The 61,005-nt window shown below is 42.5% G+C and overlaps 1 protein-coding gene across 2 annotated transcripts; it reads right to left on the reverse strand.

The window, feature by feature from the left end:
* Positions 1-13,935: 13,935 nt before the first annotated feature.
* LOC124007519 (endoglin-like) lies at positions 13,936-60,706 on the reverse strand. Of its 2 annotated transcripts, none has more exons than XM_046318156.1 (14): positions 60,547-60,706; positions 59,005-59,240; positions 39,102-39,274; positions 30,122-30,241; positions 24,895-25,066; positions 24,577-24,763; positions 24,342-24,447; positions 23,892-24,093; positions 23,330-23,478; positions 22,659-22,889; positions 20,562-20,628; positions 15,964-16,071; positions 15,767-15,814; positions 13,936-15,480 (listed from the first exon to the last, which is right to left on the reverse strand). In XM_046318156.1, exons 2-14 carry the CDS (start codon positions 59,066-59,068, stop codon positions 15,356-15,358), a joined length of 1,752 nt encoding a protein of 583 aa, XP_046174112.1. In that variant the 5' UTR covers positions 59,069-59,240; positions 60,547-60,706; the 3' UTR covers positions 13,936-15,355. The 2 variants fall into 2 exon arrangements, with proteins under 2 accessions (XP_046174112.1, XP_046174113.1); XM_046318157.1 differs by having other exon boundaries at positions 39,102-39,250; positions 60,547-60,701.
* Positions 60,707-61,005: the final 299 nt, after the last annotated feature.

Consider the following 61,005-nt stretch of genomic DNA (forward strand, 5'->3'; position numbering starts at 1 on the left):
AAAATGACCCCATGGACAGTGTGTATTCGATAGGCCAAGCTTTGAAAACTTACAAGACTCAGATTTCCCACTTCCTGGTTGGATTTTTCTCAGGTTTTCACCTGCCATATGAGGTTATACTCACAGGCATCATTCAAACAGTTTGGGAAACTTCTGGGTTTTCTATCCAATACCACTAATAATATGCATATATTAGCATCTGGGACAGAGTAGCAGGCAGTTTACTTTGGGCACCTTATTCATCGAAGCTACTCAATACTCAATACTGATGGAGCCACAACTATGCTTAAAAATATGGAGAGTGTTTTTCAGAAATGTGTATTTGATTTGCCCCAAACGTACAGTAACACTTTGCATTAGGGACAAAAAGTTAATTGTTTTGCAATTTTTTTGCAGTAATACTTTAGTGCCTTGTTGCAAACAGGATGCATATAGGCTTCTTTATTTTCACTCTGTCAATTAGCTTAGTATTGTGGAGTAACTACAATATTGTTGATTCATCCTCAGTTTTCTCCTATCCTGGCATTAAACTCTGTAACTGTTTTAAAGTTACCATTGGCTTCATGGTGAAATCCCTGAGCGGTTTCCTTCGTCTCTGGCAACTGAGTTTAGAAGGATGCCTTTATCTTTATAGTGACTGGGTGTATTGATACACCATCCAAAGTGTAATTAATAACTTCACCATGCTCAAAGCGATATTCAATGTATTTTTTTTACCCAGCTACCAATAGGTCAAATCAAATCAAATCAAATTTATTTATATAGCCCTTCGTACATCAGCTGATATCTCAAAGTGCTGTACAGAAACCCAGCCTAAAACCCCAAACAGCAAACAATGCAGGTGTAAAAGCACGGTGGCTAGGAAAAACTCCCTAGAAAGGCCAAAACCTAGGAAGAAACCTAGAGAGGAACCGGGCTATGTGGGGTGGCCAGTCCTCTTCTGGCTGTGCCGGGTAGAGATTATAACAGAACATGACCAAGATGTTCAAATGTTCATAAATGACCAGCATGGTCAAATAATAATAAGGCAGAACAGTTGAAACTGGAGCAGCAGCACAGTCAGGTGGACTGGGGACAGCAAGGAGCCATCATGTCAGGTAGTCCTGGGGCACGGTCCTAGGGCTCAGGTCCTCCGAGAGAGAGAAAGAAAGAGAGAATTAGAGAGAGCATATGTGGGGTGGCCAGTCCTCTTCTGGCTGTGCCGGGTGGAGATTATAACAGAACGTGGCCAAGATGTTCAAATGTTCATAAATGACCAGCATGGTTGAATAATAGTAAGGCAGAACAGTTGAAACTGGAGCAGGAGCATGGCCAGGTGGACTGGGGACAGCAAGGAGTCATCATGTCAGGTAGTCCTGGGGCATGGTCCTAGGGCTCAGGTCCTCCGAGAGAGAGAAAGAAAGAGAGAAAGAGAGAATTAGAGAACGCACACTTAGATTCACACAGGACACCTGAATAGGACAGGAGAAGTACTCCAGATAAACAAACTGACCCTAGCCCCCCGACACATAAACTACTGCAGCATAAATACTGGAGGCTGAGACAGGAGGGGTCAGGAGACACTGTGGCCCCATCCGAGGACACCCCCGGACAGGGCCAAACAGGAAGGATATAACCCCACCCACTTTGCCAAATCACAGCCCCCACACCACTAGAGGGAAATCTTCAACCACCAACTTACCATCCTGAGACAAGGCCGAGTATAGCCCACAAAGATCTCCGACACGGTACAACCCAAGGGGGGAACCCAGACAGGCCGACCACAACAGTGAATCAACCCACCCAGGTGACGCACCCCCAGGGACGGCACGAGAGAGCCCCAGCAAGCCAGTGACTCAGCCCCCGTAACAGGGTTAGAGGCAGAGAATCCCAGTGGAAAGAGGGGAACCGGCTAGGCAGAGACAGCAAGGGTGGTTCGTTGCTCCAGAGCCTTTCCGTTCACCTTCCCACTCCTGGGCCAGACTACACTCAATCATATGACCCACTGAAGAGATGAGTCTTCAATAAAGACTTAAAGGTTGAGACCGAGTTTGCGTCTCTGACATGGGTAGGCAGACCGTTCCATAAAAATGGAGCTCTATAGGAGAAAGCCCTGCCTCCAGCTGTTTGCTTAGAAATTCTAGGGACAATTAGGAGGCCTGTGTCTTGTGACCGTAGCGTACGTGTAGGTATGTACGGCAGGACCAAATCAGAGAGGTAGGTAGGAGCAAGCCCATGTAATGCTTTGTAGGTTAGCAGTAAAACCTTGAAATCAGCCCTTGCTTTGACAGGAAGCCAGTGTAGAGAGGCTAGCACTGGAGTAATATGATCAAATTTTTTGGTTCTAGTCAGGATTCTAGCAGCCGTATTTAGCACTAACTGAAGTTTATTTAGTGCTTTATCCGGGTAGCCGGAAAATAGAGCATTGCAGTAGTCTAACCTAGAAGTGACAAAAGCATGGATTAATTTTTCTGCATCATTTTTGGACAGAAAGTTTCTGATTTTTGCAATGTTACGTAGATGGAAAAAGCTGTCCTCGAAATGGTCTTGATATGTTCTTCAAAAGAGAGATCAGGGTCCAGAGTAACGCCGAGGTCCTTCACAGTTTTATTTGAGACGACTGTACAACCATTAAGATTAATTGTCAGATTCAACAGAAGATCTCTTTGTTTCTTGGGACCTAGAACAAGCATCTCTGTTTTGAGTTTAATAGTAGAAAGTTTGCAGCCATCCACTTCCTTATGTCTGAAACACATGCTTCTAGCGAGGGCAATTTTGGGGCTTCACCATGTTTCATTGAAATGTACAGCTGTGTGTCATCCGCATAGCAGTGAAAGTTTACATTATGTTTTCAAATAACATCCCCAAGAGGTAAAATATATAGTGAAAACAATAGTGGTCCTAAAACAGAACCTTGAGGAACACCGAAATGTACAGTTGATTTGTCAGAGGACAAACCATTCACAGAGACAAACTGATATCTTTCCGACAGATAAGACCTAAACCAGGCCAGAACATGTCCGTGTAGACCAATTTGGGTTTCCAATCTCTCCAAAAGAATGTGGTGATCGATGGTATCAAAAGCAGCACTAAGGTCTAATAGGTGCCATTCTTAGCGAGTCATTGGAAAACCTCCCTGGTGTTTGTGGTTGAAACTGTGTTTGAAATTCAGTCCTCATTCTGAGGGACCTTACAGATAATTGCATGTGTGGTGTACAGACGTGAGGTAGTCATTAAAAAATTATGTTAAACACTATTATTGCACATAGAGTGAGTCCCTGCAACTTATTATGTGGCTTGTTGAGCAGAATTGTACTCCTGAACTGTTTTAGGCTTACCATAACAATGGGGTTGAATAGCTATTGACTCAAGGCATGTCAGCATTTAATTTTTTATTAATTTGTAAAAAAACATATTTCCCCTTTGACATTATTGTGTGTAGGCCAGTGCCCCCCCAAAATCTAAACGTTATCAATTTTCAATTCAGGCACTGTAATAGCACACAAAAAAAACAGGATAATAGTACCCTGCAAGCAGACAGATTTATGCTTATTAATGAAGAGGGTAACTACCTTACTAACAATAGCCTATTGCTTTTCAGGGTAGCTTATTATCCCACTCAGTGCTGCCAACTCTTCAGTAAGGAAAGTAGCTATTGGCTGACCTTAAAGTCGCTAAATTACGTCATCACCTAATTTGCATAATTTGCAATGTGCATGTAATTATGATGGACGCTGTAGGAGAGAGGAATAACGTCGTGAAGTGTACCTATGATGAAAATTACAGGCCTCTCTCATCTTTTTAAGTGGGAGAACTTGCACAATTGGTGGATGACTAAATACTTTTTTGCCCCACTGTATATCCATCCTGCCCTGCCTTTCTAAAGTCTTCAAAAGCCAATTTAACAAACAGATCACTGGCCATTTCGAATCCCACCGTACCTTCTCTGCTCTGCAATCCGGTTTCCGAGTTGTTCACGGGTGCACCTCAGCCACGCTCAAGGTACCAAACGATATCTTATCCGCCATCCATAAAAGACAGTACTGTGCAGCCATCTTCATCGACCTGGCCAAGACTTTCGACTCTGTCAATCACCGTATTCTTATCGGCAGACTCAACAGCCTTGGTTTCTCAAATGACTGCTTCGCCTGGTTCACCAACTACTATAGAGTTCAGTGTGTCAAATCGGAGTTCCTGTTGTCTGGACCTCTGGCAGTCTCTATGGGAGTACCACAGGGTTCAATTCTCGAGCTGACTCTTTTCTCTGTATATATCAATTATGTCGCTCTTGCTGCGGGTGATTCCTTGATCCACCTCTACGCATACAACACCATTCTGTATACATCTGGCCCTTCTTTGGACACTGTGTTAACAAACCTCCAAACAAGCTTCAATGCCATACAACACTCTTTCCGTGGCCTCCAACTGCTCTTAAAAGCTAGTAAAACGAAATGCATGCTCTTCAACCGTTCACTGCCGCACCCGCCCGCCCGACTAACATCACTACTCTGGATGGTTCTGACTTAGAATATGTAGACAACTACAAATACCTAGGTGTCTGGTTAGACTGTAAACTCTATTTCGCAACAAAGCATCCTTCACTTTTGCTGCCAAACATACCCTCATAAAACTGACTATCCTACCGATCCTTGACTTCGGCAATGTCACCTACAAAATAGCCTCCAACACTCTACTCAGCAAACTTGATTCAGTCTATCACAGTGCATTCCGTTTTGTCACCAAAGCCCCATATACCACCCACCACTGCGACCTATATGCTCTTGTCGGCTGGCCCTTGCTACATATTCGTCGCCAGACCCACTGGCTCCAGGTCATCTATAGGTCTTTGCTAGGTAAAGCTATATAGATAAAGCTATATAGATTTTTCTCTTGTATTATTGACAGTACTTTTGTTTATCCTGTGTTACTCTGTGTTGTTTTTTGTCGCACTCCTTGCTTTATCTTGGCCAGGTCGCAGTTGTAAATGAGAACTCATTCTCAACTGGCCTACCTGGTTAAATAAAGGTTCAATTTAAAAAATTAAAAGGGAGGTGATGGAGTCCAGGTGAGTCTGATGATTACGAGCTTTCTCCACTTGGCCTCCTTCACATCCAGATTTCCACTTGGAGTTGAATCTGCCGTCCACTACTGATGATTCACTATGGACAGCTTCCAGTGCCTCAAGTCCTTGCACGCCTTCTCCCTTGACAAGGCATCAAGTTCCTTCCCCAGACCTGTTTTGGAAGCAAAACAATACTTGGACACTAAACACTCTTTGACACTTAATTATGTCTTCAACATACCTTTGTCACAGTGCCAACAATCATAGAAATGTGTTGTTCCATGGGGACACAATGTCTCTCTCACCCACCTGGCTACAGTTTAAGCCTCTCCCATCTCTTTATGGGTCATGTAATTATCTGGCCAAGTGGAGTCTTTTGTAGCTAGATAAACAATGAACCATAATCCCAATCCATACAGTACTAGTACTAGAAATACAACCTTATTTTCATAGCTAGCCACCATTCATGAAATGCTGTAGTATGAATCTGCAGATAGCTAAAGCTAACCAACTAAGTTCAATGGAAAAATACTTTTGGACAAAATTAGAACCATATAATATCTGAAAATGTAGCTAGACATGAATGAATGCTTCACGGCAGACTGGAACCTCTTTAACTAAGTCAGACATCCTGTGTCATTTCTGTTTTGTTTCTACCGCTTGCTTGGCCCATTGTATTAAGTTACTCCCATCACATTGACCATGTGCAATTTCATAAGTATCATCAGATCTTTCTCCCTATCTGTTACGGATGCAATCAAAAGCCAGAATTTTCTCCATCTCCTAATCATACTCTACTTCCACTGGTCATTCCACTGATTTCAAAACTCAGTCAACTTCATCCGTGACAACAACACTGTTGATCAACGTTTCTTCCCTATCACTGTCATCAGAATATTCTACAATATTTGGTTCAGATGGCAAACGCCTAGCTTCCCGAAACAGGTCACAATTAGTTTGTGTGTGTATTCAATCATTATTCATACTGTATTTGTTATATCTTACCTTGTTGGATGAGTTCCAGGATCAATCTTCAGTGTCACTAGGTTCAGGGCTGGAGTCGTCACTTGGTTCACCGATGGCTATAGTGGCTTCCCAAGTAGCGCAGTGGTCTAAGGCAATGCATCTCAGTGCTAGAGGCATCACTACAGACCTTGGTTTGATTCCGAACTGTAGCACAAACGGCGGTGATCGGAAGTCCCATCGCACAAATGTCCCAGTGTCGTCCGGGTTAGGGGAGGGATTGGCCGGGGTAGAATTTGTTCTTAACTGACTTGCCTAGTTAAATAACTGTTAAATAGGGGTGGAGGATTTGACGTCAAACAGCATCAAATGATCTGTTTGGACAATCTTTCTAACACCACATGCTTCTTGTAGTAGTAGCTCAAATTAGAATCTAGAAAGGGCTAACATGTGGCCAATCACTGCCATCGGTAACTTAGCTTGTATTAATGCAACAGTGAATGATTAAGTCACAGTTTGTGGATAATACAATTCCACATAACCACGTTGTAAAATACCGGATGAACAGTGTAGAGGCCTCATGTTCGACTGTGTTCCACGCTGCTTCAGATTCAGGTAGCACACGTGTTTCACACTGCCACACTGCTAACTTAATGTTAGACATGTCATATTTGCAAGAGAAACATTCGTAGATGCCCTCAAAGCAGCAATGTTGTATAGTTTCCCCCAGGGCAGAAGAAAGTTGAGCTAGCTTAGCTAACAAGTAGGAAGCGTGCTTTTGGTAGCTAAGTACTGCAGCTAGTTTGCTATCTAAACATTTTAAACTAGAATGTCACAGCTATTAGCTAGCTTTATGGCTAATGTAGCAAGATAGCTGGAAACTAGAGGCACATTTTGCATTTAGTATCTAATCAATAGATAGATAGCTAAAACCCAGTGCAAAACAAGCAAATGTGAAAACTTGCTATTACTCCGCCATTTCCTGGTTGCTAGAATTTGAATAGTTCGCCTAATTTTACTTGACAAAACAAGTAAGTATAGTGTAGAGAATGCTTGTACCATCTAAACGGCTGTGAAACATATTTTCCATAACCAAAAATATAGTATTTTCAGATTGAAGCTGGTGTACAAAACCGAAAGTAAAAAAATGCAAAAATGATACTTAAGAACTGGAAGCATAGAAATAGTGCACATAGAACACATCTATCGCATTTATATGAATTATTTCTAAAATTATCTGCCGAAATTGTTGCCACCCCTATTACTAGCCTGTTCAACCTCTCTTTCGTGTCGTCTGAGATTCCCAAAGATTGGAAAGCAGCTGCGGTCATCCCCCTCTTCAAAGGGGGGACACTCTTGACCCAAACTGCTACAGACCTATATCTATCCTACCATGCCTTTCTAAGGTCTTCGAAAGCCAAGTCAACAAACAGATTACCGACCATTTCGAATCTCACCATACCTTCTCTGCTATGCAATCTGGTTTCAGAGCTGGTCATGGGTGCACCTCAGCCATGCTCAAGGTCCTAAACGATATCTTAACCGCCATCGATAAGAAACATTACTGTGCAGCCGTATTCATTGATCTGGCCAAGGCTTTCAACTCTGTCAATCACCACATCCTCATCGGCAGACTCGACAGCCTTGGTTTCTCAAATGATTGCCTCGCCTGGTTCACCAACTACTTCTCTGATAGAGTTCAGTGTGTCAAATCGGAGGGTCTGCTGTCCGGACCTCTGGCAGTCTCTATGGGGGTGCCACAGGGTTCAATTCTTGGACCGACTCTCTTCTCTGTATACATCAATGAGGTCGCTCTTGCTGCTGGTGAGTCTCTGATCCACCTCTACGCAGACGACACCATTCTGTATACTTCTGGCCCTTCTTTGGACACTGTGTTAACAACCCTCCAGACAAGCTTCAATGCCATACAACTCTCCTTCTGTGGCCTCCAATTTCTCTTAAATACAAGTAAAACTAAATGCATGCTCTTCAACCGATCGCTACCTGCACCTACCCGCCTGTCCAACATCACTACTCTGGACGGCTCTCACTTAGAATACGTGGACAACTACAAATACTTAGGTGTCTGGTTAGACTGTAAACTCTCCTTCCAGACCCATATCAAACATCTCCAATCCAAAGTTAAATCTAGAATTGGCTTCCTATTTCGCAACAAAGCATCCTTCACTCATGCTGCCAAACATACCCTTGTAAAACTGACCATCCTACCAATCTTCGACTTTGGCGATGCCATTTACAAAATAGCCTCCAATACCCTACTCAACAAATTGGATGCAGTCTATCACAGTGCAATCCGTTTTGTCACCAAAGCCCCATATACTACCCACCATTGCGACCTGTACACTCTTGTTGGCTGGCCCTCGCTTCATACTCGTCGCCAAACCCACTGGCTCCATGTAATCTACAAGATCCTGCTAGGTAAAGTCCCCTCTTATCTCAGCTCGCTGGTCACCATAGCATCTCCCACCTGTAGCACACGCTCCAGCAGGTATATCTCTCTAGTCACCCCCAAAACCAATTATTTCTTTGGCCGCCTCTCCTTCCAGTTGTCTGCTGCCAATGACTGGAACGAACTACAAAAATCTCTGAAACTGGAATCACTTATCTCCCTCACTAACTTTAAGCACCAACTGTCAGAGCAGCTCACAGATTACTGCACCTGTACATAGCCCACCTATAATTTAGCCCAAACAACTACCTCTTTCCCAACTGTATTTAATTTATTTATTTATTTTGCTCCTTTGCACCCCATTATTTTTATTTTTACTTTGCACATTCTTCCATTTCAAAACTACCATTCCAGTGTTTTACTTGCTATATTGTATTTACTTTGCCACCATGGCCTTTTTTTGCCTTTACCTCCCTTCTCACCTCATTTTCTCACATTGTATATAGACTTGTTTATACTGTATTATTGACTGTATGTTTGTTTTACTCCATGTGTAACTCTGTGTCGTTGTATCTGTCGAACTGCTTTACTTTATCTTGGCCAGGTCGCAATTGTAAATGAGAACTTGTTCTCAACTTGCCTACCTGGTTGAATTAAAGGTGAAATACATAAAATAAAATAAAATACATTGACATCCTCAAACAAGCAGTATGAACGTTAGCGGACTAAACTCGAAAGTTTATGATGAACTTCACCAACAGAGTGGAGCAGAGACCAGCCTTTGTGAAATCTAGCGCCGATTACATCAACAAAAACTAGAAAAAAGTTGGTTGTATTTGATTAACGTTTATTGTAAAAGTAAGGATTTCAGCAAACAATTGAAGGCATGCAACTACAGAGGACAAACATAGGTACAAGGTACATGATTACGTTTTGTATTGACCTTAGACAAATGGATGTAGTCTGATCTAGATTCCACAAAGCCTGGTCTCTGCTCCACTCTGTTGGTGAAGTTTGTTCAACTAGGAGTGGAGTTTAGTCCACTATATGAATGTAAACTTTGCCATACAGTAAAAAGTGTCCGTGTGTGTGTTATATCCTATGTAATCCTGACCTTCAACCACACAGGCAGAAAAGTAAACTTTGCCATTTATAGACATAGAACTAATCCTTGAAGACCACTCCTAATCAACAAATTAATCCATGTGTGCTACTTAACAATACACTATTTCCAACGGTTCTAATTTAAAAACGCATAATTGTTCCTTTCGTCTCGTCATGATCAGAAGTGTTAAATTGAAGACTAAAAGCACATTTCTGCTGGCTTCACGTGTGACCCTCCCTGCCTTGGCTGTGAAAGTGCTCGGCCCAGCTTGCCATATTATAATTGCTCTCGGATACGGTATGTCTTATTCTGTGTTCATAACCAAGTGAGAATGTGGTAATTACCAGTTGTGAAGTCGTAAATCCCAGTTGCATTCACATTTCTCGTTGAGAAACGTTGATTGGCTAACGGCCAATAAGCTCTTTCAACCATAAACTAAAAGTACAGCTATCGTGTTTGTAAACAAATGATTGTGTTCAAAAAACATATTAATGAATTGCTTTATATAAATTATGTTTTGTTTCATTTAACTGCTGAAAATGCTGTTATCGAGGTAATTTCCTTACCAGGAGTAATTACGAGTTGGAGGGGCATTCAAGTGGATTTCTCCTAGTCGTATGAGGTAAATACCACCATCCCACTTGGTTATGAACGCAGCATAAAATTGTGGGACACCCAAGGCATAGCAGATGCTTGAGTTGCTTCTCTTTCTATGCTTGAGTCTCACAGCAGCTACAGTATGCAATGTTAACTCTCCTCTGGCCTTGACCTTGCTCTTACATGTAAGCCAGCAAAGGAATCATAATGGATGTGAAGATATCACAATAACAATCACAATCAGTTTCTTAAACTAATTTTATTAAGACGGTTGATACACAAAAAAAACATATATACTTTTCAAAAGACAACATACGGTATCATTTGTATTTGTTCAGTGCACCATAAAAGGCACTTTAGCCAGGGTTATGGAATTCCCTGCATTTTTCATCCATGCATAGAATTGGAGCAGTAATTTTGTTAAGATGACAGACTAACAACGTTGTTAACAATCCTGAAGGGTGACATCCTGTATAGACACATTATACCCAGGCACAAACAGTCCTTAAATCTAAGGCATTATTTCTAACACAGCAGCCCAGTACAGATCGAAATGAGGGAAATGACTTCATGTTGCTGCTTAAAGGAAAAAAATAAATAACAGAAAAATGTATTCCTGGGAATATATTTAAAGGGTTAAGATACTTGGTAATGTTATTATTCCTGTCTGTCCAGATGAGTTTCAATGTATTCAGATTTTACATGTTATATTAGTTACAAAGAAATGTGATAAAACAAAAAAAGTAATCCCCTTTTTTATGTGATTTCAATTGCATATGATGCAAGAAATATTGGATGATATTTCCTTCCACACTTAGACATTGTACGTTTTTGGGAGCCTCCCAACTCAAGTGCTGCGTTGAGTGTATCACTCAATAACAGAAAGCTCATAACCACTTCCTAAGTCCCTCTCCCTCTCCTTTCTGGATTTAAACAAAGACACCTCCAGAAAGACAAACACTCACTTTCTCTCTCACACACACACACACACACACACACACACACACACACACACACACACACACACACACACACACACACACACACACACACACACACACACACACACACACACACACACACACACACACACACTCTCTCTCTCGTAATACATGCACATATTCTGTCTTCAACACACACATACACACAGTCTGCTCACCTCGCCTTGCGAGTGTCTAGCATTGTGAGAAAGGGACAAGTGGCGTGTGTTGAGGATTGCTTGGCTCATGTGTATCTATGAGCAGAGGAAGCTCTTGTCAGAGGCTGGGCCAGAATCTGCTGGGTTAACAACCGGATTAAATGACAGCCCATCTGATTTACCCTGCTTTCTGTCAGTACTCTCAGAGAGTCTAGCTGTCACAGACTGTCTGATACTACAACACTCCCTTCATTCACAGTTGCTTGCCTGTGGAGGTTCAATACAGTGGGACGCCAGTGCTCCCCTTATATGCTGACTATTGTGGGTTAAAAGTTTTGGCTCATAATAGCTCCAATGGGGCCTCCCGAGTGGCGCAGCGGTCTATTGCACAAACCATCTTTTGATTTCTGAACGTGTCGGCACCGGGTACTCAGGATGTGGCTGTGTTATTAATGTCATGTTAAATCAGGACTTTTCATTTGAACATATGGGGTGTTTTAGTTTTGTAGGTGAGGCTACCTATTTCTGATCTCGCTCCCAATGATCAGTGCTTCAGTTTATTATGTTGCTGTCCAGAGGTTCTGAATTTGCAATGCAACCGACTGTCCACATTTTTCTGCGCAATAGCCTCTTGATTTGAACATTTGAAAAGTTTTGGGGTGTGTAGTAAACTATTTGATTTAATATATATCTATATATGTATATATTTGAACGGAATAAGTTAGAGCATGCACACTTGCATGCATGCATGCACTCACTCACTCACTCACACATGCACATAGAAACACACACACAATGCATTATTAGTTAGCTACATAATTATTTAGGTGGGAAAAAAAAACATATCGGTCCATTCAAAACAGTGTGTTTGGTTGAGGAAGCTCACTTGGTATTAAGATGGCTGCTTTTGGTGACAGTATCAAAACAAATGAATGACTAATTAATAATTCATTACTCAACAAATATACGTTTGTGTAATGAACAATAACTAGTACAATCATAACAATAAAAAAATAACAATTATTACACAAATTGTATACTTTTGGTACAGTATTGCTGTTTCTTTCAGAGACATGGCTGAAGGGAATGTTTGAAGGGAATGTCTTTATACCCAGCAGGTCATAATCACAAAGCTTTTCTTTGTATTGTGAGAGCATTTTCAAAGAGGTAAAAAGAGGCAATACAATAATAATACATTTACATTTGTACAATTACACACAGAATGGGTTTACATTTACGGTTCAACCATCTATCACATCTGATTTCCATTTTTCTTGGCACTGAACATCAATCATTTGTCCCGAAATTACGATAATGCCAAAAATAGTTTTTCCTGAGTTCAATCATTTAGATGTTAAATCTTCATTTTTCATATTTTTTTTGTTGGTCTTTACAAATCTCACAATGTTTTTGGTAAAAACTTGCTTTGGGGTTGACTTTAGTTTGCATTGAGGAACGTAAAATGTGTCTCTATCTAGCTAGACATAATACAATTTCAGATAAATATTATATATTTTTTAAATGGACTATAAAAACTATTCATTATGCAAAGGCTCCTAAGTAACATTGACATGCATGGACATTTAGTTATAAATTCTGCTTGTATGTAACAGATGGCTTGGAGCAAAACAATATGATGTAGAGTGCATTTGGAAAGTATTCCGACACCTTCCCTTTTTCTACATTTTGTTACGTTACCACCTTGTTCTAAAATGTATTAAATCGTTTTTTCCCCTCATCAATCTACACACAAAACCCCATAATGACAAAGCAAAAAGTGTTTTTTTTTGTGCAAGTATATTACAAATTAAAAACTGAAATATTACCATTTACATAAGTATTCAGACCCTTTACTCAGTACTTTGTTGAAGCACCTTTGGCAGCAATTACATATTTGAGTCTTCTTGGGTATGATGCAACAAGCTTGGCACACCTGCATTTAGGTATGATTTCCCATTCTTCCCTGCAGATCCTCTCAAGCTCTGTCAGGTTGAATGGGGAGCGTAGCTGCACAGATATTTTCAGATCTCTCCAGAGATGTTTGGTCGGGTTCAAGTCCGGGCTCTGGCTGGACCACTCAAGGACATTCTGAGACTTGTCTCAAAGCCACTCCTGGGTTGTCTTGACTGTGTGCTTACGGTCATTGTCCTGTTGGAAGGTGAACCTTTGCCCCAGTCTGAGGTCCTGAGCGCTCTGGAGCAGGTTTTCATCAAGGATATCTCTGTACTTTGCTCCGTTCATCTTTCTCTTGATCCTGACTAGTCTTCCAGTCCCTGCCGCTGAAAAACATCCCCACTGCATGATGCTGCCACCACCATGCTTCACCGTAGGGATGGTGCCATATTTCCTCCAGACGTGACACTTGGCATTCAGGCCAGAGTTTAATCTTGGTTTCATCAGACCAGATAATCTTGTTTCTCATGGTCAGCGTCCTTTAGGTGCCTTTTGACAAACTCCAAGCAGGCTGTCATGTGCATTTAACTGAGGAGTGGCTTCAGTCTGGCCACTCTACCATAAAGGCCTGATTGGTGGAGTGCTGCAGAGATGGTTGTCCTTCTGGAAGGTTCTCCCATCTCCACAGAGGAACTCAGATGCTCTGTCAGAGTGACCATCGGATTCTTGGTCACCTCCCTGACCAAGGCCCTTCTCCCCCGATTGCTCAGTTTGGCTGGGAGACCAGCTTTAGGAAGTGTCTTGGTGGTTCCAAACTTCTTCCATTGAAGAATGATGGAGGCCACTGTTCGTGGGGACCTTCAATGCTGCAGAAATGTTTTGGTACCCTTCCCCAGACCTGTGCCTTGACACAACCCTGTCTTGGAGCGCCAAGAATTCCTTTGACCTATTGGCTTCGTTTTTTCTCTGACATGCACAGTCAACTGTGGGACCTTATATAGACAGGTGTGTGCCTTTCCAAATCATGTCCAATCAATTTAATTTACCACAGGTGGACTCCAATCAAGGTGTAGAAAAGGGTGATAAATGGAAAAAGGATGCACCTGAGCTGACTTTAGAATCGCATAGCAAAGGGTCTGAATACTTATGTAAATAAGTCAATCATTTTGTTTTAAATTAGCAAAAACCTGTTTTCACTTTGTCATTATGTGGTATTGTTTGTAGATTGATGAGTTATTAAAATATTTGTATCAATTTTAGAATAAGGCTGTAATGTAACAAAATGTGGAATAAGGGAAGGGGTCTGAAAACTTTCCGGATGCATTGTAACTCAAGTGAAACGGAATGAAAGAGAGAAACAAAAAAATAAGGTATCTGACTAGCTCACCAGAATAACCCATTCTCATGCTTGTGCTTAACAATCCGACATCTACATAAATTAAGAGGTAGCCTTTTCCCAATCAGACTCATATAAAGACAGATACCCCTTGGTATTGGAGGAGAACATTGGATATTTTAGCTTTGTTGATCTGTCTAAAGTCTTCAAATCTGACAAGGTGTCTTCCAGCCACCCATATACAGTAATACAATTTTAATTAAAACTACAGTCAATGTGATAGAACAGGTATCTCTAAATTGCCTACAATTTAGGTATCTCTAAACAGGTATCTCTAAATTGCCTACAATAAGGGGCCCTGACATTTCCAATCAAAACAACTGTGGATGTCGAGAGACAAAAACAGTTTCTCTAATAATGTTTTTAAAAGTCAATCTTTTGTCTCTTTTTTTCACTGACTGACTCTTATTGTGCCGCCATCAGAGAGGCACAATTTATTCAGAAGAATGCAATGAATTTCCTGTTAGTTCTTAGGGGATATGCTTTGTTTTTCCTGTTGCTGGGAGCCGGGGTCTTTTTTTTTCACCCTCCCTGACTTTCCGTCTGGAACTTTTGCTGGGAGGCTAGAGAGGTGAATGTTAGGTGCCTGGACTAGACTAGAGCCGCCCCCCACCCTCCCATTCCTGCTCCTCCCACCCCTTCCCGCCCCCGACCTCACCACTATCAGGTGGGGTTACGGGTGAGAGCGGGTGCGTGTTTGTGGTGTGACTAAAGAGAGGGGGGTAATGCTTTCTTAAGCATGGTGAAAGAGCGGCCAAATAGCACAAGGCCCCTCGGGGTGTCGGAAAGGGGAGACGGTGGTGCTGATGATCTCATGCCATGCTGCTGGTTGGCGTGCTGTGAGTGCTGCCAATGCTGGCATTAGCACTACTGTTCTGAGAGGGGGAGGGGTTCGTAGAAACGGGTTGCCGTTTGCTGGTCAGAGAGCAAGGACATCCTGGGGAGAGAGAAAATGTTTTTTGATTCATGGCAAGCCAAATTTCAGCTTGCAAAACCGTTGCCTCTGGGGTGCAAACCAGTTGCCTCTGCCTCTAATAAAGACTCATTTACTTGTTGGTTGATTGATTGCATGAATGATTGAGGGAGAAAGACCATGAGAGAGATCAGAAAAGGAGGAGGAAGACGGGTTTTCCTTTACATTACCATTCCCTATTCATGGAAAATATAGCTCTTTATGTTTAACTGTAACTGGCATCAACCATAAACAGTGACTAGCATCTTACCTGAGAGGTTTACTGCAGTCGACCCGACATCCAGTCCGGTGGGGTATCCTAGATCCCGTAAAACAGAATAATACCGTTTTAAAATGAAGTCATGGTAAAATTAAGAGAGATCGCAAATCAAGAGAAAAAGACCTCTAAAACACTTTTGAAGTATGTCATTGTAACAACACAAAAGAGATAGTGGGACTCTGACTCACCTGTGCGGATCTTGATGAACCACAGAGCTCCAATAAGCAGAACTCCAATCAGGAAGCCTCCGAAAGCAATGCCCAGCACGGCTGACAGACCAAAGTCAATACACACAGCTGGAACACACAGAAGAAACACATGAATGCATGTCTTGCAATGGGGTATTTTGTAGTATCGTTGGAGATCAGCGGAATCACACAGATCAAATCAAATTGTATTGGTCATATACATATGTTTCACAGATGTTATTGCGGGTGTAGCAAAATGCTTGTAATTTAAACCATTATTATTCCTCCTATGATTTCCTCATTTTCAGCACACAACCAGTTAACTTCTTTGAGATAGGGGGCGCTCTTTTAATTTTTGGATAAAAAACGTTCCCGTTTTAAACAAGATATTTTGTCACGAAAAGATGCTCGACTATGCATGTAATTGACAGCTTTGGAAAGAAAAAACTCTGACGTTTCCAAAACTGCAAAGATATTATCTGTGAGTGCCCCAGAACTAATGCTACAGGTGAAACCAAAATGAAATTTCATACAGGAAATGGTCCAGATTTCGAATGCCCTGTGTTCCAATGTCTCCTTATATGGCTGTGAATGCGCCAGGAATGAGCCTGCACTTTCTGTCGCTTCCCCAAGGTGTCTGCAGCATTGTGACGTATTTGTAGGCATATCATTGGAAGATTGACCATAAGAGACTACATTTACCAGGTGTCCGCCCAGTGTCCTGCGTTGAAATTATTGCGTAATCTTCAGGTCCATGCGCGTTCCATTTCTTCAGAGGAGAAACCAAACTGCCACGAATGATTTATCATCGATAGATATGTGAAAAACACCTTGAGGATTGATTCTAAACAACGTTTGCCATGTTTCTGTTGATATTATGGAGTTAATTTGGAAAAAAGTTTGCATTGTAATGACTTAATGTTCGGGTTTTTTCTTACCCAAACGTGATGAACAAAACGGAACGATTTGTCCTACACAAATATTTTTTTTTGAAAAACTGAACATTTGCTATCTAACTGAGAGTCTCCTCATTGAAAACATCTGAAGTTCTTCAAAGGTAAATGATTTTATTTGAATGCTTTTCTTGTTTTTGTGAAAATGTTGCATGCTGAATGCCAGGCTTAATGCTATGCTAGGCTATCAATAATCTTACACAAATGCTTGTTTAGCTATGGTTCAAAAGCATATTTTGAAAATCTGAGATGACAGTGTTGTTAACAAAATGCTGAGCTTGAGAGCAAATATATTTATTTCATTTCATTTGCGATTTTCATGAATAGTTAACGTTGCGTTATGGTAATGAGCTTGAGGCTATAAATAGGATCCCGGATACGGGATTGCTCGTCGCAACAGGTTAACATTACAAGCTCATACATTTTTTTGTTTTGTTGTCTTAAGCACATTGCACAATTTAGGCCAAATCTGTTTGTGGAAGCAAATGCTTATCGCTGTTATGTACTTGCTAGTTCTGGCTTTCTCATCATGCGATGTGAAGTCCCAGGGCTTGGCCCTGGCAGTGCCACCGTGGCAGCGTGTGTGTGGCATGGTCCCGCACAAGCCGTTGCAGCAATTACAGACGTAGATGCAAACAAAACAACTGGAGCCAATGGCTGAGGCAGAATTGCGCTCTCTTGCGCTCTCTCGGCAGAACTCTCAAATCAACTATTCTGAAAAAGGCCAGAAAACAGGCCGTGGCCATGTGCTGCGTTGACACAGGCCTCTGACACGAACACACACACACACACACACACACACACACACACACACACACACACACACACACACACACACACACACACACACACACACACACACACACACACACACACACACACACACACACACACACACACACACACACACACACACACACACACACACGTGTGCATCCTAGCAAATGAGCATATGTGCACATGTGCATGCACACACACGTTTCCCTGCTTCTGCTTCCTTACTAGTGAACATTTCCAACATGGACCCTGAGAATTTGGGAGGAAGCTAATCATCAGTCACCTGGGCAGAAGCCATCCTGTTTCTTACCCTGTGCAGTTTCTCTCACCTGCCACCTTAAGCCTCCTGCATCCTGTGCCACTGCGCTACATGCTAGGCTCAGCGCTACGCTAGGCTACCGACCGCTCTCTCTTTTCCTGAAGGAAAGACAGGATGCAGGAAGGGTGAGGGACAGCATTCTGTTTGTTTGGCTGCATCTCTTGCCACAATCCAAGCCATGTGTATCTGGTTAATATTGTTATTTATGGTGTCTATGTTCTTTAAATAATAATCAAGATCATTCATCGCCTCACCTTATTAAAATCACTTAATCATCACTGCTCTACTGTCACAATATATTGAAACCCTTGTGTGCCAATGAAATTAAACTAATGTGGAGAACACATCCTTCAATAAAGTCTAATGATTTAGATTGTAAGTGATTGTAAGTTATCTTTATAGGAGGATAATTAATGATCTACTACTGTACTAACAATACAGACTCAAAGGCCCTGTCCCAGTTCATGTCTAAACAGAAACCTACTTTACAGTCTTTCTTTTATTTGTTTTCCAAAATGGGCCGACTTGTTATTTGTGTGTTTGGGTTAGACAGCAAAGCTGAACAAACAGAGACAGGAAGCAGAAGCCTTGTTGTAGGTGGGGAGGAGGTGGAGAAGACGGGCAGCAGCAGGCCTGTACTACGACACTACTAGTCCAAAGAGCCCTCTGGGGGACAGCTACCAAACAGCAAGGACAACTGAGGGGGATTCACATCCTGGCCAATGAAAGCAGGCGGGACCCCCAGCAACAACATCAGCAGTCAGCCTGCTTCAACTGTCAAAAAAGCTCAATTCCAACACTCAGGCCAGAATTCTGAAGCAGAACTGAGAGCCCAGAAAGTTGGCTGGCTCCAGTTGTTTGGTGTGTGCACTGTGTAGTCACTTGGCAGGCGTGGATAAAAAGGAGCGCTTAGGTCAATGAGGAGTTGCCTGCAGTTTAATGGGAGGAAACGTTGTTCCCTTGCCACTGATTCTCGTTCAACCATTCTCCATCACAAGTCCCTGAGTCCCTCCACACGCTCACATCACCTTTCCATTACATAAGTACCAGAATGGGCTGGCCAGTAAAACAGGATGCAAAAACAAAAATGAGCAGTGGTGGTCTGGCTGTGTCGCCTCCAAACCCATCACCATCAAGCCACTGATGCTCCAACCTGTATCCTCTTCTTCTCCTGCATGAGGAAATTGCAGGAAACAATTACTTGTTGGCCATAGCTGGGGAGCTTTGTCCCAAGCCATAGCTGGGGAGCTATGTCCCAAGCCATAGCTGGGGAGCTATGTCCCAAGCCATAGCTGGGGAGCTATGTCCCAAGCCATAGCTGGGGAGCTATGTCCCAAGCCATAGCTGGGGAGCTATGTCCCAAGCCATAGCTGGGGAGCTATGTCCCAAGCCATAGCTGGGGAGCTATGTCCCAAGCCATAGCTGGGGAGCTATGTCCCAAGCCATAGCTGGGGAGCTATGTCCCAAGCCATAGCTGGGGAGCTATGTTCCAAGCCATAGCTGGGGAGCTATGTCCCAAGCCATAGCTGGGGAGCTATGTTCCAAGCCATAGCTGGGGAGCTATGTTCCAAGCCAAAGCTGGGGAGCTATGTTCCAAGCCAAAGCTGGGGAGCTATGTTCCAAGCCAAAGCTGGGGAGCTATGTTCCAAGCCATAGCTGGGGAGCTATGTTCCAAGCCATAGCTGGGGAGCTATGTTCCATGCCAAAGCTGGGGAGCTATGTTCCAAGCCAAAACATGAACCTGGGGTTCTCTTTTCTTTTTCACCCCAAAATAATGGGCTTGCAGAGGGTTGAGGAATGCAAGGTTAGTTCCTGACTCATCTTCCCAGAGATTGTCCTCCGCTTTGAAGAGGGACACCTTCCCCTCTTTGTTTTCAGGGGTTTCTGACAATAGCTCCAGTCATTTTTTTGTGACGGACAGCCGCTCGGCCAGACCTCGGACACAATGGATCCCCCTGAGGGTCATTACTAGCTGATTGTGGCCACAAAGTCAGGCTGCAGGCCTTCCTAAGGAAGAGGCCCCACCCCACCTCGCATCCCCTCTACGACCCCTCTCTTTTTGTATATCCTGAACTCATCATCGCCATGACAACAGGCCCAACGTTAAAGTGGAGCTCGTTGGAAGGCGAGACAACCGAGACAGACGGACAGACTGGCAGTAGCTGCTGTGGCTGGAATGAGATGGATGATGAATGTTCTGAGAAGGGAATTGCTGAAGAGGACAATGCAGTGGCTCTTCTATTATTGCATTTGACAGCATTGTTAGTGCTGATTTCATTTTTATTTATTTTGGTTTTCCACAGGAAAGAAGATGGCACATTTTAGCATAGGGGTAGTCGGGGGTCATATCAGCGATAGAGAAGAGTCATGTTTAAAAAATTTAATTTATGAATTATGTCATTTAAGGGCCAACATTGGGGTTATCATGTGTACTGTAAATGTTGACTGATGCCAAAGCTGATAAGAGAAAAGGTAAGGGTTGAGTTGCCAGAAGGACAAACTACACTACAACAACAGAGCTGGAAGGATTTGGAGTTAACTGAACTCACTTGGTGGTGGGATGTATGTCTGGGTGACCTCCAAATTCCTCTTCACTCTTCCTCCATCTCCACATTTCTACAAGAGAATACGAAGAGAGTGAGACACACATCATTCATATTGCTTTGTTGGCAAATATACTAAAACCTACTAAAGTCAACTCAAAACATCAAAAATGCTTTAAGGTGAAAGGGAAAGTTCACTAAATATTTGGGTTGAAGCTACAGTTTAGAATGAACCATGTTTAGTGAGCAACAGTTGGCACACATTATCCCTTGAAGCATATTCTCTGTGTATGATATTTTATTTTCAGTCTCGCTCTAAATGTACACTTTCTGGAACCGTTGGTGCTGTTATGAGGTTGAAATCAATTTGTCAGAGAAAAATGTATTCAAGGAGCTATGAAAAATGCTCAATACTGAAAGAAAGGATACTAAAAGAAAAAAATGGAACAGATTTTCTCATAGAAGTAAATAAAAAAGCAATACCCCCCCCAAAACACACACCTACGTGCACACACACACCTCCCCCCAACACACACCTAAAGTTGAAATTGGAAGTTCACATAAACTTAGGTTGGAGTCATTAAAACTCATATTTCAACCACTTCACATATTTCTTGTTAACAAACTATAGTTTTGGCAAGTCGTTTAGGACATCTACATGACACAAGTGATTTTTCCAACAATTGTTGACAGACAGAAAAGTTCACTTAAATTCATTGTATCACAATTCCAGTGAGTCAGAAGTTTACATACACTAAGTTGACTGCCTTTAAACAGCTTTGAAAATTCCAGAAAATGATGTCATGGCTTTAGAAGCTTCTGATAGGCTAATTGACATAATTTGAGTCAATTGGAGGTGTACATGTGAATGTATTTCAAGGCCTACCTTCAAACTCAGTGCCTCTTTGCTTGACATCATGGGAACATCAAAAGAAATCAGCCAAGACCTCATAAAACAATTTATAGACCTACACAAGTCTGGTTCATCCTTGGGAGCACTTTCCAAATGACTGAAGGTACCACATTCATCTGTACAACAATAGTATGCAAGTATAAACACCATGGGACCACGCAGCTGTCATAACACTCAGGAAAAAGACGCATTCTGTCTCCTAGAGATGAATGTACTTTAGTGCGAAAAGTGCAAATCCGAGAACGACAGCAAAGGACCTTGTGAAGATGATGGAGGAAACAGGTACAAAAGTATCTATATTCACAGTAAAACGAGTCCTATATCGACATAACCTGAAAGGCCGCTCAGCAAGGAAAAAGCCACTGCTCCAAAACTGCCATAAAAAAGACAGAAGAAGCCGGATTGCAACTGCACATGGGGACAAAGATTGTACCTTTTGGAGAAATGTACTTTGGTCTGGTTAAACAAAAATAGAACTGTTTGGCCAATATGACCATCGTTGTGTTTGGAGGAAAAAGGGGTAAGCTTGCAAACTGAAAAACACCATCCCAACCGTGAAGCAAGGGGGTGGCAGCATCATGTTGTGGGGGTGATTTGCTGCAGGAGGGACTGGTGCATTTCCCAAAATAGATGCATCATGAGGGAGGGAAATTATGTGGATATATTGAAGCAACATCTCAAGACATCAGTCAAGAAGGTAAAGCTTGGTCGCAAAATGGCTTAAGGAAAACAAAGTCAAGGTATTGGAGTGGCCATCAGAAAGCCCTGACCTCAATCCCATAGAAAATGTGTGGGCAGAACTGAAAAAGCGTGTGCGAGCAAGGAGGCCTACAAACCTGACTCAGTTACACCAGCTCTGTCAGGAGAAATGAGCAAAAATTCCCTCCAACATATTGTGGGAAGCTTGTGGAAGGCTCCCTGAAACTTTTGACCCAAGTTAAACAATTTAAAGGCAATGCTACCAAATACTAATTGAATGTATGTAGACTTCTGACCCACTGTGAATGTGATGAAAGTATAAAAGCTGAAATAAATAATTCTCTCTACTATTATTCTGACATTTCCCATTCTTATAATAAAGTGGTGATCCTAACTGACATAAGACAGGGAATTGTCAGGAATTGTGAAAAACTGAGTTTAAACGTATTTGGCTAAGGTGTATGTAAACTTCCGACTTCAACTGTACATACCTCACTGAAGCAGAGTTTGACGGAGCACTCCAGGTCCCAGCTAGTGGACGCCAGGTCATGGAGCAGGTCTAGGGAGAAGCTAACCCTGGTACTGTTGGGGCACATGGTGGAGGAGCACATCTCTGACCTGAAGGGTATGTCTCTGACCACCGGGCATGAGCCCTTGGAGCGCACCGAGCAGTTGATCACCTCGATGGTCAGCACAATCTCTCCCAGCATCCTCCCTGAGATCTGGAGGAGAGGAGAGGGATGAGTGGGGACAGGAATACTTGGAGTGCTAGAAATCTTTGCATACACTGCAGTATGGATGTTATATTGTGGCCTAGAGCAGGCCTGGTGGGAGATGTTGGTGGATGCATTTGCTCCCAAGTACATACTGCAAACTACATTGTATGGTCACTATATTATATATGGTGTTATACTGTATAGCAATATGATGATACTATGTACTGTAGATACATCCAGTCCTCTCCTGGATGGAGCTACATCCCCAAACATAAATTAATACCTGTAGATTGAGATTCTATTGAAGAGACTTTTGCTTTGTGTGTTAGGAGTCAAGCAGATGTGAAGGTGTGCAGGGCTTATGAGAATTTGGGCACGGCGGAGGAACTGGGAGAGGATTAGAAAGAGCAGGAAGGTGTTGGACTGAAGAAAAAAAATGGTCTCACCTCTGCGTAGATCCTCTTGTCACTCTGCACCTTGGCGTTGAGGTCCAGGGGGGAGCGGTAGTCTGGAGAGGTGTACAGCTGCATGATCAGAGGCATCTGAGGGGGGCTAGGGGGTGATGGGGTGGTCTCGGTGGGTGCAGTCTCTGTGACTGAGACAGCAAGACACAACGTTCACCTGTCAGTAAGAATCCATTTGTACATGATACTACAGGATAGTTGTACCATATATTTGTTTTAATAAAATCATAAATAATAATAATAATAATAATGTTGGCTAAGCTAGTTAGTTAGTCTAGTACAGGAGCCTGCTGGCAACAGTGGCATAGTGTTAGCTACCAATTACTGAGAACGCTTGATAAAGCATATTTTATTGCAGTTTTGCAACATTATACCAACCAACAGTATGAGCATTTATGATTGTTCACTCTGCGTCGGAATTTGCATTCACTTCATACATTAACTAATCGGAACAATTGTCAAATTTACAGGAATTCCCTAGTAATGCTACCCTTGCTAGAGGCCAATATTGACTATGCTCACTGTGACTATAACAGTATTTTACCTGGTGTGTGGTCCTTATTCCCCAGGACCAGTGTGACCATGGTGCCCTCGGTTCGGATCTCAGAGTAGCTTGTGATGGTGCTTGCTTTGAAGTGGTCCAAGGCCTTCTTCTGTACAGCATCGGCACTGTCTGTGGTGATGGTGACCGTGGGAGGGATCGTATGCATCATGTTGGTGGCAGCAAGCATGATCACGTTGTTAGACTGCAAGAATAGGATATAAAAGCGAGAATAGATATAGAATTAACAGAATTTTATATAATAGATAGTACTGTATGGTTATTTTCCAATTTATATAGGACACCTTTGTCAGTCATAGAGTATAATGCATACTGATCTGAGCCTGAAATGATGACCAGACAAATGCAGACAAAATGTCTGAGTCATTGGTGATTCCGTTTCAGGCATTGATACTACAATTTAGTCAACTGTAGATGTTATCCAGTGCTTACAAAGAAGCTGGTGTGCTGTGGGTCATGGATGCTCCACGTGGTACCCTGGGGACCTCTTAGGAACAGACTGATCTGCCTCTCACTGATGACGTGCACAGAGACATAGCTGGAACAATAGAAATTGTGTTGATTTACTGTTCAAGAGCACCAACAACCAACACAATAACCAGTATAAGGCCAATATCATGGAAAGTGTTGCTAATGTTTTCAGCCAAGAGACTCTTCGGTGTCTTACCGAATGCTGACATCCTCAGGGATGTTAACGATATATAGTTCTTTCTCAGTGTGACTGTTGAGAGGCTGGTTCGAGCAGGACTTGATCGATGAAGGTATGTTTGATTTGAATGTCAGATAGTGCTTGAGGGAGTGCCATTCATTTTCAAGTGTACAGTTGTTGGAGCCAGTTGGAAGGAGTCTTGTTCCTGTAAAATCATTCATGTTTATTATTCAGATTTGTTACATCATCTGTAATTCTTCAGTCACATCAAAAACAGACTGTTTGTGTGAGTTGTGTAAGTTTGAGGTACGTTGTATGTATCTGACAGTGTCTTACCCTCTCTCCCTGTGGAAGCGATGATCGTTGGGTTCTGGATGGTGGTGAAAGACGTCACCCCACCAAACTCCTCGGTGGCCCACCTCACTAGATCTTCGTTGTCTGTGGGCAGCGCTTTTCTATGGTTGTTGCCATTTGAACCATAAAACATTATATTGGAGTTGTTGGCCACCTGGAGAGTAAAGGAAAATACATTAGACATTGCATTTCAGGTCTCTTTGACTATCTATCTACTGTATGCAAGTTATGATACTATGGGTTCACTTCAATTGAACCCATATTGCAATAATGCAACACAGTCCGCTGGTCAAACTAGACCACTGAATAAAAATGTACATACTACTTATTAAGTTGTCTTCTCAGGTAGACACCCCTCCCAATTGGATTAATAAGAAGAGGTGTGTGCCTAGGCAGTAGTTCATAAACAAACACACTACATATATAAGGCAAGTTTGATTGAATCTGTCTGTTAACATGACCCACTCCATTCTTTTTAATTTCCTTTATGTATGTGGGGGGATTCTTGTTTATATACAGTACAACCCTAAGTCATTAAGCCACTCTACCTCTATGAGGGATAGACAGCTCTGTTTGTCTGCTCATTGTTACCGTGGCATTAGGTGAGTCAGCGCCTTATTTAGAGACTGCTACCTCATGTTTGCCCAATGTGTCTGACAACAGCCACATCAAAGCATGCCTCCCGTTTCCTCTCTCGCTCTCGCTCTCCCCCTTTCTGTCTGTCTATATCTTGATCTCCCTCTTTCTCCATCTCTCCTTTTCTCTCTCCATCTCTCTTTCTCTCTCTCGCTTTCTTTATTCTCTGAGCAGTGCAGAGCCATTTGAAAAGGAATGTTTATTATGCTAAAGTGTCTACAAGCCCGGTTGAACAACCCCATTGGAGCCAAGGTCTTTCCTTCGCTTCCTGAGTGGGGCCGGGAAATGGGGACCTTTTTAACTCTGTGCGTCAGTGGAGTCGGCTGGAATCTGGCTCCATACGGGTATAAATATATACATCCAGCCTAGTGCATGCACACTACAGCACACATTCCCCTAGCACGCATTCCCCTGTTTCCCAAACAGGCCAGGGAAATAATGGACTGTACATGAAGTACTCCAGTAGGTATTCTAATGTATCGGTCGGTTATGTGCCATTCTGGTGTAACCTAAGAGTCGCGCCCAATCTGTACTCATCTGCTAATCAAATATTTGTATAAAGACAACCATACTTCTATAAGCATATTAAAAAACAATTAGATTATTAGCCCAAGAGCTTGAGAATAGAGTCCCTTTAAATATTATACAGAGCATATGCTGACATCCTCAGGGATGTCAGCATGTCCCCCCTTTAAGATTTAGATGCACTATTGTAAAGTGACTGTTCCACTGGATGTCATAAGGTGAATGCACCAATTTGTAAGTCGCTCTGGATAAGAGCGTCTGCTAAATGACTTAAATGTAAATGTAAATGTAATATGGATGGAGCAAGATATCCATTTCGCTTTGGATCCTGTCTCAACAATGGCTTCATTTTCTCCCCCATTAATGTTCTTATCATTATTCCCGTTGCATTCCAGCTAATATAGCACACAGATGGACAAATTGTTCTGGACTGGCGGGACTTATATAGGTCCGATGTGTTGTTACAATTAATTTCAGGATAATGGATAGCATAAAAACAACAACAAACAATTAGCTACGCTGCATTGCACAAACTCACAGGAGGTACAGTATGTGCTCAGTGTTTTTCCAAGAAGAGGCTAGGGAAGGGGGAGAGAGCAGCAGCCATTGTGTTGGCAGTGATTTTGGCGTTTGAGGAATAATTCCATATATTTCCTGGTGGTCGAGGTCTTAGGGTGAAAACTAAGGGCTGGAAAGAAGACCACTGATTGTTCCCTCTGTGGACCTCCCATGTTAGCGGTCAGTGTGTGTGTTAAGGCCTGCCAGCTGCAGCCAAACCCCATAAAGCCAGTCAGAACGCTCTGCTGAGAGCCAAGTAAACCTGTGTGATTGATTGGTCCTTCTCATGCGTGTATATTTTGTTTAATGTGGATCGAAATAGAAAGACGGGAAACTACAGAGACGAGAACTTAAAAAACATCACAATGGAGGGAGAGGAGGAGGGGCGGAGAAGGAAGTAAGTAAGGAAGAGAGAAAGAGAGTGAGAAGGATCAGCGAATGATAGAAGGAACTACTTTGACATGAATTTGTCTCCTGGGGGTCAGAGTTCGACGCTGCACGGCCAGGGGACATAACGCACAACAGGAAGTAGTCTGAGCAAGAAGTGGCATTGTCTACTGGCACTTTCAGAAACTTCTCAGATTAGACTTCCTTCCTTTGGCCTGATCCAGAGGGGTTGAATGAGCCAGGGATGACAAGCTCCACGCATCCTCCTGTCCTATACTCCTCGCATCTCCTCTCTTCTCCTTCTCTGTCCTCCCTTCTGATTCACCTCACTTCTCTCCTCTTCTTCTCTACTCCCATCTTCTCCTCTCCTCTCGTCTCGTACTGCATCATTAACCCCGTGGAGAACACTGGAGTGACAGCTAGGTACCATATCGCTCAGACGCTGTGCAGACACTGTATTGTGTGTAGCCGTGACACTCAGCATTGTGTGTCTGTGTCGTTGCTATCACAGAGGAGTCAGGGGGATTTATTAAGTCACTGTCAGAGAGAGCTATCTGGTGGGCTGTTTAGAACAGGCACCCATCCAAAATAGATTAGGTTCGAGGTCAAGGCCATTCGCCTATCTGTCTGTCTCTGTCCCCTTGGCTCCAAGGATGCATCGTGAACTGTCTGCACGAGGGCGTGCGGGGGACAATGCCAGAGGGGTCATCAACTCTTACATAACATAGAAGAGAGAGCACTGGGTGTTTCTCAATATGCATACTACCGTGCTCCACACTCTCATGCTCCGAGTGAATTCTCAGATTAAGTTCTCTCGAGTACGTTCTTGCGAGGACAAGAGTGTGGAGAACGCATAAAACATTACAATTGAGAAGCACTCACACTTCCCCTACTATATTACCTCACGCTGCACCTTCGCATTCACTGAACATTCTTCCAGCCAGGACAATTGCAACAATAGACAAAACAAGATATACAGAAACCAAACATTTTACTTCATAACTATCAGCTACGTGAATCATAATAATGTAGCTAACCAGATAGGCAAAAATGACCTGAAATGAATATTATGCAAGATAGATATCAATTCTTTGTTGGTAGCTAGCTAACAATTCTTCATGGCTATCTGGCTATTGAACAGTAGTAACTAGCCAGTTAACCCTATTGACTTATTATGGGCTTGCGATCTACGGTACGTAGGCAGGTAAACATTTAAAAATGTAATTTTAATCAAGATAAAATATTGTTGTCAGACAACATATGAGATGTGAATAGGCAACATTTCATTCCCAAATGGGAGTGTATTTTGCTTTGCATACTTTCCGTTGAAGCTTGCATCGATGCATTCTTCAAAATATGTAGAAACGGAGTATGTGTTCCATTCGTGCCCTCCGTGCTCCGTTTCGCAGACTTTGATTTGGACTCGTATACAAAGCCTCCCGTGCTCTAATTTGTGTGCTTGGAGCACGGTAGTATGCATTTTGAGAAACACACACTGTGCATCATGTCTTGGTGTGAAGCTAAATTACCACCCCGTATTAGATGGGAGAACAAACGACAAGATCTACAACAGGGAGGAAAGGAGGAGGGACGCCTGTGGATGCGAGACCTTGAACCTTGACGATGGACCCACAGGTCGGTGGCCTTTTGTGAATGTACGCAAATGTACTCTGTCCCATCTGAGTGTGTGTGGTGACTCTTCCCTGTCTCGGTCACAGCTGGATAGAAAACTGGGCCTGTACCCAACAGATCTGTCAGCCTCGTGACGCACTTCCTTTTTCCATTCAAATGGTAACATTCCCAAGTGATCCACTACACACTATCCCATCCTCCCATCCCACACACACATCTCCTCTTCATGTAAAATGGTCCCCCTCTCTGCAGGACACGATAGGCTATCCTACTGTCACAGACTGCTGACAGTATTGTAAACATTGAATCATCCTATTTATCGTGGAAGATTACTGAGTTTTAACAGCACCTTAATACGACAAAGTTTAAATAGAGGATAGAGGGTAGAAGGGGGTCGAAATACATAAAAGATCATGTTATTTATTTGACCCTTTGTGTGAGAAGCAGAGATCAAGAGGAGGAGGCTAGGGCTGTGGACTTGGTCTGAACTCTCAACTCAGCTTGGTACTTGTGTTCATTGTGATAAAAAGCAAGAGTTCTGTTTCAAGAGAATGGGTGCCCACAGACAAGTTGCGTTTTGAGTCCCAGGCAGGGATCCAAAATCAATAACACTATAATTTACTGTCAAACTCCAAAAGACGACATCCTATCAGGTCTTCTGCTTCATTTTCAAAATTCGGTTGACAAGACGAAACCCTTTGAGACACACCATCTCTCTGAAGGAGTCCTTTCTTTCTAAAAACTCACTTGACGTGTGTAAATCTAGTAGATAGGTTGAACACGATACTCAAGCTAATGTCTCCACTATAACACTACACACCCCCAGTGTCTGACAGAGACTATTAGGTTGCTCCCTACTCCAACACACTTGAAGCATTTTTATAATGTGTACCAGATATAAAATACACACAGGTTCTTCGGTACTGGGAAACTCAACAAACAAGGGTAATTGCTCCTCCAAACTGTCCCAGGGGCTTGCACAGCTGTGGCTGTTTGGAGAGCCCATCTGGGCCTGCAGAAAAGCATTTCTCCCCTGGTTAACTATGGAAGTAGGGAGCCTGGCAGTGAGGCTCTACCCCCCCCCCCCCAGAGCAAAGTAGAGTGGAAGAGTAGAGTGGAGCAGCTCAGCTGGCAGGAACAGGAGAGTTGCCAGGCTGGACTCCTAGCCCTTGCCAAACCCCCATTAGTGAAGTATCAGGCAATGCAGCCAGCTATCTACCAGGCAATACCTATTGAGAGTCTCTCTCTATTTCTGTAGGTGATTGGGCATTAAGGTGTCTCATAGAAGTCAGTATCTATGCTTTTCTCCCGGCTAGGATATACTGTAAATCCTGGAGTAATAATTTGCATATAACTTGTGTACTTTTCATACACTGACATACTGTAATGCCCTTAAACTAACTGATACACAACCCCAAAGGAAACAAGTGGCAAAAGGAAACACTTAAATGAGGAGAGATGGTATACTTACGTATAAGCTGACATCCACGTTAACATTGGTCAGAAAGTATATGACCTGCTCTGAGTCTGTGGTGATGATGAGGTGCATTGGCTTGGCAGTGGTCATGTTTAGTTCAAACATGGTGGAAGCCTAGAGGGGACAGAAGAATCAAGTTAAACTTCAAGAAAAATACATTCAAGTTTGTGATGACTGTAAATGCAAAAAAAGCATGATATCATGTGTATCACAATTTACCCCACATTTTTTACCGCAAGAAAAACTATTATTACACACCCCCAATCACCCGCCCCACCATCCATCTGAGTGTACAGTACACATCAACTTAACCACCACATCAACAATGGCTGTACATTCAAAACAAAGCCATGCATGGTATGTACAGTAGCTATAGCATAAACATGTGGCCTGCAGGGGAAGTGGTGGTGGCTTTAATTCCCAAAGGAATTTTGCTGTGATTACAAAATAAGATCACACTGGGGTCACAGAGAGGGCAATGTTTACTGTAGGATTCTAAGATCTAATCTGTTCGGTCACCTTATAGGCCTTATATAAGGGTAATTATGCAATGTCATCGTTTATGAGAGTCTCTTGATAAATTGTGAGCTGGCATAGATTCTAAATGTACGTTATGACAGATTATAGGATGAGGCTTACTGCTTCCATGTGTGTCTGACTGACTAGCACATACTGCACACACACAAAACCTGGGTCCCAATCTATTCCCCTCACACGTATATGGACTCCACACCTCCATGCTGAAAAATCTACTTCTCCAATAGTGTTATTACATTTCACTGAGTCAGTGCATGGCATCATCAAAATACAATGACTCCACACTGCGATGTAATGATCCTGTGGTGGGGTAACACATGGCGTTCGAAAGACACAAATGTAATCTAACACCTTCATTTATTTTGAAGGGACCAGGCTTGGGATTGAATTGTCGCCCGACAGCTCAACACAAGGGTTTCTATTGTGTTCTGTCTCTCCCACAGAGAAAGTCATCGAGAAAAGCGCATTTCTGTTCCCTTCCAGAGGCATCACATAAGCACAATACGTGTGAAAAATACAAGGATGGGCCGCATGCCAAATTATGTACCACTTTCTTCACTTCTTCAATTCCAGAGATGACAAGATTCAAAGAATTCCCTATATGGTAGGTCACTTGTGTGATTTGATAGAGACAGCTGATCTAAGACACATAACATTATGTAGTCTCTCTAGCATTGGGAAAGTTATCTACTATAAATCACTGCGGAATTATGGCGCAGTATGGAAATGTGACATATTCACCCCAAGTGGCAGGTGTTGGCAGACAGACAGTTCTGACTGAAGCTCCAAGGAGTCTGTAGTAGAGGAACAGGCTACAGCAACACCTGTCCAATACTACAGTCAAACCAGCACAACACTAGCAGAACCAGCTCATGGAACCAATCCAACATTAGTGAATCCTATCCAACACCAGCCAAACACCAGTGAATCCAATCCAACACCATTCCAACACCAGTGATCCCAGTACAGCATCAGTTCCTGCTGTGAGGCTTGGGGTACCAGGAGAAGTGGAGGTGAGAGGCTTGGGGTACCAGGAGGAGTGGATTTGAGAGGCTTGGGGTACCAGGAGGTGTGGAGTTGAGAGGCTTGGGGTACCAGGAGGAGTGGAGTTGAGAGGCTTGGGGTACCAGGAGAAGTGGAGTTGAGAGGCTTGGGTTACTAGGAGAAGTGGAGGTGCGAGGCTTGGGGTACCAGGAGAAGTGGAGGGGAGAAGCTTAGCCATATCCACTCCACTAATCTCTTCTCCCCTCTCCAGTGACAGCAGAGTCAACATGTACACCTGGCCGGCCCCTTACAGTGGACTCCCAACCCTGACAGAGGGAGGACAAGATGTGCATGGATGCCCTCCTGTAGTGCACACTATCTGCTTCAGAGGTCCTGGAGGAGATTAAATAGCCTCTTTCTGAGTGGCAGTGGCCCCGACACATGCTTAGCTCACAAAGAAAAGCTCCACTAGGCAGCTACAGGATTCAGCAGGCTGGAAGCCAGCTGTACAGAGGGTCAGAGAGGCATATTCTACACTGAACAAAAATACAAATGTAACATGTGAAGTGTTTTTCATAATTGTCCATACACACAAGCTTATTTCTCTTAAATGTTGTGTGCACATTTTTTTTACATCCCTGTTAGTGAGCATTTCTTCTTTGCCAAGATAATCCATTCACCTGACAGGTGTGGCATATCAAGAAGCTGATTAAATAGCATGGTCATTACACAGGTGCACCTTGTGCTGGGGACAATAAACAGCCATAAGCCACCTCCAACATCGTTTTAGAGAATTTGGCAGTACGTCCAACTGGCCTCACAACCGCAGACCACATGTACACATGTAACCACGCAAGCCCAGGACCTCCACATCCGGCTTTTTCACCTGCGGGATCGTCTAGAGACCAGCCACCCAGACAGCTGATGAAACTGTGGTTTTGCACAACCAAAGAATTTCTGTCAGTACTGTCAGAAATCATCTCAGCGAAGCTCATCTGCGTGCTTGTCATCCTCACCAGGGTCTTGACCTGAATGCAGTTCAGCGGCGTAACCGACTTTAGTGGGCAAATGCTGACCTTCAATGGCCACTGGCACACTGGAGAAGTGTGCTCTTGCATTTTATCAATGGAAATTTGAATAAACAGAGATACCATGATGAGATCCTGAGGCCCATTGTCGTTCCATTCATCCGCCGCCATCACCTCATGTTTCAAATTGACAATGCACAGCCCCATGTCTCAAGGATCTGTACACAATTCCTGGAAACTGAAAATGTCCCAGTTCTTCCATGTTCTGCATTCTCACCAGACATACTAACCATTGAGCAGTAACTTTGCATAGCCATTGAAGAGGAGTGGGACAACATTCCACCGGGCCACAATAAACAGCCTGATCAACTCTATGCGAAGGACATGTGTCGCTCTGAATGATGCAAATGGTGGTCACACCAGATACTAACTGGTTTTCTGATCCACACCTCTACATGTTTTTAAAGGTATCTGTGACCAGCAGACCAGTAGACAACAGGTGAACAGTGTTGGGCTTCAACTTCCGGTAAGTCAAATATGTTCTTGCAATATTGACCACAGTCAAGAATGCGTTATAAGCTAGTGAAGTTTACAAAGATAGAGATGAGGAAGACAGGATATTTATATTCTGTTTTGAACTTGCCAATTCATTACCAAAAATGAATTGGTATTTACTTTCTTTGTATATCAGTAGGGAGGAAAGGAAGGTAAAAGGTTTGCGGTTGTGAATAATGAAGTGGAGGAAAGTACTTAAATACCTCTAAAACACAGTTCTGAAGAGGTGCTTTTGGGGAATTAACTATTTATATTTTATCCTGACGTGGCTGGCGGTTCGCAAAAAAATCATCTCTAATCTCTTGCTTGTTTTGGAGCTGGATTTTCTTTGCTGCTGGCCTTTTTTCTTTGTGTGGATGAGTGTGCTGAGGAACACAGTGTCTTTTGTTCGTATCTGCTCGCTCTTATTAAATTGATTGTCTGCTGCCTGCTGCTGACAGCATGCATTCCGAGAGGGCCACGCTGGGCTGAGGCGAGGGGCCGACATGAAGTAATCGGACCCCTGATGTTTGGAGCTGGTCGGAGGAGACCACCAGTGTATTGTCTGAGGCCTACCACGGGGATAATACACAAGGCCTCTGCAAGGGCCATGTTCAACACATATAGACACACAGACAACACACCACAATAGCTGCTGTCAACAGGCCATTTGAAATGCCAGGCAGGTTAGGGTTAAGGTTTGGGTTTGGCTCAAAACAAAAATCTCTAAATCAACCTTCTATTGCTGAATTTGAACATGCAACCTTTGGCACCAGAGGTAGATGCTTTCAAATAATTTTAGGTTTTAAGTTGAGGCATTAATTCAAAAGTTTTAAGGTTAGGGTTAAAGGAAAACTCCATCCAAAAACAATTATTTTTGCTATTTGTTTCATTACTCCATTGTTGAATTTTGAAAGTTACATATCTTGAAAACTTGATTGTTGACATATTCCCAGAATGTTTTGCTTGTTAGCAATCACGTTTTCAAGATATGTAACTTTCAAAATACAAAAAACATCACATTTTGGGACTTTCCTTTAAGTTTAGGCATTAACTCCAAAATCTTAAGGTTAGACATTCAAGCTGATGGTTAAGATAAGGGTTAAGTTTTGGGATAGGCTTAAAACAAAAATCATCTTTTCATTGCTGGATTTGAACATGCAACCTTTGGCACCTGAGGCAGATGCTTATGACTACCTGCCAACTTTGCCCACAAAGATGGCAGGTAGAAAAAAGTACTCAATTATCATACTTGAGTAAAAGTAAAGATACATTAATAGAAAATGACGCAAGAAAAAGAGAAAGTCACCCAGTAAAATACTGCTTGAGTAGAAGTCTAAAAGTATTGGGTTTTAAATGTGCTTAAGTATCAAAAGCAAATGGAATTGCTAAAATGTACTTAGGTATCAAAAGTAAAAGTACAAGTATAAAACATTTCAAATTCCTTATATTATGCAAACCAGACAGCATGGTTTTCTTGTTTTGTATTTATTTAGAGATAGCCAGGGGCACACTCCAACACTCAGACACCACTTACAAACGAAGCATTTGTGTTTAGTGAGTCCGCCAGATCAGAAGCAGTAGGGATGACCAGGGATGTTCTCTTGATAAGTGTGTGAATTCGACCATTTTCCTGTCAAAATGTAACAAGTACTTTTGGGTGTCAGGGAAAATGTATGTAGTCTAAAGTACATTATTTACTTTAAGAATGTAGTGAATTACAAGTAAAAGTTGACAAAAATCTAAACAGTAAAGTAGAGATACCCCAAAAAACAACTTAAGTAGTACTTAAAAGTAGTTTTACTTAAGTACTTTACACCACTGCTTTAAGGTAACAGAGCTCACTGTCGCCGCTAGTGGCCGGTTTCAACATCGTCTCCCGACGTCGAACATGTATGGACGTCAAACACTGACTTTGTATCACGGGTGACGCGCGCGCGTGTGTGTGTGTGTGCGTGTGCGCGTGCGCGTGCGTGTGTGTGTGTGTGTGTGTGTGTGTGTGTGTGTGTGTGTGTGTGTGTGTGTGTGTGTGTGTGTGTGTGTGTGTGTGTGTGTGTGTGTGTGTGTGTGTGTGTGTGTGTGATACTAGTAGGGACAATGAGTCTGGTAATACGTCTGAAAAAAATGATCAGTTTCCCTCCCAACTGTCTATCATTAAATCACACTGCTTGCATAGTCTTTTTAGCAGTGTCCGAAAATGTTTATCATCAAAACTCCCTGAAGAATAACTCAATAATCAGTCAGCTGAGAGATACATGTCTTCTTTCTTCTTGGAATTCATGATATAAATTGACCTCTAGTTGCCTCAACAAGTGAAGTGTCCATAGCTTAGAAGACTAAGTACTTCTCTGACAACTAGACTATACACTTCCCGTTCGATTAAACATAGTAGGGTTGATTAAACATAGTAGGGTTGATTAAACATAGTAGGGTTGATTAAACATAGTAGGGTTGATTAAACATAGTAGGGTTGATTGAACATAGTAGGGTTGATTAAACATAGTAGGGTTGATTAAACATAGTAGGGTTGATTAAACATAGTAGGGTGATTAAACATAGTAGGGTTGATTGAACATAGTAGGGTTGATTAAACATAGTAGGGTTGATTAAACATAGTAGGGTGATTAAACATAGTAGGGTTGATTAAACATAGTAGGGTTGATTAAACATAGTAGGGTTGATTAAACATAGTAGGGTTGATTAAACATAGTAGGGTTGATTAAACATAGTAGGGTCTTAGGTGAGTTGTTATCCTGTTTGCTAATCATATTGTTAAATAATGGGTGAGTTATTGAAAAGCACACAATATACAGTAAATGTGTGACTAATTTTCCTGTTATTTGACAGTTTACCAGTCTGATATGGGCAACTGATTCACTCAGTTTGAGTCAATAGAGTCAAGGATGTGTCTGTGACTAATATGAGTCAACAGGATTTAGTCTTGCAAATCAGTTGGGGAACATTAATTTCACTTTAAACCAAAAATCAATGGAATTTACTAAAGAACTGTCATCCCTTATTCTAACTTTCTCCATCACTCTCTCGCTTCACTTTATTAGTTTGAACAATGCACATTGCCGTCCCTGGTCACTCGCCCTTGCTATTTTTGTTCCTGTGGTTTCCAGATACAATTGTTTTCCTTTTTTGAGAGAGAGAGAGCTTCTTGAGAGCAACTTTTTTAAAGGCTTTTGCTGATGCATAACAGCTTCCCGTTACTCTTTGTCTCTCTCCCCTAACCCGAGCCGGCTCCGACGGTCCAGTCTCGGCTGTGAGCCAAGGCCCTCACACTCGTGCCTGAATGGGACAAGTCCAGCCCTCCTGCCTTCCACCCCCTCTTCCCTCCGTCCTCTATCCCTCCACCCCCCTCCAAGGCTGAACCCATACACAGGCCGCCAGGCAGCCACACTTCCTATATGACCCCTCCCTTTCCACAAACACCTTTGTCACCACCTCTCCTCTTTAGGGGGCCTAATATTCCATCATAGTTGTTTACAGTGCCTAGTGGACATTGAGGAATGGTCAGGGTTGTATCCTGGCAGGGGGTGAGGGGTGTTCAGGGGTGATGATGGGTGATAATGAGAGCGGGGGGGGGGGTCATGTGAACTCTTGTTTAGGATGGAGGGAATTGTTTTTTGTCTGTGTGGAGTGCATGCAGGTAGGTGAGCACTGAAATGCTCTGCAAAACCCCAAACTAAACCTCAATTCAGGAGGTGTTATCTAACGATTTCAGTACCAACTTGAAGTATACAAGTTGAAGTATACAAGTATACAAGTTGACTGGCGTCTGGAAGAAGTTTTGTGGAGCAACTGAGCAAACGCAAGAATTGCCTGAGTGAGAAGGTAAGCAAGCTGTCAACTACACTGTTTGACCATATACGTTTAATTTGTGTTTCTTCAAATGTGTATCTCTACAAAGCTCAGCTTTTTGGGAGCATTTTGCTACTGTATTCTGCTATCAAGATGGCATGCCGATTGTTGAAGCTTATAGATACTCATCCTGTTTTTGTTGGTTTGATATGAATAGGCCTGTATTCTTGCCATGTTTAACAGATACCTTGCGTGTCTGGATGGCCTCTTCTACCCCACTTCTGACCAACTAGTCTGTATAATGGAAGGACACACACATACAGTTTATTGGTTTTGTGAAAAGTACAGATGCTCATTCTGATTTGGTTTGACGTTTATAGGCCTGTATTCTTTGCACATTCACTATGAACTATGGAAACGACTGCACTGACATCTGCCGGAAAGAAATGTTTGATCTTTGCTGCTAATAAATGGGCCAAAGACCCAGCAAAGAATATGTTTGGAAAGGGGTTTGTTGTGTACGCATTTATCTCACCTTTGCTAGAGTAGCTGTCAGGGAGGTGAGCTGCCACCACACACACACACACACAGCGTAGTCTAAAGCTTCCGACTGGGCAGCCCCAGTCGAAACAGTTCGCACATAGACTGAGTGTACAAAACATTAGGAATAACTTCCTAATATTGAGTTTGCCCTCAGAATAGTCTCAATTCGTCAGGGCATGGACTCTACAAAGTGTCAAATGTGTTCCACAAGGATGCTGGCCCGGGTGACTCCAATGCTTTCCACGGTTGTGTCAACTTGGCTGGATGTCCTTTGGGAAACTGTTGAGCGTGAACAACCCAGCAGCGTTGCAGTTCTTGATACACTCAAACCGGTGCGCCTGGCACCTACTACCATACCCCGTTCAAAGGCACTTCAATATTTTATCATACCCATACATGAACTGAATGGCACACAAACACAATCCTGTCTAAATTGTCTTATGGCTTAAAAATCTTTCTTTAACCTGTCTCCTCCCCTTTATTCATACTGATTTGAAGTGGATTTAACAGGTGACATCAATAAGGGATCAAGCTGGATTCACGTGGTCAGTCTATGACATGAAACGAGCAGGTGTTCCTAATGTTTTGTACCTTCAGTGTATATTATGACAACATTGTTTTATTTGTTTTGGTGTTCGACAGCATTCAGCAGGATTTTTCCAGCTTGAGGCTTGCGAAGTTCGGTAGCCGATGTCTACGCCCATTCATCGGTAATTGGTCAACAGTAGGGATTCTTCAATTATGTTGTCATTTAACGACAGACTTTCACTTGAGAAGTATTCTACCAAACATCTTAGTTAGATGTAAAATTGCGCAACTAAGAACTCAGCAAAAACGTCAAAATTAAATACAGATTTCTTGAGTAATCTTAGAGTAATTCAAACTATTTTGAGGAAGTGTACTGGCTACGGCATCTCAAGAGGGACAAACAGTCAATGAGATGAGAGAAAGTGTTTGTGTGTGATAGAGAGAGATCATTGATAAGAAATTACGAATACGTGCTGACCAGAAACTGTCAAAGAATGAAAATTAAGTCTTGGGTGAAATAGCAGTGTAGGATTTACATTCCTCCGAAGCACTGATCTTGGGACAGTTGGCTGTAATTGGAATTACATATGGTTATGCAATTTGGGGTACAACTTTGAAATCAACCTGTATTCTACACACTTAGCCCCATTCCCCATGCAGGCTGTTGGATGAGGTTGTGTGTTTTCACACTTCTTTGTGTAGTGTAAGGAACCCTAGTCACCTCAGGGGAGACCCTGGCTCCATGTTATGTCTGGCATGTGTTTGTACTTATCAGGCTGAGCAGAGGTGGTGTCGGTCATGTTGACTCTCAGTGACATGGGAGAACTAGCTAATTTATCTGACATCAATCTCTTGTGTAAACTAGCCTAGTGTGTTAATGTTCATCTGGTATCAATCAACCTGTGTTTTCAATGTACTGGACTATTCAGAATGAGTGTACTGGATGCATCTAATTCTAGTGGAGGGTTTCCACAGTAGTTCAGTACATACACACAGTACGTAGATTGCCTTACCCCAGGAAGGAAGTGCAGGCTGAGGATGTGCACCTCTTTACTGTCCTTAGTGGTGTAGCTGGTCCAGCAGCCTGTTGGCATCTCCCTCACCCTGATCCAGGCATTCTGGTTGTCAGGAACCTTCACTGGCTCACACGTCTGCTGGGATGCTGGGGGAGAGACAAGGGGCAACCCTGGATAAGCAAAGTAGAGAGGTCACACATTCTAGGACAATACATTTTATTTAACCTTTATTTAACCAGGCACATCTGTTAAGAACAAATTCTTATTTACAATTGTGGCCAATGATGACCTGGCAAGTGGCTAGAGCCTTAAATGCCATGTTTAAACGTGTAAAACAGGCCTAAGCTTACGAATAGGGTTTCAAAAGGAGGGTATATAGCTGGAAGTGTTCAAGTAACAAAATTACACTGATTTGCCAGATGGTGGTGCTATAAAAAGAGAATGAAAATGCAAAGTTTGAAAGGCCACGGCCCTCACCCTGTTTGACCTAGTCATGACATTCGGTACATAGGTTGCTCTCCGCACAAGGAACCAATTTGCCTAGGGACACGCCATGATGGATTTTCCACCATTAAAAATTGTGTGAAAAACACTTAAAACGCTACTCTTCTGGCAGCGAATGACCGGTCGGCACGAAACGTGATATGTGTCGTCTATGGACAAAGTTCTCTCAAATAATATTTTCCAATCTAGTACCTAAAAAAACATGGCCGCTATTTACCAATAAACATTCATGTGGCTGGCAGATAAATGCATATAAATCAGTCAAGGACATTCGTATTGTAACAGAATATGGTACACATGTTGCAAACACTGTCAATACTCAACATATGCAAGAACATTCATATTTACCACACGGTAGCACTATCTCTTGATCTGTTTGACTCAGAGTGATGAAATGTGGCATACTGTATGCTCAGGGATATCCAGCAAACCCAAGCAATATCTCAAACACCACAGGCCCAATTTTTTTATTTTACCCCCTTTTCTCCCCAATTTCTTGGTATCCAATTGTTAGTAGCTACTATCTTATCGCTACAACTCCCGTACGGGCTCGGGAGAGACAAAGGTCGAAAGCCATGCGTCCTCCGAAACACAACCCAACCGCACTGCTTCTTAACACAGCGCGCATCCAACCCAGAAGCCAGCCGCACCAATGTGTCAGAGGAAACACTGTGCACCTGACAACCTTGGCAACTGCTTCTTAACACAGCGCGCATCCAACCCGGAAGCCAGCCGCACCAATGTGTCAGAGCAACCTTGGTTAGCGTGCACTGTGCCCGGCCTGCCACAGGAGTCGCTGGTGCGCGATGAGACAAGGATATCCCTACCGGCCAAGCCCTCCCTAACCCGGACGACGCTAGGCCAATTGTGTGTCGCGGACAGCTGCGACAGAGCCTGGGCGCGAACCCAGAGTCTCTGGTGGCACAGCTAAAGCTGCGAAACAGTGCCTTGCGCCACCCGGGAGGCCCTCCACTGGCCGATTTTGACGAAACTTGGTTGAATGATGCTTCTAGCCATAGAGATCTGGCATTTACAAAAGTAGACTGATTGGCCCAAGGGGGGCGTTGCATCATTCGTGGGGAACGATATGTTTACTTTTGCCTTGCTTTACTATGACAGTATGTATTTGTGGTCAATGTTTTGGTGTCAAACTGGTGGCGGTTGTGAAAAAAGTCAATAGTTGGACGAGTTGCAAAGGTAATTGAAATTGTTGATTAAATTAAGCTATTTTCTCTTGAACAATATGGTCTATCTACTAGAAACTCATGGACAATATGTTAAATTACTTGTAGCTTTGCAACCCTGCATAAAAATAACTGCCGATGTGAAATGCATTAGGTACAAGAACATAGGTACAATAAAGAGAGAAAACCAAGGAGAGCTGGTAGCGCTAACACCCTCTATTATGACCATATGAATAATGCATTATGAATTTCCTTGAAATGTTTTATGCATCAACAATAAATACATTAAAACACATTATATCATTAGTAAGATATATTCATACACATTATAGGCAACATACAAAGAGCTCGGTAGACCAGCAATATAATGCATTATCTGAAACGCATATTAAATCACCCTCTTGGCTACAGCCTAGACTAGCCTATGGAGGGTGTTGCTTTCCTGCTCTATTCATCTCTGATTCCTCCACATGCACTCCATCACTCCTGCTTCAGTGACTGTCTATGGGAGTGGAGGAGGGTTGCATGGCGGGGCATTTGGAAGCAGTGCTGCCGTGTTTTCTAATCAGGAGATAAAGTAAGAAGTATGGATGCTAAATGGGTGGGAGGGGCCACCGGTCTGATCGGCACGGCTGATAGGTCAAGTTTATCTGGGACCTCACGGCTACATGGGCAACATTAAATCAAGTCCACTCGTCTCCTCCCTACTATCCCTCACTCCCTGACTGCACCACACTGCACCGCAGGGAGTTTCCTCCCCAACCTCTGCTCTCTGTCACACAGACACAAGGGCAGCTGATTTATTGCATGTGAGGCTGTGTGTGTCAGGACAGAAGATGAAGGGAACCATTGAAATAATGTATTTGCTCTTTTTCTTCCTTTTACTTTGTCCCCTGGGGGAGTATCCTGTTGGTGCTCAATAAATATTGCCCACCAGTAAACCGCCACCTTCTACAGGAAGAGCAGGGTCAGGTGCTGTGTCCTACCCAATCAACAGTCAGCACTAGGACCAAGTCCCGCCCAGCCTAGTGAGAGATGGGAAATCTGATTGGGGCCCTGATGCCCCCCACCTCAGTCTGCCTGTCTCCTGACCTTATAGGATGTGACTCAGATAGGGTCATAGGACTGATACAGAGACAACCCTGGTCTGAGAGTTTGAATCCCAATCAGTAGACATGCATCTAAATGGAATACAATATCACCACTGACACCATTTATGGAAAGGGATGATATTATTGAGCACAGAGGCAGTGGTGGAAAAAGTACCTAATTGTCATACTAAGATACCTTAATAGAAAATGATTCAAGTAAAAGTGAAAGTCACCCAGTAAAATACTACTTGAGTAAAAGTGTAAAAGGATTTGTTCACATTACTTATATTAAGCAAACCAGACGGCATCATTTTCTTGTTTATCTATTTACGGATAGCCAGGGGCACACTCCAACACTCAGATATAATTTACAAACTAAGAATTTGTGTTTAGTAAGTCCGCCAGATCAGAGTCAGAAGGGATGACCAGGGATGTTTTCTTGATAAGTGTATTAATTGAAACATTTTCATGTCCTGCTAAGCATTCGAAATGTACTTTTGGGTGTCAGGGAAAATGTACAGTATAGAGTAAAAAGTACATTATTTTCTTTAGGAATGTAGTGGAGTAAATGTAAAAGTTAGAAATATAAAAAGTGAACTTTAAAGTATTTTTACTTAAGTACTTCATACTACTGCGCAGACGACAACCCTCTTTGGGAAAACTGATGAGAATTTTCAGCTCGTTACATTCTATTATTTAGACCGGTATAATAGTTTCTTCTGAGAAGTTATTACAAAAGATCAAAACTGTTATGACCACCTAAGAGACAATCATAGCTTCTCAGTTCCAGGGTCCGTTTCTATGCACAAATCATAACAGAGTAGCAGTGCTGATCAAAGATCAGGTCACCCTGTCCATATAACCTTATTCATTATGATCTAACTGGCAGAACGAATCCTATATCAGCACTCCTACCGAGACTCTTGAATACGGGCACATGTCTGAAGACTCAGGATTTTCCGTATCTACTGTAGCTACAAGGTGCAAAGCATTTGGGGGAGGGGTTGATGGTTGATGAGCGCCATGGAAGGATAGAGAGACAGAGAGGGGAAGGGGGGTGTGGGGGTGAACAGGAAACAACAACTTTTGTGAGGGCAACAGGAAATGCCCTGTTTAGACGGCTGGCCTGATGATGACGGAGAGCCCTGGCAGAGGACATTGTCGTCACCACGAGGGAAAGGGATGGAGGGAGGGAAGGGAGAGAGAAAAGGGGTATGAGTAAAGTCAAGCCAATGCCCACCACACAAACAGCTCTTTCTTTCAAGCCTCTCATCTTTTCGCTAATGAACTCTTTATTTCTTTCCCCACTGTGCAGTGAGATCCTCCCTGTCTTTTCTCATCATCCCTCTTCTTCTGCTCTGGTCAAGTACCGACTTCCTGTTATTCTGCCCCTGTGCTTTAATGTCCACTCAACAGCCAGATTACCTCCCATAAAGAAGCACCGTCTCATTCCACTGTGACAGAGTCAACAGCCTGTGACTGCGTCGGCAGGGGCAGACTACTTTGCGTAAATCACCCCCTGGTGTCTGCAAAGCACACACACACAGACACACACACACACAGAGACGCACACACCGATACTCCCCTAATCCTATTTACCGATCACTAAGGATATAAGCCATAGTCACACTGACCCCTCTGCCTGACCCGGAAATGCCAACTGCCTCATTAAGCGGTTTGCTGTTAAATGAGCTATAGAGAAGCGCCTTTCCATTCCTCCTCTGTCTTTATCTATTTTTATCAGCAGCGCCTCCAATTTTCTTTTCCACGATGGTGGTGATTCCCATATAGATGTGAGGGGGAGTCAGGGGGATTTTGAAGGAATCCATCATAATGATTCTAGATGATAGAGGATGTATAGGAAATGATGATGAGCCTCATGCTTCACAGTGTTGTATCACAGTGTTTATCTGAGTATGGAAGTCCTTGGCTTGAAACGTGTCTGGCCATGTTGCTGAATCTGCCAATCATACCTCTCCTCCTCCCTTGTACTTTATTTTCCTGTCAGTGTCTATCTCTGGACTGTCCCTTCTTGTCTCATTGTTCTGGTCAACTCCCAAACCTGATGTTGGGCCAAAGAAAATGCTCAATCAGGCATGTGTCTCCTGTCTGATGCAGGGGCGGACTACGGTGGGTGGTGCGGGAGATTTCTCAATGCTGTAAAGTACACCAAGTTATCCCTCTGACTCAACTTGGTACCTTCCAAGTCTACCATCTGTGGCTGTGAGTGTATGTCTCCTTAGGACCGTAGACCACTGTTTATTTTTTGGGACAGAAATAGTTTGTTTAATATTAACGTTTATACCTAACATTGTGATAAATGTTTAATATCTACAGATGTCACTAACGTAGTTAACAATTAAACAGCAAAAAAAATGTTATTTTTTATTGGCAATCCTGTAAGCGTTTTTTGCAACTCTTCAAGGCATATTGTAGGTGTATTAAGAACAAAAACATCCTGTAGCAGAAAAAGCCAGCACGGCTCCTTCCTAGAAAAAACTGCCAGAAAGCAGAAATACTAAACGCATGACTTCATCAGCCTCATCTGACTTGGATCGGACTACCAGTTCTTGTTTGGGGGGTGAAAGGTTCATCGTCAGTATTCTGTAGGGTGGATCTCCCGACTCAGCAGAAAGAGGACCTTGGCTGGAAATAAAACCCACACAACTCTGACATTAAAGGTTATATATTCAAGAGAGGCATTGTGACCCTGCCTGCAACAAGCCACATCCTGGAAACACTGACTTCCTTTATTGAGTCTCCTCGCAGAGTCAAAAGATCAAACCACTATTCACTTTGACAGGGAGGGACAGGAAACGCAGATGAAGCAGTTTGGACTTGTACTATCCTACATTCACCTTTATTTGAGATAGGTTATTCACTTTTTAATTTAGACATGAGAATTTGATTTGGGGAATCAACAGAGTTATTTTATTTGATTGCAATTCATGAATACAGTAGTCTCCCAAAAGTCCGTCACCTACAACAGGACCCTAACAAGAAATCTTACACATTGATGACAACTGTTTCTATTTTAGTCCAGCAGTAGTCCTTTACTACTCTCACTACAACCCCTTTCCTGCCAAAAAAATAATTAGGAGGAAACACTTTTTCTTCCATTTTATCTAGGCTCACTATTTACCACATCTTTGGAAGCAATTCCCTAATCTATTTTGTCAACAGTTCAATGTTCCAAAAGAAATGTGGTCTGTTGGTAACTTTTTTCCCCACTTACACCCTTATGCACAAAGTTCTGGAGCTGTCATCAAGATGAGTGGCTTGGCTCTCCAATTAACTAATTGCTATATATTGCTGCATCAAAAGTACCATGATGATAAGTTACCAATCAACGAAAGCATATTACATGCCATAATATATGTTAAAAATGACAAAATAATGTATTGCCCTGGCATGAATCAATTGTTCTGTATAAAATGTATTTCAACTGGTTCCAAAAATGGTGTCTGCATCACATCTAAACCCCACCTTATCTGTAAATCTAGGGTAAACCCTGGCAAACACAGAGCAGTGTCTGGGGCAACTGTCTCACTGAGGCAGAGTAAACTGTTTGCGTCCTGGGTCGGAGGAGCCATGATGGTGAAGGGGAGAGGTAGGTGGGTGGTCGGAGCACACGGGGGGGGTCTGGCCTGCCCCAGCCTTTCCAGCTCCACACACCTATTGTCCTGGTGTTTCCGCGACCGCAGACTGAGGCTTGACCATCCACAGGAAGGTAAACAAGCTCTTATCAGCGTTCTGCAGGGGCCCGCAGTGTCCCCTGGCCTCTCACCCCTGCACTGCACAACACTGTGTCTCACCTCTCTCCTCCTCTCTCCCCACGCCAACAAAATCCCCACAGTCTACAAAAAAGTCCCTAATTATCACTATCACTTTTATTACTAATGTGTGTAGGGGGAGGTTGTGTATGTGGTAGTGGGGGGAGGTTGTGTATGTGGTCGTAGGGGGACGTTGTGTGCTTCTTCACCTGAATTGCTTTCTGTTTGGAGTTTTAGGCTGGGTTTCTGTACAGCACTTTGAGATATCAGCTGATGTAAGAAGGGCTATATAAATACATCTGGTTTGATTTGATTTAGTAGTGGGGGGGCATGTGTATGTGGTAGTGGGGGGGGGGGGTTGTGTATGTGGTAGTGGGGGAAGGTTGTGTACAGTTGAAGTCAGAAGTTTACATACACTTAGGATGGAGTCATTAAAACTAGTTTTTCAACAACTCAAAGGTTGTTGAAAAGTGTGTAGCAGAACAACTGATTGCCCACCTCAACAACAGCCCCTTCACATTACACTCCATGCAGTTTGGCTTCAGAGCGAAACACTCCACAGAAACGGCCAACTGCTTTCTTCTGGAAAATGTGAAGTCCAAGATGGACAAAGGGGGTGCTGTTGGGGCTGTGTTTCTTTTGAGGCTTTTGATACTGTTAACCATGAGATTCTCATCACAAAATTGTCCAAGTTCAACTTTTCCCCTGATGACTTGAGATGGATGAAATCATACCTTGAAGGCAGAACTCAGTGTGTCAGAGTGAGCAATGAGCTGTCGCCCATTCGTAGCTATGATGTGGGCGTGCCCCAAGGGTCAATACTGGGGCCCCTCCTGTTCAGCCTGTACATTAATGATCTGCCTTCTGTCTGTACTGGGTCTGAAGTTCAAATGTATGCAGATGATACAGTGATATATGTGCATGCAAAGAGCAAACAACAAGCTGCACAAGAACTCACTACTGTAATGGTCCAGGTTACAAAGTGGCACAGTGACTCGTGTTTGCATCTCAATGTGAAAAAAACTGTTTGCATGTTCTTCACAAAGAGGGCAACAGATGCTACTGAGCCAGATGTCTATGTGTCAGGGGAGAAGCTCCAGGTGGTATCCGATTTTAAGTACCTTGGCATCATACTTGATTCCAACCTCTCTTTTAAAAAGCATGTGAAAAAGGTCATTCAAATAACTAAATTCAATCTAGCTAATTTCCGATTTATACGAAATTGTTTGACTACAGAGGTAGTAAAACTGTACTTCTAATCTATGATACTCCCCCACTTAACATACTTCTTGACTAGTTGGGCCCAAGCTTGCTGTACAACATTAAAACCTATTCAGTCTGTCTACAAACAGGCTCTCAAAGTGCTTGATAGGAAGCCCAATAGCCATCATCATTGTCACATCCTTAGAAAACATGAGCTCTTGAGTTGGGAAAATCTTGTGCAATACACCGACGCATGTCTTGTATTCAAGATCCTTAATGGCCTGGCTCCCCCTCCACTCAATATTTTTGTTAAACAGAAAACCCAGACATATGGCAGCAGATCCACAAGGACTGCCATGAGAGGTGACTGTATAGTTCCCCTAAGGAAAAGCACCTTTAGTAAATCTGCATTCTCTGTGAGAGCTTCCCATGTCTGGAATACACTGCCATCAGACACACATAACTGCACCACATATCACACTTTCACAAAATGCTTGAAGACATGGCTAAAGGTCAATCAGATTTGTGAACATGGTCCCTAGCTGTGTGTTGCCGCTTTCCATGTTGTCTGTTGTCTGTAGCTTGTGAGGTGTGGAAACACTTTGTTGCTTTTATGAATTTTGTCTTGCTGCTTTTTGTTCTGTGTTGCTCTGTCTGCTACGTCTTGCTTGTCCTAGGTTGCTATGTCTTTCTTGTTCTATGGTGCTATTGTCTATATTGTAATTGTTTTTATTAACCTGCCCAGGGACTGCGGTTGAAAATTAGCCGGCTGGCTAAAACCGGCACTTTTACTGAAACGTTGATTAATGTGCACTGTCCCTGTAAAAATAAAATAAAATAAACTAAACTATACAAATGTCTTGTTAACAAACTACAGTTTTGGCAAGTCGGTTAAGACATCTACTGTGTGTCTGACACAAGTAATTTTTCCAACAATTGTTTACAGACATTACATTATTTCACTTATAATTCACTGTATCACAATTCCAGTGGGTCAGAAGTTTACATACACTAAGTTGACTGTGCCTTTAAACAGCTTTGAAAATTCCAGAAAATTGTGTCATGGCTTTAGAAGCTTCTGTTAGGCTAATTGACACAATTTCAGAGGAGGTGTACCTGTGGATGAATTTCAAGGCCTACCTTCAAACTCAGTGCCTCTTTGCTTGATATCATGGGAACATCAAAATAAATCAGCCAAGACCTTTTGTAGACCTCCACCTGTCTGGTTCATCCTTGGGAGCAATTTCCAAACGCATGAAGGTACCACGTTCATCTGTACAAACAATAGTGCGCAAGTATAAACAACATGGGACCACGCAGCCATCATACCGCTCAGGAAGGAGAAGCATTCTGTCTCCTAGAGATGAACGTATTTTGGTGCGAAAAGTGCAAATCAATCCCAGAACAACAGCAACGGACCTTGTGAAGATGCTGGAGGAAACAGGTACAAAAGTGTCTATATATATATATATATAAGGACAACAAAGTCAAGGTATTGGAGTGGCCATCACAAAGCCCTGACCTCAATCCTATAGAAAATGTGTGGGCAAAACTGAAAAGGTGTGTGCGAGCAAGCAGGCCTACAAACCTGACGCTCTGTCAGGAGGAATGGGCCAAAATTCACCCAACTTATTGTGGGAAGCTTGTGGAAGGCTACCCAAAACATTTGACACAAGTTAAACAATTTAAAGGCAATGCTACCAAATACTACATAGCCAAGGTATTTTGACACCTGCTCGTCGAACATCTCATTCCAAAATCATGGTTATTCATATGGAGTATTTCACCCCCTTTGCTGCTATAACAGCCTCCACTATTCTGGGAAGGCTTTCCACTAGATGTTGGAACATTGCTGCGGGGACTTGGTCACATTCAGCCATGAGCATTAGTGACGTCGTGCACTGATGTTGGGCGATTAGGCTTGGCTCGCAGTCGGTGTTCCAATTAATTCCAAAGGTGTTCGATGGAGTTGATGTCAGGGCTCTGTGCAGGCCAGTCAAGTTCTTCCACACTGATCTCAACAATCCATTTCTGTATGGACCTCGCTTTGTGCAAGGGGGCATTGTCATGCTGAAACAGGAAAGGGCCTTCCCAAAATTTTGCCACAAAGTTGGAAACACAGAATCATCTAGAATTTCATTGTATGCTGTAGCGTTAAGATTTCCCTTCACTGGAACTAAGGAGTCTAGCCCGAACCATGAAAAACAGCCCCAGACAGCCCCATTCCTCCTCCACCAAACTTTACAGTTGGCAATATGCATTCGTGCAGGTAGCATTCTCCTGGCATCCACCAAATGGTGTAGCGTGATTCATCACGCCCAAGAAAGCATTTTCACTGCTCCAGAGTCCGATGGCGGCAAGCTTTACACCACTCAAGCCGACGCTTGTCATTGCACATGGTGATCTTAGGCTTGTGTGCGGCTGCTCGGCCATGGAAACCCATTTTATGAAACTCCCAACGAACAGTTATTGTGCTGACGTTGCTTCCAGAGGCAGTTTGCAACTTTTTTTATTTTATTTATTTTTAGTTTATTTCACCTTTATTTAACCAGGTAGGCTAGTTGAGAACAAGTTCTCATTTACAACTGCGACCTGGCCAAGATGAAGCATAGCAGTGTGAACAGACAACAACACAGAGTTACACATGGAGTAAACAATAAACAAGTCAATAACACAGTAGAAAAAAATAAAAAAATAAATAAGAGTCTATATACATTGTGTGCAAAAGGCATGAGGAGGTAGGCAAATAATTACAATTTAGCAGATTAAGACTGGAGTGATAAATGATCGGATGGTCATGTGCAGGTAGAGATACTGGGGTGCAAAAGAGCAGAAAAGTTAATAAATATAAACAGTATGGGGATGAGGTAGGTAAATTGGGTGGACTATTTACCGATGGACTATGTACAGCTGCAGCGATCGGTTAGCTGCTCAGATAGCAGATGTTTAAAGTTGGTGAGGGAGATAAAAGTCTCCAACTTCAACGATTTTTGCAATTCGTTCCAGTCACAGGCAGTAGAGAACTGGAGAACATTGTAGTGAGTGTTACAACCGAGGACAGACATTTTTAAGCGCTACGTGCTTCAGCACTCAGCGGTCCCGTTCTGTGAGTTTGTGTGGCCTACCACTTCCGTTGTTGAGCCGTTGTTGCTTCTAGACATTTCCACTTCACAGTAACAGCATTTACAGTTGACCAGGGCAGCTCCAACAGAAATTTGACAAACTGACTTGTTGGAAAGGTGGCATCCTATGACGGTGTCTCGTTGAAAGGCACTGAGGTCTTCAGTAAGGCCATTCTACTGCTGTCTATGGAGATTGCATGGATGTGTGCTCGATTTTATACACCTGTCAGCAACAGGTGTGGCTGAAATAGCTGAATCCAGTCATTTGAAGGCATGTCCACATACCTTTGTACATACAGTATATATACTGCATTCGGGAAAGTATTCAGACCCCTTGACTTTTCCACATTTTGTTATGTTACCGCCTTATTCTCAAATGGATTAAATGAATGGCCCCCAAAAAATGAAAATATAATTTACATTTACCTCCCCATCCAAGTGGACAGAGCTTGAGAGGATCTGCAAAGAAGAATGGGAGAAACTCCCCAAATACAGGTGTGTAGCGTGATACCCAAAAAGATTCCAGGCTGTCATAGTTGCCAAAGGCGCTTCAAAAAAAGGTCTGAATACTTATGTAAATGTGATATTTCTGTTTTTTATTTTGAATACATTTGCTTACTTTTCTAAAAAACAGTTTTTGCTTTGTCATTATTGGGTATTGTATGCAGCTTGATGGTGGGTGGGGACTATTTAATCAATTTAAGAATAAGGCTGCAACGTAATAAAATGTGGAAAAAGTCAAGGGGTCTGAATACTTTCCGAAGGCACTGTATATATTTTTTTATTATTTATTCATGATTTTTTTATGGCAGACGAAACACATGTCTTGTGAACTAATGTGAACTAATCCATTGCGGAGGCTGAGACTAATGCACGGAGGAGGCCGCGGGGATGGCACAGTCCAAGAAGTGTGGCTAAATTCACAATGCATGTATCTCTCCAGAATGCGCTCTCTCTCGCCAATTTGTGCACATTCATTGTTTGCGTTTGATTGTTAGTGTCTATCTATTCCTGATTCCCATATATCAACAGTAGTACAGTTACCATTAATTCCTATCATTTTGAATATACAATCTTTGTTTGGTTACGGTCATTTCTGTTAATGCATTCAATATATTATTATTCCAGTCTTTTGTCATTCTCACTGTCAGAGTGGACACGTTGTTTGCAGAGTGCACAACCTATGTTACACTTGTGAGTTTTGGTTTATTTTTATTCCATTTACTGGTTTTGTCAATTTAGTCATTGTCTTTGTTTAGATCGCTCCTTTCAATCTTGAGTAAGGACGCGCACCTGATTACGGATAGAAGTAGGCCTGTTGGCTAACTGGCCTGTGTGCAAATGTAGGAATATAAATGTGCCCATTTGGGAATCTGATAGTATTTCTGATTGACTTAACGCACCACAAATAGTTCCTCAATGTATTTGAAAAATCTTTCCAGCTCTCTCCCGTTTGACCACTCAGCGTGAAAGGGAAAATGTTATGCTCCAATCCTCTGGAAGCGTCATGAAATAGGCCTACCTGATTAGTTTTTATCACGTGTAAATAGCCTACAGCTGTGTCTGTCCCAAGCTCACTGGCACCGGAAACTCTGAGGGCCCAGAATATTTTTAGCAATGTTGCAAGTTTGCTAGAGGGAGCTTCAGGCTGACTCAAGGTAATAGTTGATACAATGTTTCAAGTTCGCTGCAGACAGGCCATGTGTAGCCAATTTGATTAATAGGATATTAATTTGTATCAGGATATTTTCTATCTGCAGGCTGCAATGTTTTCATTTGTTGGTTTTATAGGTGGTTTTTACATAACTTGTATTGCCAACTAGGTTTGTATAATGTTCCTTTAGATTTGGATATAATTAGGATTAACCACCATGACAATGATTTTGAGATACGAAGACCTTATTATAAATTAAATGAAACTGTTCCATGAAAATGTACACATGAAAACCATAACTGGCACATAAAATATACTCATGTATCAAAAGTAAAAGTGTAAATCAATTCAAATTCCTTATATTAAAACCTGTTATGGATCATGCGCATTTTCGCAGCTTTTTGTTAAAAATCGCGCAACATTTCAGCGCCCTGCTACTCATGCCAGGAATATAGTATATGCATATGATTAGTATGTGTGGATAGAAAACACTCAGACGTTTCTAAAACTGGTTAAATCACGGCTGTGACTATAACAGAACGTGCGTATCATCGAAAAGCGCAGGAAAATCTGATCACTGAAAAATATATCAATGCGCCACTTGAATGTATTGTTGAAAAGAAACCACATTAAATGGGGCCGAGGTTGCAATACCTACAGCATCCACACGATGTCATGTCTCGGATTTGTTTCTTGGTCAAACGGACACGAGGCAGCGCATTTCTTCCGGTCTCCGACCGGATGTTTTGGTTGAGAAATATTTGGACACGATATCAGGACGTGGAGATATTGAATATACATCGCCCCGTGATCATTTTGATAGATTATTAACGTTTACTAATACCTAAAGTTGCATTACAAAAGTATTTCGAAGTGTTTTGTGAAAGTTTATCGTCGACTTTTTTAATTTAAAAAAATGACGTTGCGTTATCAAACTCGTTTTTTTTCCTTGATTACACAGTCTTCATAGATCGATATCTAGGCTATATATGGACCGATTTAATCGGAAAAAAAGACCCAATAGTGATGTTTATGGGACATCTAGGAGTGCCAAGAAAGAAGCTCGTCAAAGGTAATGAATGTTTTATATTTTATTTCTGTGTTTTGGGTAGCGCCGGCTACCGCAAAATCTGTCGTTTTAGGTGACTTTCAGTATTTTGGGGGTGCATGCTATCAGATAATAGCTTCTCATGCTTTCGCCGAAAAGCATTTTACAAATCTGACTTGGTGGATAGATTCACAACGAGTGTAGCTTTAATTCATTACCTTGAATGTGTGTTTTAATGAAAGTTTGAGTTTTATCAAAAACTATAGGTGGCGCTCTGAATTCCTGCTGATTGATGTTCCTGCATGGGAACTATATTCTGCGTCATCCTTAAGAAGTTGCAAACCAGACAGCACCATTTTCTTATTTTTTTAATTGACGTATAGTCAGGTGCACACTCCAACACTCAGACATAATTTACAAACGAAGCTTGTGTTTAGTGAGTCCGCCAGATCAAAGGCAGTAGGGATGACCAGGAATGTTTTCTTGATAAGTGTGTGAATTAGACCATTTTCCTGCTAAGCATTCAAAATGTAACGAGTACTTTTGGGTGTCAGGGAAAATGTATGGAGTAGAAAGTACATCATTTTCTTTAGGAATGTAGTGAAGTAAAAGTTGTGAAAAATTATAAATAGTTCATTAAAGTACAGATACCCCCCCAAAATACTTAAGTAGTACTTTCAAGTATTTTTACACCACTGGCATTGAGTATGTGAAAGCTGGTCTGTAGACAGCGTGTCTTCATATATAATTGGCTCTGTTTACACCTCTTGTCAGATATCTCCTCAAGTCAGAAGTAGTACAACAAATCCATGGAGGGCGTATGGCTCACCCACACACACACACACACACACACACACTCATGTATTTCTTAGATGCTTGAGAGCTGTCTCTCAATTAATCTTTATGGTTTGTCTGTCTGCCTGCTGTTCCTAAGGCAATCTGATGCTTTGATGTTGAAAAACTTAGTGTGCTCTTGTCATTCACTATACTAGCAGTTCTTTCCTAGAATGGTGATGCTAGGAACTTTAGATATGACGAATGTTAAATACATTGCCGTTCCCCATTGATACACTACAGGCTCTCTCTATATCGCTCTCTCGCTCTCTCACAGACACACACATACAGAAACATGTATCTGTCATATTCCAGGCAGCATAAGCGTGTGCGATGATTCCGTTTCGTTGCTTTGGTTGCCTCTTCCTTCAAATTGACAAGGTGTTCCATAAACACTCTATTAGCTCTCAGTCTTCAGGTTGGTCGCAGTGTGAACAAATTAATTTATCACTAAACGGCGAGACATTGTGAATTTGCTCTATAGTGAGAGTCTATTCATCTTCCAGGCATTAATTAGCAAACGTGGCTTTTGGAGGGAAAGACTAATTTAGCGGTCGCTGTGCTAACTCCGTTCCACCGAGCAGATGGAAGCGGCAGAGACGCATTGCACACTGGGTGCTTCCAATCATTCAAGATCGATGTCGCTTTGCACAGCATATGTTGCTCATAGAACCAACAGACATTACCCCGTTTTTCTCCACTGATTTCCCAGAAAATATTAACGAGCCCACTTTGGGATCGTCGCATCATAGATAGCATAGCTATGAAGGTTCTGATACTTTTCGACACGTTTGAGAAGTTGAAGAAGTGGAGTTAGGTAGAGTCTAGAGCAAAGACAGAAAGATTGTGCTGCTTTGCAGTGCCAAGTTTTATTTTTCGTCCTCGAAGAGTAATGAAATAGTGTGAGAGTGGAAAGCTGTCAACAAGCTTGATTATATTCCCTCAGGAAGATAAGTACAGACTGTTAAGACGCCTGAGCATGGCTTTGGGATTTGTTGGAGTCACATGACAAACATTTGCACTACAGGGCCTTTAATTAAAGCCTATCCCTTGATCACACTTTATACTTTTCAATGTATTAATAATGGGAAAAGATTATATCAAAAGCCTTCCATCATATTCAGAGGGACTCTCTATAACCCTCAATGTGGCCCCTACATAAACACGCCAACACACACAGGAGCACACTCATGCGTGCACACACACACACACGCACGCACGCACGCACGCACGCACGCACGCACGCACGCACACACACACACACACACACACACACACACACACACACACACACACACACACACACACACACACACACACACACACACACACACACACAAGCACACACACCAAGTTTGTCATAAATCAAAAAGAATTTTGAGCGCTTCACCACATGAATCCAGAGAAAGCAGCATGACACCTGAATCAACACGAAGGTTCAACTTTATACACGCAGGCTTGCATAGCTCTACCATTAGGGTCAAATAACAAGTGACTGTAGCTACCCTTTGTTGTTTCAATTCTGAACACCATTCAATCGCGTTTTTTAAGATTTGTGAGACATATCGCAACAAGCTTCAACTAAAGCTCATGACATCCGTCATTGCTTCAAAGCATCAACTGTTCAATAATAATTTTCTGTCCTTTAGGAGCTTAGCTGACAACTATCTCTGTTCTGCCTGAAGAAAGCAGCACATCAACATAGCATACTAAATAGTTTATGAATTTGCATAGTGGGAAATACAGCATAGGTACCAAACAGCCAACTCAAGTACTACTCTCTCTGGGATTTGGGGAAGATAACCCCAAAAATCATTTTTAAAGGGACAGGTACAAATCCCCTTTCAAGACTTCTTCTGATTGGGCAGACCCTTGGCTGAGTATGGGCAGACTGGCCAGAGATAATAGCCACACAACGCCATGCCTTATCTGTCCACAGTGTGCAGACGGCCGCCGCTGGCATGGGCACATAGCGGTCGCCATTCTGATGAGGAGTTTTATCTCAGCGCCATGTACTAATGAGCCATTCAGGTCGCACGCCACTGCCAGCCGACCAACCCAACCTGGGCCTTACCAATCCCCAGGGATAGTGCACCACGATGAGAAAGACAGGCAGACATGGTCCAGGGCCTGGCCTGAAACGGTGGCTGAAACGAGTGGACACTTAAATATCCTTGACTGTGTTTTCATTTAACATGGTCATCTTTTGTTAAAAACTAAAGTAGTCCATGTAAATAATGATGCATGCACTTGTTAAGAGCTCAACGGAACTAGTGCTCTCTCTCTCTCTTTGCCTCACAGCCAAGTAATAGAATAATTACTGAGGCGCAAGCATCTCCTTGCAGATGAGAAACGATTGGGTATGTTACTCTCAATGTTTTTCCTAGATATGAAAAGTCTTAAAATAAATGGTTTCTGAGATGAAAGTGTGCCTATCAACATTAGGTGATGCATAGCCTAAATAGAGTGAGCTGGATGTGTTTTGCAGTGCTTTAATATATGCCTTACCGCATGAGGGGTGCCTTGTTAACAACAAACTTCAAGGAAAACATAACTCACAAGCTGGGAAAAAAATCATTTGGCTCTCTAAACGTTTTACATGACACTGCTGCTGCCCTGTTTTACTCCAGAGATAAAGTGAACCATCACACATCATTCATAATCTATACACAAACAGGAAAAGTTATCTGGCAGCAAACATTATTGTAACTCATCAAGCGCTTGCTCTCCCTTTTAGGTACAACAGACAAATAGAGAGAGAGAGAGAGAGAGGTGAACAACATACTGTAGCATACCCACTGGGCACAGACATCAATTCAACGTCTATTCCACATTGGTTCAAATGAATTTCATTGAAATGACATGGAAACAATGTTTATTCAACCAGCGTGTGCCCACTGGGTAGCTAGTCCTGCTCAGCACTGCTAGTCAAAGAGAGAAAAAGAGGCAGTCAGAAATGAATTGTTGATTGCAACAGTGAGATAGAAATCGGTCTGCAGCAGCGACAAGTGGTCGCGTCACTATGTCTCCCTGGTCCTGGAACCCAGTCTGGCTGCAGTGTGGGGAAGTGGGCTATTTAGACTATCAACGCCATTTTTAACAGAGGCAGCAGGTTTTTTTTGTTTTTTTGGTTATTTCCCTCTGGAAGGCCCTACTAAGGAGCTGTCTGTCACCTCTTTTTATCCCTCTCTCCTTCTCTTTCATCTCTCTCTGCATCTGTGTATTTCTCTCTCACACACAATCTCTCTCTTTAGTCCCTCCCCCTCTTTCTGTTCTACCTCTCCTTAGCATCATCTGTCTCTCAATTTCTCTGCCTCGTCCCTCACTTCACCCTCCTCTCTCTCTTTTGAATTTGTCTCTCTCCTTTCATCCCTTTCTCTCTCTCTGCACCCCTTTCCCGATCAACCCACTGTGTCACTGATGTGTTGTTGGATAGTTACATAATCCACCCCTAACCACCACCACCATCTCCCCTCAACACCCTCCCAGCCTCCAGCATAGCTTCCTCAGGATGTGGTCCTAGTGGCTTCCCTGCCTGCTGTTCTGCTACTCTCCTTACCTTTCTTCCCTCCATCTCCCTCCCCCTAGTCTGTCAGCTTCCCCCAAGCTCTCCTTCAGGCTCCCCTCCCTCTATGGCAGCTGCCTAATCACTTTTGTACTTTTCCTTCAGTCTGTGGAGACTGAAACCCGGCTGGGAGGAAGTGCAGCGGGAGGCCAAGAGTCGACAACCATCACGTCAGGCTCCCACGGGGAACTAACTGCAGTGGGGAGCCGATGGGGCCTACAGTCAACCTAGCCTCCTGTAGGGACACCCCTAGAGAGCGGCTGTACAGCTGATGGGCCCCCATGGAACTACAGAACAGAAGTCTGGAGTCCAACTACTGTCTGGAGCCCAAACGGAGGCCCCTGAAAGGGGCAACAGGGATTTAATCCAGTGAGACCAAAGCAGTCGACAGATTCCCAACTAGAATCCACTACAGAGGGCTACACTGTCGACAGACAGTCACAGTTACAGCCACAACCACTCACTAGTGATGGGTGTAAAAAATGCTGTGTTCAGAAACTTTGTTATAGTATTCCTATTTGGAAGTGTCACAGAATATTCCAATAAATGTCTTGGCATTTCTCGGTTATGTTGCAGTTTCAAGTTGTATTAGTCGTATGTACAGGATACACATGGTTTATACCGTCCAACAAAATGCAACTGGCAGGTTCCTTCTCCACAATGGTACAACCAATAAGAAATCATATTTAAAAAATAATACAAACTGTTTTGGACTGCGTTCCTTTGTCTACTAGAGCCAAATACATCTAATGTGCATATATCAGTGCATAAACATGAGGATCCACTGGAATAGCATGAACTACACCTGCTCTGTCTGACATAACTATCTGAAATAAGTATCACTCCAAAGATTGACACATGTTAGTGGCCAGAGCATAACTGAACACTGCAGATCCTCTTCCATTTCCTACATAATACTCAAGCTAACTGCCAACTAACCACTGCAACCACAGAGAGCAATTGTAATGGCACCTTTTTGTAGGAACTAATGGAGGGTACCACCATTGCTTGTTGGCCAAAGCCTATGGGAAAATTAATGGGGGGTTTTGTAGGGTTTTGGGATAAAAGAGGAAAATAAGACCTGTGGTAAACACAGGCTTAGGAGATCTTATTAGTTTTGTTCTATGACATCTCCATCAGCTAATGTCACTTGTGAATTTGAAACATTTATGTAATCAAATTAAGCACATAAAGCAGATAAATGCTTCATAATTCATAAAGGTCATGTTAACTGACTGATATTCCAAAAGTATACGATCTAAGCCTGTGTTAACCTCAAACCTTATTTTCTACGTTTATCCTAAAACCCCATTCATTCCACATTGATTTTTAGGATTGGCTGAACAAACCTGAGGATTAATTTTCATTTTTTAGGACCTCAAGCTGGCGAGCTCTATTTAACATACCTATTTTTTTAAATCATACGCCCCAAAAACTTATTTGACAAATATATCAAATATACACGCAAACCAAGACAAATCTAGGCTACCTATAGCGTATTCCCAGCACAATAATAAACTGATGCACACATTTCTCATTTAATCCTTATACTTTACGAGTTTTAATGAAAGTAGTCTTTAGGAAATATTGTCAGTCACTATACACATTACACCTCTATATACAGACTCATCCAATCAACTGGTAATCCTGAGAAAACCACTGAAAACAGCTGTGAAAATAAAGCCCTGGTTGGTTTTTTAAAAAGAGATGAGGTTAGAATAAGTCAATCATGACAGTTCAAATCAAGGTTAATGCCGGTTTTTGAACTTTGCTCACACAGAAGGAAAGACCCTCTAGGCTTCAATTCAGCACCAGTCTCCAAGTCGAGTCTAGCACACAAGCTGTCAACCAAACAGCTCTTCACTTACACAACCATTAAGAAGAGATGGGAAGTTGGAGGTTCAACCAACCGTTGGTCTTACCTGAAGTGGCGATGACAAGGCAGAGTAGAAGCAGAGGTAAAAGTGACATGTTGCTGCTGTCCATCTCTAAGTCAGATAGCTGTGGGAGCCTCGATGAAGAACTTGCCGGTGTCTAGGTGCTCGGGCAGCGAGAGCAGCGTCCTCGTCCAATGGCAGCACGGCAGTGACTGTGGTGGCAGTGGTTCCGCTCCAGAGGGGTGAGCACACAAATCCAGCCTTGATAGGTTAAAGGTCAGCTAGGAGAAAAGAGGCGGGGCGTCAGTAGGAGATTGCCAACTGCCAAGCAAAGTCATAGATGAATAATGAAAATATCCAATCAATAAGGAATCGTGTATACCTCTGATACTACTGATGCTGTACATTTATATAACTACATCAGAGTAGAATTAATATAATGTCAATGCATGTTAATCCATGTAATACTCATCCTCTACACTCAATGATGGCAAGCTTAACAAATCCCTTCAAGGAACATTTCCTGTTGAAAATGAAATTGTGAGATGGTGTTGCCAAGATTATAAACTGCATCACTTTCTTTTTTTCTGACTTTTATCTGGAATAGTGGTATCTGAGATTATTATTGGATAAAATGTTCTCTCCAAAGGGCCTCTTCCTAAACGTCCAGGATCAGATGAAGTACACTGATTAACATCTATGTTAGTGATGATTAACAAGGCCATTTCTAATAAATGTATGTACTGTACCTCTCTCTACTCAACTACCACCCATTTCTAGTAAGGTGCTTGATTATAACTGTTGCTAAAATACCAAATTCAGATTTTAAAAAAACATTGGATAATTAGTTCAAACTAGACACGTGATCTTGCCATCAACTTCTGCATGTGCAACTAATGATAGGCTACAAACGTATTACATTTATACTTCCAATGAGATTGTCTGTCCTTGGATAGCCTAGAATATTATCATGGGGACCAGAGCTCTAGGGTTATCCAGTGGTCAGTAACTGCTGGCCCAGTCTGCCAGGAAACAGTATGGCGTCGCTTTCTTTAAATAATGTTACAATAGGGAGATCTGATAAGCGGGGGAGACTGCTCTTGTTATATGATTCATATAGAGCGAGGGGAAAAGACTATATAAACTGTTTATGCAACCAAAGCAAAACAAAAGTAACTTTGGCTACTTCCTTAACCAGACAAACACGAGTTATTGAGTCAAATGCCTAAAAACGATTTAACTATAGAAAATGGTCACTAGAAAGTAGTTGAATATTTCAGGTAAACGGAAGACAGGCTATTAAAGTGAAACAAAAGCAAACCCATTAACGTTTTTATTTGGCTGAAATAAATAGGATGAATAAGTGAAACTCATAGTTCTGGTTTTCAGAAATGTACAATTATACGGCTATAGGCTAGACGTTTATCTGACAATACACAGTTCACAACGTTATAATTCACGGTAACAAGTTATTTTACCTAATTGTCACCTATCATTGGCTTCAAACAAACAACACATCAAGGGAATACATTGTATCAGTGACAACAGCTAAAGCTGTCGGCAAAGCATTGATTAAAAGAAACTCACATATCAATGGAGATTGTCCCTTTTAAATTGCGGGTATAATCCACGAGTGCAAAGGGAGCAGTCAGTCGTGTAAACGCTCATAAACTTTCTAGTGTAGCTGGGCGGGTGGGGAAGCGCAGATTGATTTTCGTACCACTCCCAAAAACCAGAGCTTCGCGCGCTGGTGTTTATGCCGGTGACTGACGTCAATTCCCACACTGCTTGTCAGCACAGAATATTGTGAGAGGAATTAGGGATTTCTTTGAGATTTTGCATCACAGGTGAATCGACAACAATGACATATGGGCGACCGGTAGCAGCCTAATGAAAGAAAAGAAAGTATAAATCACAGAAGCATAAATTTGGTCTTTCCATAACCCATTCAACATGGTTTATTACATTGTAATAACCCAAACTGTTACGTATCATCAAAAGTAAAGGGGTTGTGTCTTTATAATCCAGATGGGATGATAATGATGA

The sequence above is a fragment of the Oncorhynchus gorbuscha genome, linkage group LG20 (assembly GCF_021184085.1).
Source record: "Oncorhynchus gorbuscha isolate QuinsamMale2020 ecotype Even-year linkage group LG20, OgorEven_v1.0, whole genome shotgun sequence".
NCBI classification, from domain to species: Eukaryota; Metazoa; Chordata; class Actinopteri; order Salmoniformes; family Salmonidae; genus Oncorhynchus; species Oncorhynchus gorbuscha.

Excerpts from the sequence above, each read along its gene's own strand:
- LOC124007519 (XM_046318156.1), bottom strand. The coding sequence starts at position 59,068 with ATGGACAGCAGCAACATGTCACTTTTACCTCTGCTTCTACTCTGCCTT. Across the intron at positions 20,629-22,658 it reads TCAAACTCTGCTTCAGTGAG|AAATGTGGAGATGGAGGAAG; the intron begins GTATGTACAGTT and ends ATTCTCTTGTAG. Across the intron at positions 15,481-15,766 it reads GACTGCAGTAAACCTCTCAG|GATGTCCTTGCTCTCTGACC; the intron begins GTAAGATGCTAG and ends CTCTCTCCCCAG.